This window comes from Cyanistes caeruleus, unplaced genomic scaffold (assembly GCF_971803275.1).
Source record: "Cyanistes caeruleus unplaced genomic scaffold, bCyaCae1.hap1.1 HAP1_SCAFFOLD_177, whole genome shotgun sequence".
NCBI classification, from domain to species: Eukaryota; Metazoa; Chordata; class Aves; order Passeriformes; family Paridae; genus Cyanistes; species Cyanistes caeruleus.
In genome coordinates, this window is record NW_028255965.1 from 75,482 (window position 1) to 147,570 (window position 72,089).

Consider the following 72,089-nt stretch of genomic DNA (forward strand, 5'->3'; position numbering starts at 1 on the left):
CCAAATTCTAGAAACATCCCAAAAAATCACCTCCAATTCCCACAAAATTCCTCAAATATCCTTCTAAATTCTTCAACTCTCCTCATAATTCCACAAAATTCCACAAAAATTCCACAAAATTCTTAAACTTGTCACCAAATTTCAGAAACATCCCACAAAATCTCCTCCAATTTCCACACAATTCCAGAAATGTCCTTCAAAATTCTTCAAGTCTCATCAATATCCCACAACATTCCCGAAAAATCCCACAACATTCAGAAAAAATCCCACAAAATTGCAGCCAAATCCCACAAAATTGCAGAAAAGTCACAAAAATATCCTTAGATCTTCTCAAAACCATATCAAATATTTGAAATATCCCACAAAATCTTTACCAAGTTCCACAGAATCTAAGATAATTCACTCAAAATTCTTCTTGTCTCCTCAATATCCCTCAAAATTCCACAAAACCCCCACGTAATTCCAGAAACAGCCCACAAAATTTAAGGAACAATCCCACAAAATGGCAGAAAACTCCCACCAAATTCCCTAAAACTTCTCAAAACCCTACCAAATTCCTGAAACATCCCACAAAATCTCCACAAATTTCCACACAATCTAAGAAAAATCCCACAAAATTCTTCAAGTACCCTCAAAATTCCAAAAATTTCCACAAAAATTCCACAGAAATCATAAAAATGTCACGGAATTCCAGAAACATCCCAAAAAATCACCTCCAATTTCCACACAATTCCAGAAATGTCCTTCAACATTTTTAAATTCTTATCAATATCCCACAACATTCCAGAAAGTTCAATAAAATGGCCGAAAACTCACACAAAATTACCTCCATCTTCCCAAAACCCTACCAGATGTCAGAAACATCCCGAAAAATCTCCACAAATTTCCACACAATCTAAGAAAATTCCACAAAATTCTTCAAGTCTCCTCAGAATATTACAAAATTCCACAAAAATTCCACAAAATTCTTAAAAATGTCACCAAATTCCAGAAACATCCCACAAAATCTTCTCAATATCCCACAAAATTAAAAGAAAACCCCATTAAATGGAAGAAAACTCCCACCAAATTCCCTACACCTTCTCAAAACCCTACCAGATTCCAGAAACATCCCACAAATTCTCCACAAATTTCCTCACAATCTAAGAAAATTCCACAAAATTCTTCAAGTCTCCTCATAATCCCACAAAATTCCACAAAAATTCGACAAAATTCTTAAAAATGTCACCAAATTCCAGAAACATCCCAAAAAATCACCTCAAATTCCCACAAAATACAACAAATATCCTTCAAAATTCTTCAAGTCTCATCAATATCCCACAACATTCCAGAAAAATCCCACAACATTCAGAAAAAATCCCACAAAATTGCAGCCAAATCCCGCAAAATTGCAGAAAAGTCACAAAAATATCCTTAAATCTTCTCAAAACCATATCAAATATTTGAAATATCTCACAAAATCTTTACCAAGTTCCACAGAATCTAAGATAATTGACTCAAAATTCTTCTTGTCTCCTCAATATCCCTCAAAATTCCATAAAACCCCCACGTAATTCCAGAAACAGCCCACAAAATTTATGGAACAATCCCACAAAATGGCAGAAAACTCCCACCAAATTCCCTAAAACTTCTCAAAACCCTACCAAATTCCTGAAACATCCCACAAAATCTCCACAAATTTCCACACAATCTAAGAAAAACCCCACAAAATTCTTCAGGTCTCCTCAGAATCCCTCAAAATTCCACAAAAATTCCACCAAAAGTCTACAAAATTCTTAAAAATGTTACCAAATTCCAGAAACATCCCAAAAAATTTCCTCCGATTTCCTCAAAATTCCAGAAATATCCTTCAAAATTCTTCATGTCTCCTCAATATCCCTCAAAATTCCACAAAACCCACACGTAATTCCAGAAACATCCCACAAAATAGATGCAAAAATCCCATAAAATGGCAGAAAACTCCCACAAAATTCCCTAAAACTTCTCAAAACCTTACCAAATTCCAGAAACATCTCAGGAAATCTCCAAAAATTTCCACACAATCTAAGAAAAATCCCACAAAATTCTTCAACTCTCCTCAATACCCCACAAAATTCCACAAAAATTCCACAAAATTCTTAAACTTGTCACCAAATTCCAGAAACATCCCACAAAATCTCCTCCAATTTCCACACAATTCCAGAAATATCCTTCAAAATTCTTCAAGTCTCATCAATATCCCACAACATTCCAGAAAAATCCCACAACATTCAGAAAAAATCCCACAAAATTGCAGCCAAATCCCACAAAATTGCAGAAAAGTCACAAAAATATCCTTAAATCTTCTCAAAACCATATCAAATATTTGAAATATCCCACAAAATACTTACAAAATTCCACAGAATCTAAGATAATTGACTCAAAATTCTTCTTGTCTCCTCAATATCTCTCAAAATTCCACAAAACCCCCACGTAATTCCAGAAACAGCCCACAAAATTTAAGGAACAATCCCACAAAATGGCAGAAAAGTCCCACCAAATTCCCTAAAACTTCTCAAAACCCTACCAAATTCCTGAAACATCCCACAAAATCTCCACAAATTTCCACACAATCTGAGAAGATCCCACAAAATTCTTCAAGTCTCCTCAGAATCTTACAAAATTCCACAAAAATTCCACAAAATTCTTAAAAATGTCACCAAATTCCTGAAACATCCCACAAAATCTCCTCAATATCCCACAAAATTAAAGGAAAACCCCATAAAATGGCAGAAAACTCCCACCAAATTCCCTACACCTTCTCAAAACCCTACCAGATTCCAGAAACATCCTACAAAATCTCCACAAATTTCCACACAATCTAAGAAAATTCCACAAAATTCTTCAAGTCTCCTCAGAATCCCTCAAAATTCCAAAAAAATTCCGCAAAATTCTTAAAAATGTCACCAAATTCCAGAAACATCCCAAAAAATCACCTCCAATTCCCACAAAATTCCACAAATATCCTTCAAAATTCTTCAAGTCTCATCAACAGCCCTCAAAATTCCACAAAACCCCCATGTAATTCCAGAAATATCCCACAAAATTTAAGGAACAATCCAACAAAATGGCAATAAACTTCCACAAAATTCCCTAAATCGTCTCTATACACGAACAAATTCAAGAAACATCCCACAAAATCTCCACAAATTTCCACACAATCTAAGAAAAATGCAAAAAAATTCTTCAAGTCTCCTCATAATTCCACAAAATTCCACAAAAATTCCACAGAATTTTTAAACTTGTCACCAAATTCCAGAAACATCCCACAAAACCTCCTCCAATTTCCACACAATTCCAGAAACATCCTTCAAAATTCTTCAAGTCTCATCAATATCCCACAACATTCCAGAAAAATCCCCCAACATTCAGAAAAAATCCCACAAAATTGCAGTCAAATCCCACAAAATTGCAGAAAAGTCACCAAAAAAATCCTTAAATCTTCTCAAAACCATATCAAATATTTGAAATATCCCACAAAATCTTTACCAAGTTCCACAGAATCTAAGATAATTGACTCAAAATTCTTCTTGTCTCCTCAATATCCCTCAAAATTCTACAAAACCCCCACGTAATTCCAGAAACAGCCCACAAAATTTAAGGAACAATCCCACAAAATGGCAGAAAACTCCCACCAAATTCCCTAAAACTTCACAAAACTCTACCAAATTCCTGAAACATCCCACAAAATCTCCACAAATTTCCACACAATCTAAGAAAAACCCCACAAAATTCTTCAGGTCTCCCCAGAATCCCTCAAAATTCTACAAAAATTCCACCAAAAGTCTACAAAATTCTTAAAAATGTTACCAAATTCCAGAAACATCCCAAAAAATTTCCTCCGATTTCCTCAAAATTCCAGAAATATCCTTCAAAATTCTTCAAGTCTCCTCAATATCCCTCAAAATTCCACAAAACCCACACGTAATTCCAGAAACATCCCACAAAATGGATGCAAAAATCCCATAAAATGGCAGAAAACTCCCACAAAATTCCCTAAAACTTCTCAAAACCTTACCAAATTCCAGAAACATCTCAGGAAATCTCCAAAAATTTCCACACAATCTAAGAAAAATCCCACAAAATTCTTCAACTCTCCTCAATACCCCACAAAATTCCACAAAAATTCCACAAAATTCTTAAACTTGTCACCAAATTCCAGAAACATCCCACAAAATCTCCTCCAATTTCCACACAATTCCAGAAATATCCTTCAAAATTCTTCAAGTCTCATCAATATCCCACAACATTCCAGAAAAATCCCACAACATTCAGAAAAAATCCCACAAAATTGCAGCCAAATCCCACAAAATTGCAGAAAAGTCACAAAAATATCCTTAAATCTTCTCAAAACCATATCAAATATTTGAAATATCCCACAAAATCTTTACCAAGTTCCACAGAATCTAAGATAATTCACTCAAAATTCTTCTTGTCTCCTCAATATCTCTCAAAATTCCACAAAACCAACACGTAATTCCAGAAACAGCCCACAAAATTTAAGGAACAATCCCACAAAATGGCAGAAAAGTCCCACCAAATTCCTTAAAACATCTCAAAACCCTACCAAATTCCTGAAACATCCCACAAAATCTCCACAAATTTCCACACAATCTGAGAAGATCCCACAAAATTCTTCAAGTCTCCTCAGAATCTTACAGAATTCCACAAAAATTCCACAAAATTCTTAAAAATGTCACCAAATTCCTGAAACATCCCACAAAATCTCCTCAATATCCCACAAAATTAAAGGAAAACCCCATAAAATGGCAGAAAACTCCCACCAAATTCCCTACACCTTCTCAAAACCCTACCAGATTCCAGAAACATCCCACAAAATCTCCACAAATTTCCACACAATCTAAGAAAATTCCACAAAATTCTTCAAGTCTCCTCAGAATCCCTCAAAATTCCAAAAAAATTCCACAAAATTCTTCAAAATGTCACCAAATTCCAGAAACATCCCAAAAAATCACCTCCAATTCCCACAAAATTCCACAAATATCCTTCAAAATTCTTCAAGTCTCATCAATATCCCTCAAAATTCCACAAAACCCCCATGTAATTCCAGAAATATCCCACAAAATTTAAGGAACAATCCAACAAAATGGCAATAAACTTCCACAAAATTCCCTAAATCGTCTCTATACACAAAAAAATTCAAGGAACAATCCCACAAAATCTCCACAAATTTCCACACAATCTAAGAAAAATCAAAAAAAATTCTTCAAGTCTCCTCATAATTCCACAAAATTCCACAAAAATTCCACAAAATTCTTAAAAATGTCACCAAATTCCAGAAACATCCCATAAAATCTTCTCCAATTTCCACACAATTCCAGAAATATCCTTCAAAATTCTTCAAGTCTCATCAACATCCCTCAAAATTCCAGAAAAATCCCACAACATTCAGAAAAAATCCCACAAAATTGCAGCCAAATCCCACAAAATTGCAGAAAAGTCACCAAAAAATCCTTAAATCTTCTCAAAACCATATCAAATATTTGAAATATCCCACAAAATCTTTACCAAGTTCCACAGAATCTAAGATAATTGACTCAAAATTCTTCAAGTCTCCTCAATATCCCTCAAAATTCCACAAAACCCCCACGTAATTCCAGAAACAGCCCACAAAATTTAAGGAACAATCCCACAAAATGGCAGAAAACTCCCACCAAATTCCCTAAAACTTCTCAAAACCCTACCAAATTCCAGAAACATCCCACAAAATCTCCACAAATTTCCACACAATCTAAGAAAAATCCCACAAAATTCTTCAAGTATCCTCAAAATTCCAAAAATTTCCACAAAAATTCCACAAAATTCTTAAACTTGTCACCAAATTCCAGAAACATCCCATAAAATCTCCTCCAATTTCCACACAATTCCAGAAATATCCTTCAACATTTTTCAATTCTTATCAATATCCCACAACATTCCAGAAAAATTCCATAAAATGGCAGAAAACTCCCACAAAATTCTTTAAAACTTCTCAAAACCTGACCAAATTCCACAAAAATTCCACAAAATTCTTAAAAATGTTACCAAATTCCTGAAACATCCCACAAAATCACCACAAAGTTGCACAAAATTCTAAAAAAATACACAAGATTCCAGAAAAATTTCCACAAAATTCCATAAATCTCCCCAATATCCCACAAAATTTTACAGAAAATCCCACAAAATTCCAGTAAAATCTGATGAAATTGTTATCGTTCAAGAACACAGACAATCACGGAATGATTATATGAAGGTGCTTTATTGTAGAGATTTGGGATTTATGGGTACACATACCCAAATCTGACCCGACTTGGTTTTGAGTTGAACATGTTTTTGTACTCTATCATTATATAACTTACATATTAATTGTTAAACTTACATTGTTCTATTGTATACATTGATGTTACCCAAGCATGGATTTCTCGTGATCCCCCCCAGCCCCCTAACATTGTTCCTCATGTTCTTTAAACAATAATTATATCTAATCACATCTAACAATTGTATCATTTATCATCTACTGACTACACAGGTGCAGTTTCACCTGATCTTTAGCAAGCACAAGGCCTAACATTTCCCAGGGCCTACTTTTCCCAGGCTTGCCAAACCTAACTTTCTTTCTAAGTCCCCAAATTTTCTATGATTTCAAAGCCTTTTACTATCATTCCCCCCTTTGAAAGCATTTTCAGTTCACTATAAGTGCAAATGTTTTCACTTGATACAGTCCTTTGTTTCTGAGTTTATACTTGATGTTCTTCGAATCCTTGATTGATGTAAGCGTTGTCCTGGATGTTGTCATGAACTGGAGAACCAGAAGATGGTGGGTGAGGATCTCACATCAGTGCCTTTATTATTTTCTGGTTCCAGGACGTTTTCTTCTGTATTTCTCCCTTGAAGATGCTGTCAACTAAACAAATTGCTAAGAATACAGTTAGTAAGATGATCACACTCTCAATGATAGATTTAATCCATGAACTCACATTCCACCCTAACCCTTTGAAGATTTTGCCTAACCAACTTGTAGACAAATCCTTTTGCTCTTCCTGTGCTCCGTGCTCTATTTGTTGCAATTGATTGATGTCATATTCTACATGTGCAGTTACATTTGCGGTGTGGATGCAGCAATGATCAATCCGTCCCTTTAAAAAACTCACACACTCCATGCTCTTTCAGGAGTAGTAAATTGTAATTGTACGTTTAGTTCTTTAAATCTTTCTCAGGTCACTCTTGCTAATTTATCTACCGGACCTGTAAGTTTGTACAACATTTCTCTCTTCTGATAGTTTGCTATAGGACCAATCAAAGACTCTAGGGTCCACCCAAATTTCACTCTACTAGAGGCTTCTTGCCAAGTGTCATCCTGATTCTGTTCCTATCCTAATCTTCCCTAGCTATGCCTGTGTCTAGTCACTGAGTTGTTTTTTAAGCAGATTTCACATTTTGACATTACTGATTTTGCCATTGTTAGCATCCGTACCGAGATTAATTTTTGTTTCATCAATTTCACCAATGCCTCTGCACCCCAATGACATTTGTTATGTTTCATTTGTAGAACTTTATTGGAGGACCGCCAGCAACCCACCGCTCTTCACAGAAGGAAACATGAACGCCGTTTATTTCTATCTTTAGCACACCTTTTATAGGGTTCTACAGGGCCTGCGGGCAGAGCAAGTTACTATTGGCTAACACACACAGGTTTACATTTTTTCTCCTGTACACAAGGATTTTGTTTTGCTTTACTCTCTCTTCTGCAGGAGGGTTTCAAGGACTTTAGCCTTTAATATCACGACTTATTTCAAAGACTGGTTTGTGCAGACAGACCTTTACTAATATATAAAATATAGCAACAATTCCCCCTTTCACTTTTTGCACAAACCAGGCTTTGGATGTGACTCATTCTATAGTTTCATGAAGCCAAGATAACACACAACTTAGACTTGCATCCCAATTAACATTATAAGTAAAGTCCGTCCCCCCTCCAGCACAAGAGACCTCAACCATCCAGTGATGCCCCAGCTGGAGAACCAACTTCCAGTGGGGTCACTATCTTCTTTCAGGGCATGTAACCCATCCTGTAGCTGCTGCAGTTGCCCAAGGATGGAAACTGAATGATCAGTAAGATTCAAGCAGCACATGCCTTCAAACTCCTCTCAACCATGTCCTTGTGCTAAGAGCAAAAAGTCAATTGCAGCTCGATTTTATAATACTGCATGACGTACACTACTCACATCAGCTGAAAGTTCACTTAACATTGTGGATATTAAATTCAATTTTTTATTAGTCTAACAAGCGAGACTTTTTAGAGTTGCTAAGCTTTAATTCATTCAGGCTTCACTTTGACTGATGTTTTTTATTTTATCAGCTACATTCTACAATTGATGTAAGCTTGGATGGAAACAAAGTAAGTTTCCCAAAATAACAGGGTTTTCTATGTGGATTAGCAGGAATCTAATTCCATGCTCTATCTCCACAGATTAGGAATATGGAACTAGGTAATCACTTTGGTAATTGTTCTGTGAGATTGCACCACTAATAAAGGCTTTAGTCTCAGTGTGAGTAACGAGATCAGCTATAGGGTTGTCTCCAGCCCAGTGCTGCATTACTTTGTTGGAATGACTTTTTGTTGGGGGTTCAAACATTATCCATCCACCTGAGGTATTGGTGGAACCTAACAAATCTAATTCTTCTGAGGGCTGCATGGTAACATTGAGAACTTTGGTAATTTTTGCTTGCCTGCAGGCTTCAAGTTGTCTTAATGTGAAGCCAACAGTGCAATTGCACTCTTGCAACATTGCAAATTGATTCAGTCGAGTCTCATTACTGACTAAACCTTTAAATGCTGCTTGAGGATCCCATTCAGGGTCTCCTATGAGACAGGTGTGAAAAGGATCTCCAGGTGTGGCTAGGCTCAAACACATTGACCTTTGGCCAGTTCAGTGTGCCAGAGTGACCCATATGTTCTGTCACTTTTGGATGTTAGTTAGCAGACAGTTGGTCAGGACTATACACAACACAATTACCATAAGCAGTTTGTTCCATGTAAATGACACCATACTTGCAAACTCACAGCTAAACTTTAACGTTAAATGGACTTTCAAAGAGCTTACACTACCTCTTGAAGGGGGAAATGCTTATACTTTATACTAACATAACAATTACTACACAGGCTAAACTCTTAAACTATTATCTAACTACTTTTAACACATGTGCTCTGGTATATATGTAGTCTAAGTGTGGAAGCAATTTGCTGAAAGGGTAAACACACAACTACAATTTGCTTTATATACAGTTAGATGGAGTCTCTACACTTTCCTTAGATCTTCTACAGAATTTCCTTCACAAACAGACTATGATTTAACACGATTCAGTCTTGGAACGTTCACTGCTCCCATGATGTCAGCTGGCAGCTGATCGGTGACTGAGGGCTTTGATGTTCAGGTTGTTCTTCACATCCTTCTAAATCTTAAAACAAAGGATAACTGAAAAATTGGTAGAGACACAACATCATAATAACAACATAAAATTTCTGTTGGCAACTGTCTGTGTAGTGTTCAGACACAACTGTGTCCTGACAGCTCCACTTCTGATCCATGTCTGGAGTACCAAGGCTGTGTGGTGACTTCTCTGTTCACTGGATCTCGTGTGTTCAGAGACACACAGTCTGGTCAGATGAACAGGTGACCTTCTTGAACCTGTCAACAAAACACAGACACTTCTTCCTTTGAAGTTAATGAATTACACTAATCAAATGCTTTTAGGGCATCAATTTTCCCCATTTTTTTTTTTTAAAAATAAAAATGAGATGTACTTCTGTTATACACATCAACATTAACACAAAACCATATACAATTAGTAAGAACCTATAGCAGTTAAAAAATGAATTAAATTATAAACATTATTAATAACATATGTAATATAAAACTAATATTAATTACTAAAACACTGCACCAGCATCCCATAGTTAGCAAACAAACAGAAACGAAAAATCATCAGTGAAGGATTGGATCACCACCTCCGGAAATGATTCTCCAAGCCCACTTCAAAATTGATCCAGCTGCCATATTAATAGGGTCAAATTGCTGAGTCAAAAAGTGACTCAAATACTGATTTGGGACAGAAAACATCTGGATCTGCTGGCAAACATTCTGTCCAGGTAAAGTCAAGGCTTGGCCAGGGCCTGGCTTTAAACTGGAAAGATGCCTCTTAACTCATTTCTAAAACAAGGTTCTCAATAGTAGCAGCTAGGAGATGCTTACAGCACAGCAAACTGTTAAAATGCATTTGTACAAAGCAAATGATCAGAAGCCTCAGGTACCAGACCAATTAAACCATGCAGCAGTTGGTTTAATCTGAAGCCTCTCCCATGGCAGCTGATCCTCAGCAATGGTACATCTTCTTAAAATTCTGGAAACACTGAAAAATAAGAAAACTATGGCAAACAAAAACTGCAGAGATTGCAACAACCAATAGAACTCCCGATGAAGTCAAGGGTGTCACAGACTGCATTCCCTTCTATCCACAAGCAGGTGTTCATCAGTGTTCTGTCACAGCTGTTTCAGTTGTGGCTATCTTCATCTCTCTAGGAAAATAACTATACTTTGCAGTTTAGACAAGTATCTCCAATAAGACATAAAACAATTTAAATTAAACAATATCTAAACCTAACAATAATTATTTATGACAAAAGGAAATAACAAAATTTAACCTTAAAAAATATCTAAGTTATAAAACTTAACTTAAAAACATTCAAGCCTAAACATAATAAAACTTGACTTTTCTTAATTCTATTAACACTTAATCTATACTAAATAAAAACATAATTTGATATATACCTTTTAAACACAATATAACAATAACATGGATTCACTATAAAGATTATAAAAATGTAACAAATACATCACAATTCTATGTCATCTAGCTTTGAGAATAACTTACAATAACTGCAAATGGTACTAAAAATACTTATTCATAATAGGAATTTGCCTTGCTTAAATTGGTTAGGATTTTAAAGTGCAGTATTTCTAGAGAAAAACCACAACAACACAGGATTTGGCAAATTGCCATTCAGCTTTTGTAGCACTTTTCAGAAACATTAAGTCTAATTCTTAAACTAAAATCTAAAATCCAATTTGGTATATATGCAGTTATATGTGTTTTATATAACAAAAGGACTCACATTGAAATTACCTTATTAAAATTGTGGAAAAAACAAGCAAATGGGTAATATATACTTTAACTTAACTTTGTCTTGTACAGTTAAGTTCTCTTAACTAATTAATTTATTTAAACCACAAATCTCTTTTGTAGATAACATCAATTGGAAGGTTTTCTTAGTAACTGTAAATTATACCATATTTTAACCTTAGGTTTTAAAACTAAATATTGCAAGGTAACTTCTGTTAATATTCACCTTAAACACCTTTTTTTTTGAAAAGGGGCCTTTTTAAACTTTCAAAGAATCACAATAATTTCTCCAGGAAAACTCTAAAAACTACAACTAATACTTACTTACATAATTACTTAAAACACAAAATTAACTCTAAACTCTAAAACTCTAAATGGTTTTTAAAAACCCATGAACCATGACTTTTTAACAAACTGGGTACTATCCCAGTGCTTTTTCTTAGAGAGGGAGGGGGGGGTGGACTGCCCGCCCTGCTGCTGCTCTCTGCTGCTGTTATCTTTCTTCACATTCTCCACATGCTCTTGCAGAAAAAAACCCCAAAAACCTCACAAAGTTAACATTAACACACACAGTTACTTCTCTCAATCTCTCTTGTTCACTGATAGAGGAAAAAAGGGGCACAATTTTTACAAAAGCAGGCGATGTTACACAAAAAGTCTCGCACGGCCAGGTGCTAACAATGGTGACCATTCCAGCTTATCAACTTCTAATTACAGTGATGAAGTTTGAATTAGATACCATATAGTTTGTGATTTTTTGGCTATTTTGTCTCTTTTTGAAGCTGTCTGAGCCACCTGTTTCTGCTCAGCTGTTTCTGTAATTGTTCAGAGTGGCCTTGGAACTTTTTCTGCACTGCTTCTGCCCCAGGGGTGCCCCCGCTCTCTGCGCACACCTCAGTGCTCCCCCATGTCCCTCTGGTTCGGGTGGAAACCAATCTAAATTTGGATTCTTTTCTTCTAGGGTAGTAAACTTGGAACTTAAATATGATTGTAGTGTTAAGAGTGACTCCAAAAGTGAAGCAAATAGTTCAGGATATATCACATCCTGCCGTAACTGAACAGATTCTGTTGTTTCAGCGTTTGCTCTGGAATTTCTTTCTCATTATTTCCTTCTCTCTGACTCTCCCTCCCTCTTTCCATGGGCAGCATAGATAGGAGTGTTTGCCCAGCAGTGGGAGGCAAAGGCGTGAGCATACCCATAAGCAAGAAGTCCAGGGAGCTCCTTGCACAAATCAAAACCCTTAACCTGTGGCTTTTCTAAAAAGCAGGTAAATAAATCATGTGCTGCTTGCCTTTCCATCTTACCGTCAGCGCTGTCGCAGCCCTACAAGGTTCGGCAGCACGTTACGGCCAGGACTCTCCTCTGAGGTCGCCTGGGGCGCGGCACCGTTGCTTTTCGCCGTCCTTGCTGCGGAGGACCCGTCCCCTGTCGCCGACTCCCGTGGCCTTCGCTTTTTAATGTCCCAAAGGTCCCAAAGGTCCCAAGGGTCCCATTTGTTCGGGCGCCATTTGATGAGTTCGGCGGGAGACAAGCAGCACTCAATATGAATGATCAGCAAGTCTCCTTTATTGGCAATTCCAAACTCCCTATATAACATCAATAATTAGGCTCACACATAGTGCAAAAGCAAGCTCATTATTGGGTATTTCGTTTAAGGACAACTCCACCTAGTTCCACATTCTTGTGGTCGTTCATCTGTGCCGAATCCACATTCTTCTGATCACAGTGTCCTGTTCTCAGTTCACAGTTATCAGTAAGGTCTTTCTGACTTTGCAACATCTCATACCAACTACACTCCACTGTTGTTTCATTCTTTCTCAGCTAATTGCTGCATGGGAACACGACCTTTGTTAGCTAGCCACTCTTCCACACTGTTGAGCTTCGGGAGCCTCCCGGGAAGCACCAGCCCTCCCCAGCCCACCCTTGGTAGGACTTTTTCTTTTCTCTCTGCTGACGATTTTATCCCCAAAACTGCCGTGGGAACGTTGTATCCAAGCACATCCTCCAGCGCTGCACTTTCCTCCTGTGAATTCCCTGTGCAGGGAATGTGTCTGTGCTTTTCCCTGCTCTGTTCACTGACAAACAAACCTGAGCCCGTGGGACTGTCAGAGCTCCTTCATGCAATGAAATCAGGTTGTGTTTCTCATGGCATGTTCTGGAGGAGCTTTTCTTGGTGTGTCCTGTGCTGCTGGAAATGACACAAGAGCCAGGAGGGAACAGAAGCTGCTGCTGCCCGTTGGCTCAGGGCCAGGGAACCAAGTTGTGCTCCCGGGCAGTTGGGCCCTGCTGGAAGCAGAGCCGCGTTTCCCTTGAGCAGCTCAAGCTTGTGACAGCTCCAAACAGGAAACCTCAGCAGAAAACTCTTCCTCCAAACTCAGCTGCTTTCCCTCCTGCAGCTGTTTGGGAAAGAGCCTCAAAGCACAGACTCTGCTGGGAGCCATTGGTGCATTTCCTCCCTCCCGGCAGCAGCAGCTCCTGAGCCCTTCACGGGCTCCTGGCCCTTCCCAAACCCTTCAGCTCCCTTTCAACTCTCAGCAGTCACTAACATATGTATTTCTTTCATATTTAAACTGCATTTAAACTTCTTTTTTTCTCTCCTCTCTATCTTTTTAATCTCCTCTTTATCTCCTTTAATCCTGTCAGCCCCAGTAGGATGGGGCTGGAGTCTTGGGGTGGGTGTGGGATGAACTGAGGATCCAGCAGAGAAGGGCAAGGCAGAGGGGAGAGGACTCAGCCAACCCTTCTCCTGCTCTCTCCTCCCCCAGGCTCCAGCTAAAGCAAGTCAGACTGGAAAGGATCCCACAGATGCTGTGTTCTCCTCCCTCTGAGCTTGGCTGGGGATCCTCAGCTTCAGCCTGGTGCAGTGGCTGAGATTCGCTAATTTGAGTTTTTTGGCTAAAGCACTAAATAATGTGGTGGGTTTAGCGCTGGCTGAAATCTCCAGGGCACTTACTCATTTCTCACTGTGAGATATGGATTAGGAGAAGGGCAAACCAGGCTTAAAAGTTAGAAGGAATAAAGAAACTTTATTAACAGGACTATAAGAAATAAGAAACCAGAATAAAACCTCCAGAAACCTTTTCTCTCCCCAGCCAACTTTTTCCTTTCTCAACTGACAGTGTAGGGACAAAACTTGGGATGTTAATGTAGTACCAACTATATGATAGCCTTTTCATCAGTATCTGTAGGGAGAGGAGTTTTCTCTTGTTATTCCATGGAGAGTTGTCCACAAGAAAAGACTTTTCTTGTGCTTTTTCCTTTCTATGAATAGCAGCCACCCAGGGCAAAACTCTGCCATCATGCCTTCCGACCATTTCCACACCACTCTGAGGTGTCTTCATGGGCCATGAACTCAAGGGGTATTATTTTAAGGATTCAAGAGCTATTCTCTTCATCTGTCTTGGTGATCATCTCTGGGAACAGAAGTTTTCTTCTTCTCTCCCTGGGGACAAAGGATCTTCATCAGCTCTCATCTCTCTCTCTCTCTGTTCATGCGTCTCATGGGATCACAGATACTCCACCACCTGCTTGGCTTCATCAATGGATACCTTTGCTCAGATTTACACTTTGAATCCTTCATTCTCCCCAATACTCTTTCATTAATGAAAGGAGTTATTTTTCAGAACGTTATTGTCCATCTCCATGGCCCTACCAAAAGACTATTTCAGCTCATTAAAGCATCTCCTCATTCTCCTTCCACCTGAGGCTTGACTCTTCTTCGTACTGACCTTGATGTTTGATGTTGTATTTTACGTGTCGATCGCTCCCACTTTGTGCTCTCTGGAGAGGGGATGAAGGCTGCAGGTCTCATCTGTGTAGTGAAAGGGTTAAATGTGGCCCAAGGTGTGGCAGGCATTCCTGGTGTGGGATTTCAGCTCAGCAGCCCCTGGAAGGCAGGGGACAGTTTCCAGCTTGGAGCCGTCTGTGCAGGCCATGGCGGGGATGGGCGAGATGTCAGCAGCCGTGGCCCGGCCCAGCTTAGGGCCGGGGTCCCCCTGGGGAGGGCTTCAGCCACCCCACTGGAATGGGACTGGGAGGGCTTCCCGGGAGGGGCCACAGCAGAGCCCGGCCTGGCCTGGGGCCGGGGGAAGTCCCGCAGTCTCCATCCCCCCAGCCCAGAGCCACTGGGCTCCAGCCCAGCCCCTCCAGGCCACACAGGCCACAGGCAGCGGGGCCAGCCACACCACAGCTCCAATACCTTTCCAGGCTGCAAACAAAAAGAGACAACTTCCCCAGCTGGAGCTTTTAAAAGGTGCTGTTCACAAAGGTGATCTCACTTTTCAGTGCTGCAAAATGCTGTCTGTTCTCAGAACTGGCCGGCCATTGGCCTGATCTCAAGCAGAGAGAAACTCCCAGCAGCCGCTCTCAGAGAAATCACTTCTGTGGGTGTTTTCTGCTTTTATCTCTAAAATGCCAAACCACCACAGATGGCCTGCTGGGAAGGGGTTTGGTGCCCCCTCACCACCCCTCGGAGGGCAGAAAGAAAGAGAGCTTCCCACGTTTCTTTCCTCTCTTAAATCTGTTGTCATCAAAGTGTTTCCAGCTTTTCTAATTGCCTTAGCAATGGGCCTGTTCTCAGAGCCAGCCAGTGATTGGTTTTGCCAGGCATGGAGAAAGCTTTTATCAACTCCTTTTAGCAGAAATAGCATTCCCATGGCTGGCTTCTTCCCTCCTCACCAAAATTTAACCCGTGCAAAACCAACAAAACTGGCCACTGGTGGTCCAGGGGCATGGGAACCTGCAGGCTTGGAGAAAACTTGAAGAACTTGTGTGGAGCCATTCAAAAATGTAACATGGCTTCATATCTAGACACACAGCTAAAACCCAGCTATTTCTCTATTCTTTTTCTTTTCAGCTGAGAAAGGAAGTCACAGGTGATGGGGTCTCTATTCCACATCTCTTGGGTCCCTGCCTCGTAGCTCCCAATTTGGATGAAAGTTACCCATTTGATCCCTCTGGCTTCCTCCTCCCACCATCTCCTACATCTTCCCCCATTCTTCTGTGACTTTCTTCTTCTCTTTCCTTATGACCATTGCAGCCTCATCTCTGTGGCTCACAAATGTGCCCAGGGGGCTCCAGGGGTGAGGCACTGGCCCACATGCTTCTTTGAGATGCCCCAGCAGTGCTGCAGCAGGCTGATGGCTGTGCAGTTCCTTTGGCACAGGAACAGGCATTCTTGGGTTTAGACAGAAGCATCAGTGGCCAAAAACACCAATTTCCTTTGGTTTATTCCCATCTCAGAGCTCAGTTGTGGGGCAGGATGTGGGTGCTTGGGGCACTGCAGCGCATGAACGATGCACGGTCCCCAGGGGTGGTATATCTGGAAACATTTATTACAAGTGTACATCACTTTTGTGCTGTTTTTCCTATTGGGTTAGAATAGTGTGAGCCTGGGTAGCCAATAGTATAAATGTTCAGATGGCTGCTAACGAATAATAGCCATGATCAATTCCCTATTAGCAACATCAGTTTATTTCCCTAGGACAAGCGCTTGTATAACAATTTCTTCTGCAAACTACTCTGCTTCTGCTACTTGTTACATTTTAGAAACTCTGTTCCATCCATCCTGCCTTGACTGAGGAGCAGTCTTTGTTCTCTTAGGACAAGTTCTCTTTGTTTTCTCTCTCCACAGGGCAGTCTTGGAGTTACTCTTGGATCTCTTGAACAACAGGGTTTGGCCCATTGTCAGGCTGTAAATACTGAGCGGTGGGACCACTGCTGCTGTGAAGTCCATTTATTGCTGAAATATATCAGAAAAGGTCTCAGACTGAAGGCATGAGATTTTGGAGGGGTAACAAGTGGGCCATAGCTCAAAGGTAGTCACGAGTTCCTTTGTTACACAGCAATATATGACATTTTGGCCCAATGGACAGATGACATGGAGTTTATTATTACTTAATCACCTTTCACCTTTGCCAAGTTCTGCAGCACTGTGTCTGCTTTTCACCCAATACACTGCTAGCTCACGTACACACATGTGCTTCTTATGATAATATTTAGATTCATAGCTTACTCTATAAAATCACACAATTACAGTTGAAATCTCTCCACCATCTCACTCAATGCAGTTTCTTACTTATTTATGGCATATTCTTACTTGCAGCTATAGGAACATAAGCTTATGAATTCTCGACTCAACGTCTGTGAACCTTTAGCATTGCATGAACCCAAGCTCCTTCCAAGGCTGTCAATCAAACCCTTCAGTATCTGTGGAAGTTTCTGTCTTTCCATTTCCCACAGCCCACCAAAGGATTTGTGACACTTTGTGACAGAGGAGAAGCTCCCAGGCAATTTTGTGTTTGCTGTAGGGAAGGTTGGGTTGCTCTGCATCAATTCCCAGAGCAGCGCAGAGCATTGGCTTTGTGATGTCAGGGCATGGATGCCACCTTGTCGTGGTGACATCCCAAGGTTGCCTTGGTGCACGGAAGGCCTCAGGGTCAGAGCAGCTCTTGGGCTTGCTCAGTGCAGGAGCATCCTCCTGCTTGAGGCGTTTGTCAGTGGGCAGCTGCACACTGACAGGAGCCTTGTTTGTTTTTGTGGTGGAGCAGAGTGTGCAAACTGGCACAGCAGTGCTACAATGATGGAGCAGCTCGCTGCTGCCATTTGCACCATTTATGGCATCGCCTACGCCGGCAATTACCTCACCAACCTGGCACGTAAGTAGAGGTTTTCCCTGTCTGGAACCTGAGCTGGCTTTTGTAGGTCTCCCTTCTCTTTCTTAGTGACCGGGTTGCTATTGAAACACAAAGACCATGAGGATGCCCCTGGTTTGGTAAAGCTCCTGTCAACACCTTCAGCAAAACACGGGGTGTCTGTAGCCAGGGGGCTGCGGGCAGCATTTGCAGGGCTTCTGTTCCCTCTCATTTCCTCACTTTGCTGGCTCAATCTCTTGGGGTGACTTTACTTTTAAGATAGCTCTGAGAGCTCGGGAAGTTGAAACTGCTGGAGGCTGATGGGAGTTTTTTCTCCTGACTAATTCCTGGCCATGGGTGAGAATTGGCAGCGGTTTTAACTATTGAGAAGTGAGATCAACCTGTGAACACCACCTGAAGATGTGAGGCCAGGAATTTCTTGCTCTCTTTGGTTTCTGGCTTCTGACGAGGTCACAGGGCTCTGTCTCGGCCTTCTCCCCCCCTCCAGGCCGGACAAGGCTGCAGAGGGCGGGGTGGGGGGAGAAACGGAGCCGGCCAGCCTGACTTGGTTTGCAGTTTCTGCCACTGAACTGAAACCTGACACCATCAACATCTGCAGCTTTAGCAAGATTTTAACTCTTTTACTACCTGCATGAGACTTGCAGATTAATCCTTTTTCTCCAGAGAGAGAGAGAGAGAGAGAGAGAGTGATCAACCATCAACCCATCAAAGAGAGTGAAGAAAAAAATTAAATTGAGAGGGGGAAGAGAAAGAAGGAGATGCTTTAATAAGCTGAAATATTTTTCTGTTAAAGCTATGGGCATGGACAGTAGTGTTCTGAAAAAAACTCCTTTAATTCATGACAGAGTATATTGGGAGGAATGGAGTGTTTCCAAGTGTGGATTTTGAGCAAATGATGAAGTAGTTGTGACACTGTGAGATGCTGGAACAGAGCGGGAGAAGTAAGAGTTGAAGATTTGGGCTTTTAAGAAGCAAAAAGAAAACTTTTGTTTCCAGGAGGCCTCACAAAAATAGATAAAGAGAACTTTTGCCTTTGAATAACTCATTCATAAAAATGACATCCCTGGACTCATGACCCATAACACACCTCAGAGTGATGGGAAATGGGAGGAGACAACTGATGGCAGATTTCCTGACAGCTGGCATCAGAGAAATAGAAAGCTATGAAGAAAAATAGTTTTCTTGTGAAAAACTCCATAGATAGCAGAAGAATACTTCTGTTTCTCTACAAAGACTGATGAAAAGACTCCAGCAGGAATTGGGACTGTTTTAAACACCAAAGTTTCAAAGTTTTTTGTCTCTATGTTGTCATGTAAAAAAGGAAATGGTTGGGTAGTGGGGGAGAAAAGGGTTGTTCTGGAAGTTTTATTCTGGTTTCTTATTCTTGTAGTTTTTGTAAATAAACTTTCTTTATTCCATTTAAGTTTTAAGCCTGTTTTGCTCTTGTTCTAATCCATATCTCACAGCAAGAAATAAGTAAGTTTCCTAGTGATTTTTTAGTTGCTGCTTTAAACCACACCAGTCAAGCAGGACACCTTTGAAAATGCAGACTGGGAGATCTTCTCAGATGCTGCTCTAAATAGGCCACGGTTCTCTCCAGTTTTCTCAAAGAATTTGGTTCATTTTCCTTGCCCACTGCAGGTCATCTGAGCCGTGTGTTCAGAGGTGCCGATCCTGAGGTGAGTCAGAAAGGAACATTTGATGCTCCTGGTGTTTCAGAATTGTGCAGGGAACTGTGAGCTTGGCCTGTGGCAGTAGAGTGCAGAGGGCCAGCTGGGTGGGCTGAAAGAAGATCCATTTCCATGTTTACAACAGCAATAGCAAAGGCATTGTTGGCTATTTCCTAATTTTCCATTGCAGAGCTTTAAAAGAACTCAAAGCTCAGATTTGCAGAGAGAACGTTGCTTGCTGATAGTAGCCAGGGTGAACTCTCTAATTCAGAGCTATTTGCAGCCTGGCTGAATTAACCCATTTTAATTTAGTTGGAGAGACTTAGAATCCCATTGCTATCAAAGCTGATGATTTGTGCTTGGTAGAGTTGGTTGTAGAAATCAAGCTGAATAGAAATAAGGTTCTAAATGATAGGGAGCTGCCTGTCCCTAACTCCACCATCTGTCCACAGAGCCCAGAAGCAAGAGCAGACTCTGCTGTGGCTCCCTCTGCTCCTGGAGAAGAGGCCAAAGAGGAGCAAAATGAGCAAAAGGAGCACGAGCCTCCAGCTGTGGTCACAGCCCAGCCTGACCATGCCCAGACAGTAAGTGCCAGTGCTGGGTGCTGCTGTCTTTAGTGCAAGGCAGAGCTGCAAGTTTCTGAGCAGCCAGCACTTGCTGTTGCTGGCTGAGGATGCTGAGTGCTGGAGTCCTGCCAGCACCCAGCCATTCCCCCATCCCGTGGCAGCTGGAAATTGGGCTTTGAGCCGTCGTGCTGAGGCCCCAAAGCGCTGCTGCCTGCGGGTGAGCAGCTGGTTGCTTGGCTCAGGGAAGCTCTGTCTCTTGGCTTCTACCAAGCCATGGCCAAGGGCTCACACGGCATTGCTGGGGCTCACAGGGCTTGCTTTGTTTGCTGTCCCTTTTTGGAAACCTCTGCATGACCTGGAGAACTGTTCTGCAGTTTCGTTGAGTAATTCTTCACTTCTGCAGAGTCTTTTAGGCCACCTGTCTTTTGGCTTTTGATAAGCTGCAAGGAGATGATTGTGTTGTCCATGAAGCTGTGGCTGGCCATTCTTGTCCTGTGTGGCCAAAGAAACAAACTGTGTAGTTCTGAACCCTTCTTCTGAGGCAAAATCCACAAGTGGCAAGTTTCTCTTGATACGTTTTGTGGTGAAGTCTGCAGCTTTGGAAACTGCATTGGAGCCTAGTGTGGGGGCAAAGCTGCAAGTCCTTGAGTGCTGTCTTGTGTTGCTAAGAACCCCTTTAGAGATGGTTGTTTTTTCTCCTCAGAGCTGTTTTCCTCCTCCTGCCTCTTCTGTCCTGACACTCCCTGTTTAACCTATAAATTTCTGCCTGTCCTACTGAGGTGGGACAATTCCATGGTTTAGGTGGTTTTTGGTGACTTTGGTCATACATGCATTACATGACCCATGGCTTCCTTCATTGGCATCCCTAGGGGTGTGTCAATTAATTTGTTGCTGGGGCCTTTTGAGGATCTCTGTCAGTGCCACTCAGAATTCTCAGCTGACAAAAGAGGGAGGAGAAACACCTTGGTCCTCTTCCATATCCTGAGGTGGCCATAGAGGCTCTCTGACCTGCAGAAGAGGATCCAATTGCACACATCCTTGTCTCCTGAATGAGCAGGATTTCTAACAAGAGTGTAGATGTCAGAGGGGCAGGAGTGGCAGGGCAGGCCTGAAAAGAACATGAACTCCAGCAGTGTCTCTCCCAAGGGCTGAGCTCACCCAGGAATCCCCTGCAGAGCCAGGATGGAGCTGTGGGACAGGGCTGGCTGTCAGTCACTAGGGAGAGACAAGCAGGACACAGCAGAAGGGGAAGGAGGCCCTTGAGAAATGCCCCACATTTCCTGTCAGCTGCCCAAGAGTCTGTTGGAGATTCAGTGCCAGATGGGCCCTGATTGCACTGCCAGGGTCACTTTGGAATCTGTGCTTCCCCACGGGCAGAGAACAAGGCAGGAGAGCAGCAGCACAGAGCTTTGGGAACGTGGGAGCCCATCAGCCTTTGAGTCTTGGCCCACAAATGTTGGATGAGAAGTTGAAGCCCATCTTCTCTTGCTTTCTCTGCAGGTCCTTCCAGAGAAAGAGCAGGAGCAGATTGTTTTATCAGGACGGCCGTGCCAGCCTGACGGAGAGCTGTTCCCAGCCCAAGAGCAGGAAGAGCAGCTGGGGCAGCAGGTGGAAGAGCCACTGGAGAATGGCCAGGTAAGGCTGACTCAGCAGGGGACAGAGTGAAGGGCAGGAAGAGGGGCATAAAACGCAGCTCTTGGGACTGAGCAGGCCACGAGTGCCAGAGGCCCTGAAAGCAAAGAGCCTCTGCAGAGATCAGCAGCGGGACAGGAGGTTACAGTGGAAGCAGAGGTGGGTAGGGAAGCAGAAAGAAGTGACTGAATGAGTGTGATTTTGAGGCTGAAACGGAGGAAGAAGCTGAGCCTGATGGCAGCTCCCAGGCACTTGCTCTCCATTTGTGTGTACAGAACATCGAGGCAGAGCCCCAGGCAGAGCTGCCCGAAGCTCCGAGGGCCATCATGGCAGTGAAGAGGAGGCCTGAGGAAGACAGAAGCATCGAAGAGGAGATGAATCTCCCCTGGCAGAGAGGAAATCAAGAAAACCAGGTGAGTGAAAGAGTGGCAGACACTCCACTCATGGACATTCCTCTCTCTGGTTCTTCACAGGCCTCTGATGAGGAGCTTCTGGCAGAGCTGCAGGAAGCTGAGGCTAGGATCAGGGCAAGGGAGGAGAGGCTGGAGGAAGAAAGGAGAATCATCGAAGAGAAATTCCATCTCCTCGCTAAGCAGCAAGAGGCTCTAGAAAATCGAGTGAGTGAAAGAGCAATGGGCACAGCAGTCACTGCAGTCTGGTGCTTTCTGCCCTTCTTGCCTTTCCTCTGCAGAGCAGCAGGGGGCTGGGCTGATGCCTCTCAGTGCCATCCTGCTGTAGTGTCTATCCCAGCTGCTTGGAAGGACATTTCCTGCTGTGCTCAATCTCAGCTGCTGCCCTGGACAGTGGCACCAGTCATTTGCCCCTTTTGCCAGCACTCATCTCAAGGGATTCCTGCTGGCCTGCTCCTGCTCTCCTTGTTTCTTCAGGGCTTTTTGCAAGTGAACACAGTCCCCCAGACAGATTTGGAATACAAGCTGCAAGCTGTCTGTATCCCTTGGTGAATCTGCTGCTGTCCTGCTCCTTCCCTTTGCTCACAGTCAATGAGCCTTGGCACACAGGGACAAGCTGTGGTCTCTGACTGCTTTGTTCTCTTTGACTTGAGGTGGACGTGTTGATATCTCACCTGGCAGCCTGCGAAGGCTTCCAGCAAATGCCGGCTGATGAAGAGCCCCAAGGTCGGCGGCAGGCACAGGTACTGTCCCAAGCACAAGTGCTGCAGGCTGAGCACCTTCTGAAGATGGTGCAGGAAAAGAGGACTGAGGGGGAGGAGCTCCAACATTAGAACAAGGAGCTGCAAATGTGTCTGCAGCCCTTGGAGGGGGAAAGGGATCCTTGGGAGGAAGTGGAATGGTCATTGTTGCAGTCATCCTTCAGAAAATCCAGGAAAATGGAATATGAAACTGGCCATCGACTTGATTAAAACCAACCTTGGGTTTTGACCATTTGGTTCCAGAAGTGGGCATCCAAAAAATCCAGTTGATGAGCTTTGCATGTGGCTAACAGCAACTTCCTAAGGGCTTGCATTTGAAAAGGGAACTCGGGGTAATCTCTGCCAGCCAGCTTTCTGACACAAACTCCTTTCTTCTCGCAGATCTACACAGGCTCTTCCATTCAATCTGCTGCAGCAGCAGCAGCAGCAGCAGCATCTAAAGGAGCCTTTGTTGCCCAAGCTGAGCAGTGGAGCCGGGGCAGTTTGTCCATTTCCAGCAGTGACACATCTGCTGCTCAGCTCCAGGAGAGCCTGGGAGACTTCGTGGAGCAACTGAGTACGTCTGGTGTATTTCTTGTCTGAGGGACAGTGTATTGTGTGCACGTGCCAGCAGAGCTGTAGCAAATGATCCTACTCACTTTGGTGTCCCAGAGACATTTAGGACTCCCCACAGGAACTGCTGTGCTCTGAGGCAGCGAGAGAGCGCTCTGGCTGTTCCTGCTGCCTCTGAGGGCAGCTTGGACTGGCTCGGCTTTGCCTGGCATTCCCTTGCCACTAAAGGCAGAAGCAGGAATTGTTCTTGGATCAGCAGAAGGCTGTGGCCCAGCAAATGATCTATGCAAGTCCTGTGTGCTAGTGGCCAAACTGATAAGAATATTTGATTCCTAAATTCTCCTTAGACTCCAGACTTCCCACTGCTTGTCAGAACCAAAAGACTTCAGAGATATTGATTGGTTTTGGGGTTTTGTCTTTTTGTTGTGGTTTCGTTTTTAGTTTTCAGTTTTTATCCTTGTTTGGTTTTGCATTTAGGGGTTTTTGCTTTTTCTCCATCCTGAAAGAGCTGTTCTGCCCCAGGTGTCTTACTGGTGTCATTTTTAGGACTGTATTTATTGCCTCTACTACATCTACAAGGTTTTTATGAGAATGCTGTATTTTTTGTCAGTGAGGACTCCTTTGAAACTACATCAGGTGACAGCAGAAACAGAGCAAGAGATGTTTTCATTGGGCCCACGATGAAAAAACAGATATTTGTATAACAATCTGTCATTAATATCCCAGTTTTATTTTTATAAAGATGTGTCCAAGAGACACATCCACGTGGTGTGATCAGATAAAACAGCACTGCAGGCATTTCTCAGGAGCGAGCCTGCAGCCCCTGTGCTGTGTATTCCTCAGATCCATGGCACTTTTTCATCCCTGATTCCCAGCCATTCCCAAGACTCTTAGAATCCTACCTATTGGCCCAAGCCCTGCTCAGATCAGTCTCTGGGAAAACACATCAAGCCCTTTGTGATTCTGCAGCACAACCCATTTAATCTGCTTCTTGCCCATAACAGCTGCCAGTGCTGTGCTCTCAGAAAAGACCTGGTGGGGCTGAGAAAGATCCCAGCTGATTTGGTGTCTACCTTCACCTGCTGGGACACAAAAGGGCCTTGATCTGCACCTGGCTGTGTCTGATCTCCAAGGCAATGCTGTTGTGTCCTGAACGGGGGCCACAGCTTGTCAGGGGCTCAGGCTGGCTGTGTCTTCTTGCCATTGCTTGTCAGTGCTCATGCTTGGCCTTTGCCAGCCTTGTGCTGTGCCCTGCTGTGCTCTCTGCGCTTCATTTCCTTCCAAGGACTGGACAAAATCAGTCTCTCTGCTGCCCATTTGTACTGCACAACTGCCTGTCTTGTTGCTGCTGTGCTTGCTGCCCAGCTGACCACAGAGGGTTCAGAGCCCCAGACAGCGGGGCTGCCTTTGGCATCTCCTGGAAGTTGGGATCTCTGCCTGAGAGTCAGCATCTTGCATTTTGTTTCCCTCAGGGAGAATGGTGAACAAGGAAAATCCCAGAACAAAATACATCGAACTGGAAAGTCTTGGCAGTGGGTGAGTCCAACCACAGTCACTTCTACACAGCCACGGGCCAGGTGTTTCACTGGTGGAATATCCATCAAGTGGGAAGTCAGACAAGTTGTCCACATGTTTAGACAGCGGGCTTAGTCTGCCCCATCTCTCAGTACTGGCCAGAATTTGTCAAGTGTGCTCAGAAGGCATTGTCAAAGACATCTCCATGCTGCCAAGGTCTTGCCTGCAGCAAGGAACAGAACCTGGTAAATCTGCTTGTCTCTCAAGTGTGGGACAGCTCAGGATTCATTTCCTTCACATTTTTGGATGTCTCCAAATCATCTGGCCACACTAATGAAAGGAGAAGAATCTTGCTTGCCTGAAAGCACAACCTACCCCCAATGAGAGCTGTCAGATAACAGTTCTCAGGAACATTTCTCTCCAAGAGTTTGCTAAAGGAAATACTCCATGCTCAGGATTAGAATTGCACAGTTTAGAAGCTGATAGCCGAGATGAAGGAATAAGCTGCCTTTTGGAGCTGAGGCAGTAAAGCCCAAGGCTTCAGGAACAGGCCCAGTGCCCAGGCACTTGAGGGGAAAATGCATCATCTGCCTTCTGGCAGACCCCTCCTGCAACCTGCAGCTTTTAGGCATTTACAGCAGAGCTCTCCTGTCTGGACTGGCTTTCAGTGCAAGATCTAAATGGCTTCTCCTTTCTTTGCTGCTGTTTTGTTTCTAGGGGTTTTGGAGAGGTTTCCAGAGCACTTGACATTGCAACAGGAGGAGAGGTAAATGTCAACAGCCCCTGCAGCCTCTGCTGCTCTCCAGGCCTTTCCCCACTGCTGACAGCTGTGGCTGGAGCTTTGAGTAGAGCTGTGCTGAAAAGGCACAAGAAGCACAGACTGGAGCCAGCCTGCAAATTGCACTTGGAACAGGCTTTGTGGACAAGGCAAATCGCCAGTGGCCACATGTCCTGTAACTGGCCCCCAAGGGAGCAGAGAAATGGGCTGTTGGAATGTCACTCCCTAATTACTCCAGTGATGAGGTCTAATCACAAGGCACTTTGGCTCAGCTTGGCTGTGCCATTCCAAAATCACTTCCTCCATGTGTGTTGTAGTCTCATGCTACCAATTTTCTCAAATTACTCCTTTTCAATGTCATTTGAGGTGGCCATAAAGAAAATAAATGTGCAAGGAGTGAGTAGGAAGATATTAACCATGAATGAAATCAGGATCATGGAGAGTAATAGGAGTCCCAGGATCGTGAATTACTTAGCCAGGTGAGTGGTCAAGGTCCTATCCCTTGAATGTTTGTTTACATACTACAAGCATGAGAGCTTAAAAACCCACTTTGGTCACTGGCAGGAAATAGAGTTGTTAATGATTATTTCTCTACTTATCTCCAATGGATGGGAAGAGACTGCATTTTGTCTGCATGAATCCACCCTGGCAAATGCAGACTGAACATTGTTCAAAAACCTGCATCAGCCCTATCTTAAGAATTCAATACCTTCTAAGTTCATTGCCTCCACAGTTCTTTGGGCTTGAGTTTTTCAAGTTTCTTAAATGCTGATGAACCATCCAAGAGAGGATTGCCCTTGCATTGTTGCCCCTCTTTTCCATTGCTGTGCATGCCAGGAAGACTAGGTGCTTATTTCCAGAAATGTCATGCGTGACAGGTTTTTTATCTGGGCTCTTCCTAAGCTGCCTTTCTCCTTGAGACAGCACAGACTGCAAACACTGCACAGCCTAGAGGCAATGTCTATGCCTTTACTTCTGCCCTTGTCTCCAAGGGACCCAGAAACAAGACTCAAGCGAAAAACCAACCTAGCTGTGCATGTTCACCTGCATGGCCTTGTTTCCTTTTTTCAGCTACCTTGTGCATGAGGAACTCTGGCTGGTGATGGAGTACATGGACGGAGGCACTCTGAGAGATCTCATCGACGAGATTCAAATGTCTGAAGGAGAGATTGCAGCTGTCAGTCGGGAGGTCAGGGATCCCATCTGTGCTTCCAAGGCCTTGAGCTGCATTGTCTGGGAAACAGGGGCTCAGAACGGGAGGGATTTCATGGGCCAAGCTTGGTTTCTGTGCTGCTGCTCGGCTATGGGCAAGCAAGAGCATCTCAAGGGAACTGTCTGCCAGTGCCCCTACACTCACTGGACTCACTTCCTGTACTCTTATCCCCTGCTCTTGTATTCTATCTCTGTCTCATGCATTGGCATTTGCAGTTCTCCACTGAGAAAGGTGCTGCTCTGCTCCTGTGGGAGCAGCAGGCTCTTGCTCTCAATGGCGCTGTGTTCTGCCATTCCTCCCCATTCCCCTGCAAAGGGAACCTTCCACAGCTGTTTCCTTGCTTGTGCGATGAACTCACAGCACTACTTTTTGCCCCCCTGGTTCTCTTTTCTCTCTCAGTGCCTGCAAGGACTGGATTTTCTTCACTCCAACCACGTGATCCATCGAGATGTCAAGAGCAACAACATCCTTCTCAGAACCGACGGCTCTGTCAAGCTGGGTCAGTGTATTCTTGCTCAGCTTCAGCCTTCCAGGAATGGGGGGTGTGGGGCTGCTTTCAGTGACTGCCAGCTCCCCAAAAATGCTGCTGCTGGCAGTGCAGGGGTCCCCCCTGCTGTGGGCTGAAGGCACAGTTGCAGGGTGCACACAGCTATGACAAGGAACCACAAGCAGCCAAGAGTGCTATTGCTCTGTGTGTGTCTGTGTGTGTTCCTTCCAGAGGGAGGGAGCTGCAATCTAAACCTTCAGGAAAACAAAAGGCACTGCTGGAGGAAGTGTAAGAAATGGGGGGGTGTTTGAAGTAGCCAATTGCCTTGGCTAAAGCCCCAAGGAAACAGAGCAGGGAGTATTGTACAGAAAATTCAACTGCACATTCTCAAACTTCTACCGGGGAATTCTCTGGCTTGGTTTCCTAATTGACAGTATTAAAATTAAAAGAGTATTTTGCTTTCTCCTCAGCTGATTTTGGCCTTTCTGCTCAGCTCACCCCTGAGCAAAATCAGCGGTGCTCGGTGACCGGGACTCCTTGGTGGATGGCACCTGAAGTGGTGAAGCGTCAACCATATGGCCCCAAAGTGGACGTGTGGTCTTTTGGAATTGTGGCAATTGAAATGGCCGAACAAAAAACTCCTTATGACAGTTTCACTGCTCGATCGGTAAGGAGCAAATACTCTCTGATCCCGCTGTCTTTCTCACCTGTCCCGTGTTCTCTGCTCACTGCACAAAATCCCATGGCCATCTGCTGGAAGTACTTCCACCAAGGCCCCTTCTACAAATGGCCCTGCAGCACATCAGCATCTGCTGGAGCTTTGGTTGCAGCACTGGGGGAACTCAAGCCTTACCTCGCCCAAACCATCTCCATTCTCAGGCAGCATTTTGCTTTGCCTTACAAGTCGTTCCAGCTCTTTTGGCTGTGTAGATGGCCCCAAGAATAGGAAACAAGCATCTCAGAGCTGCTGTTATCTTTCCAGAAATGAAGCAAAGAAACTCAAAGCAAACCAAGTTTCTAAAACAGTGCTTTTGAGAGAAGAAGTGCAGCCCCATTCTTCTCACAGGGAAACTTGCCTGAAACCTGGAGATGAGGCTGTAAAGCCAGAGTCTCTTCTGCTTCTTGTGCAGTGCTGCTGAGACACTCAGTGACCACCTTCTTTCCTAACCCAAGCCACTTTCTCCATATCACCAAGCTGGAGCCTGGTGACGGGGAGAGCCTGCCAAAACCTCCTGTTTGTTTCCTGGCACTTTCTGGGATGGGCACAGCGTTAATGCATTGACTTGAGAATCCAACGAGCACAGGCTTACCACAGGGATGACACTTCTGATTTCACCATGAATATTTTCCTTTTGCCACATAAGGGAACCTGAAATTTTCAGAGTGCTGAGAGACAGAGCTGCAGGTGGCTCCTGTGTGCCCAAACAGGCATTTTCAACCCAATACATTTGTGGAGGCATCTTAATGTGTCTGTGTTGGAAATGAGATTCCAAAGGTTTGTTTCCTTCCCTGAGGAACACCTGCTGCATTTCCTTTCTTTTCTTCCAATTACCATCATTTTCAAGAACAGGACAAAAAGCCTGATGAGTTTTGTTTTATGGCAGCTGTGCTTAAGGGACCAACAAGCACTGCAGAGATTCTTTTCATGTAAGAATCCTTGGAAATAGTAGTTAGTTAGAACAGCAAAATCCCTCTTCCAAAAAGGCTGCCAAGCTGCTGGGAATCCTCTGAGAAGGAAACACGTATTTGCTGATGTAGTTGCCACTAACTAGATCAGGCAATGAAATCAGCTGCCAAGACAAGATCTGCTGGATGCTGGCAAAGCTGTGGCTTTGGGGCTTGGGTTTTTTCATGATACAGGAAAGCCACCATCCAAATGCTACAGGAAAGTCATGTCTGCCTCTCTGCCAGGGCAAAAACTGCCACTGCAGAGTGGAGCTGGAACAATGGGCTCTGGGAGAGCAGTTCCAGATGGGAAAGAAGCAGGTGGAGCCTTGTGTTTCCTTTTTCTCCAGGCTAAATTCCACATAGCCACAGAAGGGAGCCCACAGCTGCGGCAGCCCGAGCAATTCTCGCCTTTGCTGCGTGACTTCCTGAGCTGCTGCCTGCAGAAAGGCGAGGCGCAGCGCTGGTCTGCCAAGGAGCTGCTGCAGGTAAAATGCCAAAAGGGCTGCAGGTGAAACAGTGTCCCAGGGATGGGCTCCTCCTCCACTGAAATCCAAGGCATCAGATGAGCCCCCATCCTCCTCCCTTCCAACCTTGGTGCTGTTCAGCTGACAGTGGGGAGCAATCCTAGACTGGGCTGGGCTGGCAGGGAGTGCTGGGTTTTAGCGCTGGCTAAAATCACCAGGGCACTTACTCATTTCTTGCTGGGAGCTATGGATTAGGAGAAGGGCAAAACAGGCTTCAAACTTCAAAGGAATAACAAATTTTATTATCAGGCCCACAAGAGTAAGAAAGGTCTCATCTGTGCAGTGAAAGGGTTCAATCTCACCCAGGTCATGGCAGTCACGGTGTTGGATTTCAGGCTGTGCTGAGCCCCTCTCTCTGCCCGGGAGCCGCTGGGAGGGGAGGCTCGGCCTGGAGCCGTCGCTGCACGCTGGGGAGAGGGTTTAGTGTGGGCAAGATGTCAGCAGCCGTGGCCTGGCCCAGCCTGGGGCCGGGGTCCCGCAGCCTCCATCCCCCGCCCGGGAGCCGCTGGGCTCTGGCCCGGCCTCCCCCAGGAGCACAGGCCGTGGGCGAGCAGGGCCGGCCTCACCAGAACTCCGTTACCTTCGGGCTCCGGAAGCAAAGAGGGCCTGTGCCCGGGCTGGTGGTTTTCAAAATGTGCATCATCACAGAGGCGCATCTCATTTCTAAATGGTGCAAAATGTTGTCAGTTCTCAGAACTAGCCAGCCATTGGCCTGTCTCAGGCACAGGGGAAGCTCCCAGCAGCTTCTCTCAAAGAAATCACTTCCGTGCGGGGTTTCTTACTTCTTTCCCTAAATGTCAATTCATCTCAAACTAACACACAGGGACATGGAAAGGTCATCTAGTCTGTGTCCTGCAATGAGCAGGGACATCTTTCAAGAGATCAGGATACTCACACCTCAGATATTTCCAGGGATGGGCCACCTACCAGCACCTACCTGTGCCACTCTTGCCCCATGCTCCTGACCTACTCTGACTCAATCCCCTTTTCATTTAAAAAGTATTCCCCTGCCTTTAAAGCTCTTAGATTGGAAAAATCATGCTTTCTTGTTGTTTTCATTTCCTTTCTGCAGCATCAATTTATAACATCGGCCATGCCTGGGTCCAGCCTGGCACCTCTCATCGTTGCAGTGAAGAAGTGGAAGGAGGAGGCAGGAATGCAACAATTAATTTAGAAACTGTCTTCTCCATGACCAACTTAGAGTAGGACTGTAGAGTAGGATTATAGAGTAGGATTGTAGAGTAGGATTATAGAGTAGGATTGTAGTGCAGGATGGTAGTGTAGGTTTGTAGTGTAGGATTGTAGAGTAGGATTTTAAATAAAATTTCTCAAATCTCAACTCCTTTGGAACATTTCTCTCCTTCTGACCCTGTGAGAAAGCTCAACATTTCCTTCTGAATTGTCAGTTTTTTCTTAGAGGTGGAAAGTGACATTGATGGCTTCTTTTTACGGTTTCAAAGTGGGGAAGGCTCCTCTTCATTCATCCTCTCCAGACCACACTGCCTTTGGAATATGGACAACTGGACAAGTTTTGCCCAGCTGTGGCATTTCTATTTGAGGCAGAAACAGCAATGGCATTTGCAGGAAAAACCAAAGGAGGAGCGGTGCAACACAAACATCCTGTGCAGATGCAGGCTGTGCAGATGTGACTCGAGAACATTTGGGTTCCTGCCACTTGGATTTGTATCCCTAAGAGAAATCTCTTTGACTGGAGGAGAGTCTGGCTGAAGAGAGAAAGCAGAAAGAGTAGTGAGGGTGCTGTGCAAGGTCTCCTGTGGTGCAAAGCTGTCAGCGACTGTGAGGTGAGAGCGGGCCCGGCCTTGGCCAGGCTGGAGCCCCAGCAGAGCCCTGGCAGAGCCCGGAGAAGCCTGAGCCTCGGCAGAGGCAGGCTGGAAGGAGGCCCTTGGAGCTGCAAGAGGCAGCAGCCTGGCCCTGGCTGCCTCTTGCTGGCCCCAGGCAAATCCTCCGCTCTCAGAGCCAAGCTGGCAGCTGGCTGCTCCTGAGGGGAAGCGGCGCCGTGCTGGGCACAGCACACACTGGTGCCATGGGCTGTCTGGAGTCTGCACAGGACGAGAGAAAGGCAAAGAGCAGCCCAGGGCTGCTGCCCTGCCTGACCATTGCTGCTCTTGTGCCGCCTGCCCTGGAACTCCTGGCAATGGTCAGCAGTGTGTGCAGCACTCTGGGCACAGGGGGAGGGAGCCGGGCTGCTCCGCAGGCTCCAGCACAGGGCAGTGTCCTTCAGGCACGGCATTTCTGCCAGGGGAACCGAGACCAGCGTGAGGCACTGACAGCAAGTCAGGGCACATCTGCACGAGCCACTGCCTCACACAGCTCTGGGACCAAGCGCCTGCAATCCTGGAGCTCTGCACTGAGCCACAGCAAAGGTGTGAAATGCAGAGGGTTTTGCAGAAATATTCAGGGGCATCAGGCCAGCCTGCTTGGTGCTCTCTGGGGCACAGCAAGCACTGTGCAATGCAGCTCGGAGCTGCTGGCAGAGAGGGACTATGGGCATGTGCCTGAGGCTTGTTCTTGAGTAGTGATTTGGGAGGGAGCAGAAGGGTCTCAGTAGGCAATTTGTGTTTTCTTCATGAATTGCTGAATGAAAGACACAATGTGGCTTTATGCAGCAAGAGAACTTGCAGAACTTACTAAGTTTGTGTTGAATTCCCAGAAAAGGAAGCAGAGGTGTTGAACTGTAACAAATAGGGCTCGTGAATTCCATTAGCTTTAACAAACAGTGCTGAACCCTGTATTCCCCCACTGCAGTGATTCATGTCTGCAAGTGGCTATCTTAGCCTTGAGAATAAAGAGAGTGGTCCTGGTAAGAAGGTAGCTGGAATGCATTCACAGGAAGAAAGTGGTTTTAGGAATCTCTTGACATCCAGAGGAGAAGATGAGGAACGGGTGTTTCCAAAAGATTGTGTCAGGGACCGCAGTCGTGTTTGAGGCCCTGCCACATTTGATCCATGTTTGAGCAGGTTGACAAGACAATGAAGAAAACTGTATCGTTTAAGGGGTGGGAACTTGACCCTTGCAAGAGAAGCAATGTATTGGTCAGTCGGTGGGCAGTTAACTTTTGAAAGAGGAACAATGCATAATGGAGGCCTTGTTGGCTTGGAGTCGCTATTCTGAGCCATTGTGGCCTCATCTCATGCTGGCCCTGTGGGAGCTGATGCTGGAACTGGGAAAATGCCACTCCTGAGCAGGAGATATAAGGCCTGCGTCTGGGGTGGAGAGGTGAGAAGGACGAGGTGCACACTGTTTTGATGCAGGGGATGTCCTGAAAGGGCACTGCCTACCTGCCCTCCCGCTGAGGACGATGCTTCAGCTCCTTCTCCCGCTCAGCGGGTTTTTGGGAATGCTGGGGTTGGTATGCAGTATTTGCTACTGCAACTAATAGAATAAATTTGCTTTGCAACCCCATCTGAGTCTTGGGTTCTTTTGTGCATGGGTCTCCTCCTGAACCTATGACAATGAGACCAGAGACCCTCAGGACAGCCCTACTCTCATGTTGATAAATTCTGAGATGAGATTTAAATATGTCAAATAATTTAGGGGAATGTTTAGCCTGTGAGCTTCAGCAAAGTATTGAGTATGTCTTAGTTCCATGGATACAAACGAGTAGGTGAGATTGCTGGGTGTGCACAAGTTAGGGAAGGGATTTCCCACACAGCCAGTGCAGAAATACAGTATTGCCTTCTTTCTAACTGTTTCTGAGCTGGATGTGGGGATCACACCCTGCTTGGTAACTTTCATTTTGGCCATTTCTGTTGAGCAGGTAAGAAAGGTTGAAATGAAACCTTTTCCAGCTGTTTCCCTCTGGTTTACCTTTTTGGGGGCCAAAGCTCTGTGCCGTAGGTGGCCTGAGTGTGTGAGGAGCAGTGCAGCCCCCACAAAGCTCTTGTTTTTCCCAAAAGTCATCATGACTTGTTCCCAGGTGTGCCCAGCAGGAGGAAGAGCCCGCAGTGCGTGGGCGCCGTGCCCTGCCCAGCCGGGGCTCTCTGGCACAGAGCAGCACCAGCAGCAGCAGCAGCAGCAGCAGCAGCAGCACCAGCAGCAGCACCAGCACCAGCACCAGCACCAGCAGCGCTTTTCAACCCTGCCCTGCCTTGGCTTCACCTGGGGGACAGAAGCCTCTGGAAATCAGCACCGCCAGTCACGTTCCCAGCTTGGAGCAGCTGCTGCTGGTGGGCAGATCTGTGGACATGATTTTCTGAACCTGAGACAGTTTCAAGCTCTCAGGGGCTGATCTGTTCCCAAGGGAAAGTCTTTTGAGAACTTTCTTCTCTCTCAAGGACTGTAGTGAAAACAAGGTTTTAGTTTCTCAAAAAAATCATACAGATGTTCTGAGAGTGTTTCTCTCTTGTCCCACCAATGGGATGAGGGAGCTGTTGTTTCTTCTACCAGTCAGCCTAACCTGTATTGGAACACCTTATAAAAAGGGTTGAAAAACCCCAAAATAAGGGCTTTAAGGGCTTTTGCCTCATGAAATAAACCTCTGGCTGTTTCGTGATTCAAACCCTCGTGCTCCACTTTGTGTCCTCTAGCGACACAGATCCGGCCAGTTCCACCGCTTCCAAAGGGGAATTAAGGCAGAGGTAGAGACGTGCACACAGAGCAGCCCTGGGCTTGTCCAATAAATGGACAAATGTATGGGGAATGGGTTTGGAATTATTACAGCTCTTTTGTCAATAGTGCCTTTTCTCCTGCCCTTTTCTCCATTCACATTTCCTGTGCTTTCTCTCTCACATTTTCACCCCTTCCCAACCAAGACTGTGACACTTCTCCTGATCATTTTTACTCATGATTCCCAGCCTTTTCACCTCATGTTCCTCACACTTTTCCTCTCACATTTCCCACCTTTTTCTCCCCTCTTGGTTCTCTCCTTATCCCAGTTTTCCTTCTCAAAATTTCTCCTTATGTTTCTCACTTTTCTCCTCATCGTTCTCACACCTTTTTCTTCACATTTATCATTCTTTTCTCTTCATGTTCCTTACACTTTTCCTCTCATATTTTGTGCCCTTTTTTCACTCATATCTTCTGCCTTTTTCCACCCTCAGGTTTCTCTTTTTTTTTTTTTTTTTTCCTCAGGTTTCCACAATGTTTCCCTCACATTTCCTGACTGTTCTACTGTTTTTAATAGTTAAGTTTCTCATGCTCTTCCCCTCACATTCTCTCCCTTCTCTCCCCTCATGTTTCTCACCCTTTTGCACTCATGTTTCTTAGAATTTTCCCATCATCTTTCCTGCCCTTTTCTCCTGTCACCTTCTTCTCCTATTTTCACTCACATTTCTCACTGCAGCACCATGGACCAGCCCCTGGGAACCCCAAGGAATTCATATCAGGAGCCAGAGAACCCATTCATCATTTCAATGCCATAATTAGATTACAAACTGTCAGTGAAATACCTGAGAGGAATGACAGATTTGTCTTTATAAACAAGCTGTGGGTCTGCTGATACATGAAACCAGCACTGAGAGATAAAAGAAACAATGAGAAAGTTTCCACTGATGGATGAATGGAAAATATCTATTTGTCTTTACAGACTGTAGGATTGCTGATAAATGAGATTAAATATTGAAAAATGAAAGAAATAATGCAAGAAAACCATAAATTCCATAAGAGTTAAAAATTAAGAGGGAGGGTTACACATTAGAGGGGAATCTTAGGTATCAGGCATTCCGGGAAGTCTGTACCTCTCCAATACCTCAGGCAGTGGGGAAAGAGAGGGACACGGAGCCGGGAAATTGGGATGAAAACAAGGTTGTGTCTTCCAAAAATTTGAGAGACCCCAGGGGAATGCCCCATGGCCTCTCCCTTTATTCAAATAAAGTCAAAGGACTCCCCTGTATCCTTTTTAGACATAAACCTCTGGGGTTTGTGGATTAATTTTCCTGACATACTCAATCAGACAGCTCCCAACCTTCTTCCTGACCAATCCACTCAGATGAGGAACACAACATTTCACCATGGGATGGATCAGATTACCTTTTAGCAGAAAATCGAGGCAGAGTTTGTGGAAAGGTAAATGACTCAAACTGCTCTTGGCAAATAGATCACAAAGGAAAAGTGGAGGAACAGATAAAAAAGGAAATAAAAAACCAGCTCTTGTACTGGTCCAAATGTGGAAAGGATGGGAATGGGACACAGTTTGTGGTTCTCTCACAGACCATGGGTTAAACAAATGCTGTTTCTCCTCTCATGTGCTACAGCAACTCTCATCTTTTTACCATGCACCACACCTTGCTGAGTGCAGCTCATTCAGCAGCTGAGCAAGGGGATGCAGGTGGCAGCCAGGCCTCCTGAGCCACAAACGGCTACAAAAGGACAGAGAATGAGGGCACTGAGAGCAATCCCAAAAACAAAGAACACCCAGGGAGAAAAAACAGAGGCAATGAGTGAATCTGCTTGGAGATGGGGACAGGGACTTGTACATAAGGAAGCAATGGGAGAAACCATCAGTTTCAGAAAATGTTACTAATTGACAAGGACTGCTGCTCAGACCAAGTCCCGCTACATTTCTGAACTTCCAGAAGAACAAACACTTCACAGAGCCACGAATATCGGATGTTATACAAAAAGGACATGCAGCAGGCGGATCGGGAAGGCTGAACCTTCCAAGCACCTCGGCCAGTGTTGGGCAAAGGGACAGGGACGTGCGGCCGGGAAAATCAGGACAAAAACGAGGCCGCGTCCTCCAAGACCTGGAGAGAGCGCACGGCAAATGCCCCATGGCCTCTCCCTTTGGGCAGCAATAAAGTCACTTGCACACCGCTCCTCTGGCTCCTTGGGCCACACAAACCTCTGGCGCCGGGAATTTTCCCGCCCGGCCCCGGGCCCAGCGCAGCCACCTCCGGCCTCCCGACACGAAGCGGGACGAGCCAGCGCTGCTCCGCCACCGCCTCCTGCCGAGGCCCCAGCGGCAAGGAGACCGCGGGCAGCCGCTCCCGCAGCGCCCTCAGCCCAGGGCCAACACGGGCCGGCCACGGCACAAGCCACCCGCCACAGCCCCCTGCCGCCCCCTCCCGGGCCCGCAGCGAGCCCCGAGCCCCCGCAGAACCGAGCGCGGCTCCCACCTGCGATGGCCGGGGCCGCCTCCGAGCTCCGCCGCCGCCTCACCGGGCTCCGGCCGCTGCTGCCGCCGCTGCCGGGCCCGCACAGACGCTCCGGCAATGGCGGCTCTCCTGCCCCACGGCCGCCCTGGGGGCGCCAGCGGGGTTGGGCTTGTCCCCGCTCTGCCCAATCAGCGCGCGCCAGAGCCACGAGTGACGGCAGAAGCAGCCAATCGCAGCCAGCGGCGGGCTCTGCACACGGCACGGCCTCGCGTGCCTTGGGCTGCGCTCCGCCATTTCTCGGCCCCCTGGGCTGAGGAGCGGCCCCGGCGCTGGGCCCGGCCCGGGCAGGAGGCCAAGGAAGCGCCGCTGCGCTGAAGCGCCGGGAGCTCGGGGTGCCCGGGAGCTGAGGGCGCTGCGAGCTGGGGGTGAGTCCGGGATGGAGCAGGGGATGCCAGAAAGAGGCCAAAACTCCGTGACTTTCCTTCCTGTCCCGGGCGGGGAGCAGAACACTCAAGGAAAGGCTCGGGGGTCGGGATGGGGGTAGGGACAGTTCAATCCTTGGTCACGGGCACAGCACACCTGACTTGGGGAAATTAATTGAATTTATTATCCAACATGTCAGAACAAGAAAACGAGAAGCAAAGTAATTCCTACGGAAATGCATCTTCCCCCCAGCTGTCCCTCCTTCCCGGGCTTAACTTTGTGCCCCTCTCCGTCCCCCTCCCCGCCCAGAGGCACAGGGATGGGGGTCACAGTCAGGTCATGTCACTGCCTCCCCCTGAGGGCCAGGAATCCTTGTCCTGCTGCAGCCTGGGGTCCCTCGCAGGGGCCAGAGTCCCTCAGGACCAGGCTGCTCCAGCGGGGATGGCCAGGGGGATCCCCGAGTCCGGCCAGGAGCCACTTGCATGGCTGTGCAGGGGCTTCTGCCGGGCTCGGGGCCTCTCTCAGGCACCCCCTGCTCCGGCCCGGCCTCATTGCCCCCCTCACCCCCCATGCAGCGAGTGCCCGGGCAGGGAGATGCACGATTTTCCCGGGGCTGAATCTTGGTGTTTCTGAGCTTTATTGGGCTGAATGTTGGTGCTTTGTTTTTTCGTGGGGGCTGAATCTTTGTATTTTGGGAGGATATCAGCTTTTTGGTGTTTTGGAAGTTTTTGATCTCTTTTGATGTTTGGAGGATGTTGGTGCTGAATCTTGGTGTCCTGGAGGTTCTTTCAGACACAAGATGCCCAGTGACTTCCTGAGAGCACCTTGGGCAAGGAGGTACCCCCAGCCCAAAGTGCTCTCCTCTTGTTTTTTCCCCCAAACCAGGATTTTTCATTCCTAAGCCGTGGCTGGATGGAGGAGGTGGAAAAGCCCTGGAGAAGCCGCATGAGAAGGGTCTGCAAACGCAGCCCAGGGAGCTGCGAGGAGGAAAGATCCCGCCTATGCCAGGAACATGGCCAGAGATCCAGCCAGAGCTCAGAGCTGGGGGAGAAGCCTCATGGTGGGGAGAAGCCCTGCAACTGCTTGGAATGTGGGAAGGATTTCAGGTACAGGTGCGAGCTGATCCAGGACCAGGTGATTCACACTGGGGAAAAGCCCTACAAGTGTGGGGAATGTGGGATGAGCTTCAGCTACATCTCCTACCTGAGGGAACACCAGAGGATCCACACTGGGGAAAAGCCCTACGAGTGTGGAAAATGTGGGAAGTGCTTCAGCAAGAGGTCCAACCTGAGGGCACACCAGGTGATCCACACTGGGGAACGGCCCTACACCTGCTTGGAATGTGGGAAAAGCTTTGGGTGGAGCTCTGACCTGAGAAAACACCAGCTCATCCACACTGGGGAGAGGCCCTATGAGTGTCCCGAGTGTGGGAAGAGGTTTCAGCGCAGCTCCACTGTCATCAGACATGAGCGGATTCACACAGACGAGAGGCCCTTCCGCTGCCCCGACTGCGGGAAGAGCTTCAACCGCAACTCCACCCTCACTCTCCACCGGCGCATCCACAGTGGGGAGAGGCCCTACGAGTGTCCCCAGTGTGGGAAGAGCTTCTCACAGAGCTCTCACTTGACCCAACACCAACGGAGGCACCAGTAAGGGAAGCCCTGCGAGTGCCCCGAGTGCGGGAAGAGCTTCGTGCGCTGCTCCAGCTCCATCCCCCATGGGAGGATGGGCGTTGGATGATCCCCAGTGACCCCCGTTGGGCAGAGCCCTGGTGATCCGTGGTCCTGGTGATCCGTGTTGGGAAGACACGTGGCTGGGAGGTTCCACATCTTCCTGGCTCCCTGTGGGCACCTGGATGAAAGCAGGGGAATGAAAATCCATCAGGACACAGACCAACAATGGGAATTCCTTGAGGAGACTGGATTTGTTGACTTTCAATCCTAGAGAACCTTTTGTCGCTGCCTCAGGAGCTCTGTTGGCAGAGAAAAGGGGGTGACACCGGGCATGGGGGCCCTGAGGGAACACACATGCTTTGGGGGAGGGACCCCGTCTCACATTCTTGCTCAGGTAGATGCTGAGCCCCAGAACCAGGAAGACGAAACCCAACATGGAGACTCCAATCTCCGTCAGCATCTTACTGCAGGTGGCATTTCATGGCATCCCTGGGGCAACTGCAGAGGGCAGGACCCCCAAAACCTCCCACAGACCCCACAGGTACCTCAAAGGACCCTCTCAGTCTCCCCCAGCCTGCCCAGGACCCTCTGGAACCTCCTTTGGACTAAATAATTTTAAAAAATTAGGTATTTTAGAAAATTTGGAGATCTCAGCTAGAGATAGGCCTTGCTGGAGCTAGTTAGAGTTAATGATGAAGTGAGAAGCAGGATTTGAGATAATGAATCTCAGACTTAGGTAAAAAATTACTTGTCACTGTATGTTTGTTTAGAGGTGCTTATAATGAGAAAAGAGAAACTGATAAACGGGTTCAGGAAGATCACAGACCTTACATCTGGAAACCCATTTCAAAGTCACAAGGGAGGAAACTGGAGTTGTACCAAATGTCATTTGTAATGTCAACCATTGTAAAGGTAGAAAGGTGAGAGTGAGGAAGAGCGGTTTTCCTTCATCTCCTGATGACCCCTCCTCACCAAAACGACCCCCTCCTCAAATTGGGGAGCCAACCACGCAGTTGTAATGACATTTTAAACTGATTACAGTGCATTTTAATCCAAAGTGGGGAATGGGAAGTGTTAGCATTATGCATATGTATTAGTATTAATATGTATTAGTATTTTGGATATTCAAGACTTTTGTAAATAAATAGACACTGGAATCTTTTGTCAGCTTGCAGTGCGTATTAAGGGGTGACTCCCGCCCTCGCCCAGTGCTGTGATTAAACATCCACTTTGTAACTTTAAACTGTTGGAGAGGTTTTTTGTCCATTAACAGATTGATATTGATACTGGATCAATATTGCTATTTTGGTAAATCACTGCCAGTCTCTTCCCAGCCTCCCCAGGACCCAGCAGAGCCCCTCCTGTTCCTCTCAGGATCCCACAGCCCCCTCCCAATTTCCCCCCACTGCCCCTGGACCCCCAGACCCTCTCCCAGTCCCTTCCCAGCCCCACCAGGACTCATCAAGACTCCTCCCAGTCTCTTCCAGCACAACCAACCTCATCCCAATCCCTGCTTTCCAATCCCCAATCTCCTTCCAGCTCCTCCAGGCTCACTCAAATCCCTCCCAGTGACACCCAGCCCCCCCAAACTCCCTCCCAGTGTCCACCAGCACCCCCAGAACCCCATCCCACCCTCCCCAACATCCTTTAATCCCCTTCCCAGCCATCCTAAGCACCTCAATCCCTTCTCCAGTTTAAACCAGTCTGTCTCAAACTCCCTCCCAGTTCCTCCCAGCACAGCCCAGTCCCCCTCTGGGCCCCCCCAGTGCCTCCCCCCCTGCCCCCGGCGCTGTGGGGGCCGGGCCGTGCCCCAGTGCCGGCTCAGGGGGTGCTCCAGGCTGCCGTGCTCCACCTGGCAGCTGGAGCTGAGCCCGCATTGCCGGGGGAGTTTCCAGCAGCACCAGGAGCTGCTGGCTCCAGTCCCCGCTGGGGAGCACGGCAGTGGCCAGCACGTGGCCCGAGAGCTGCTGCTGGCCTTGGGAGCAGCTCAGCTGGATGTGGGCAGGGGAGAAATCCATCAGGGAGCAGAGCAGGCGGCCGGGACCGGGCTGGGAGCTGGAGGGCACCAGCGAGATGGACACGCTGGGATGGGCACTGGGAGAGAGTGGAGAGGAGTGGTGTGGAAATGGGAGGGACTGGGAATGGACTGGCAGGGACTGGGATGGCACTGAAAGAGATGAGAGTGGATACTGGGACACTGGAAGAGGGCGTGGAGGTCTGGGAGTGAAGTGAGAATGAATTAGGAATAGACTGGGAATGGCTAAAAAGGAGTGGGCGGGACTGTGGTGGCACTGGGCGGGACTGTGGTGGCACTGGGCGGGACTGTGGTGGCACTGGGAGGGACTGTGGTGGTACTGGGTGGGACTGTGGTGGCACTGGGCGGGACTGTGGTGGCACTGGGAGGGACTGGGAATGAAGTGCGCGGCACTGGGCGGCCGAGTCCAGCGCGGGGCTCTCGGCTCTGTGGATCTGCCCGGCAACTGATGAGTCATCACAGAGACGCGCTCTGATTGGCTGAGGGGCGGCAGATCCACGGAGGGGCGAGATGGACAGGCGGGGTCACTGGGATTGAATGGGATGGACTGGGAGAGGCTGGGATGGACTGGGAGAGCCACGGGAGCCATTGGGAGGGACAAGGGACCCCGGGGATGGGCACAAGGAAGCCTGAGGGCTCTGGGGTGATTCCCAGGGAGGTCTGGAGGGACACGGCCGGGCCCCTCTCTGTGCCCCGCGAGCAGCGGCCCGGACAGAAAAGTTCAGGAGCGGGAGGAGGTGTTTCTCAAGATTGATTTTAATCCTCATTCGCCTGGTCTGATTTGCTCAGTCCTAAATTCAGTTCATTTCCCCATGTCGGGCTGTTGTGGCCCTGATGGTGATCCCTGAGTGACCTCTCCCTGCCCTTGTCCCGACCCACGAGGATTTGGATTTGTTTCAGTTCAGTGGAATTCGTGGTGATTTGGGAGGAGCTGGAGCAAAGCAGCTGGAAAGCACAGTGGGCGTGTGTCCTGGGTTGATTATGATGTTAAATTGTATCCCCATTCTTCCACCTAACCCAGACACAGGTTCTGTATTCTTAAAATTCCATCTGAGAGTAAAAGTGAGTGGAAAAGAAGCACCAAGTCTGTTATCAGACTGCACTTGCTCCCCCCGCATCGGGAGTTTTGACTACAGCACAGACAGACAACAAGACACAGATCGCCTTGGCTTTCCAGCTAGCCGGAGCAGAGAGGTCTTCCTGGACTGTTTTCTTTCCCTTTTCCTGAAACGAATCGAACCTGCTCTGGACTGGGGACTCGGGGGAGCACCGGGAGCACCCCTGGACTACCGGGAGCCCAGCCTGGGCAGCGGCATTTTCCAGCGCCAGAGGGACTGATAACAGAGCCAACACCCCCAGGAAAGAGACCCTCTGAAGTTCCTCATCTCTGCTGAAGGGCGAGAGGTTTTGTAATTTGATATCGTTCATTTTTGTGCTGGGTAGTGCTGTGCCTGGGAAATAAACAGGTTTTTTCCACTTCTCTCAGAGAAATCTCTTCCCGAACTGGATGGGGGGTGGGAGAAAGAGGCCACGTGGGTTTGCTTCCCGGGGGGAACCCACTGGAGGTTTTCTCCCAAATTTAACCTAAACCAGGACAATCACCCAAATTACACAAAAACATCACAAAATTTCAGAAACATCCCTCCAAATTCTAGAAAAAATGACAAAAAATGGCAGAAAACACCCACAAAATTTCCTAAATCTTCTAAAAACTCTACCAAATTCCAGAAATATCCCACATAATCTCCACAATGTTCTGCACAATCTAAGAAAAACCTCTCAAAACTCTTCAAGACTCCTCAAAATCTCACAAAATTCCAGAAAAACCTCACAAAATTCCAGTAAAAAATCCACAAAATCCCCAAAATCTTCTCGTAAGCCCAACAAATTCAAGAAATATCCCACAAAAATCTCCACAAATTTCCACACAAAGAAAAATCCCACACAATTCTTATAGGCTCCTCAAAATCCCACAAAATTCCATACAATTCCACAGCATTCCAAAAAAATCCCACCAAATTCCAGATACATTCCCTCAAAATTCCAGAAAAGTTCCTGAATCTTCTCATAAGCCCACCAAATTCCAGAAATATCCCACAAAATCTCCACAAGTTTCCACACAATCTAAGAAAAACCCCTCAAAATTCTTCAAGTCTCCTCAAAATAACACAAAATTCCAGAAATAGTCCACAAAATTCCAGAAAAAAAACATGAAATTACCTTAATCAAGACTCCTCAAAATCACCCAAATTACACAAAAACATCACAAAATTCCAGAAACATCCCTCAAAATTCCAGAAAAATCCCCAAAAATTGCAGAAAACACCCACAAAAGTTCCTAAATCTTCTCAAAACCTTACGACATTCCAGAATCATCCCACATAATCTTTACAAATTTCCACAAAACCTTAGAAAAATCCCTCAAAATTCTTCAAGGCACCTCAATATCCTACAAAATTCCTCAAAAACCCCACAACATTCAAAAAAAATCCTAACAATTCTAGAAACAACCCACAAAATCTCTCAGGTCTCCTCAAAATCCCACAAAATTCCAGACAATTCCACAACATTCCAAAGAAATCCCACCAAATTCCAGAAACATCCCACAAAATTCCAGACAAAAATCCACAAAATTCCCTAAATCTTCTCATAAGCCTACCAAATTCCTGAAACATCCCACAAAATCTCCACAAATTTCCACACAATCTAAGAAAAATCCCACACAATTCTTCAAGGCTCCTCAAAATCCCACCAAATTCCAGAAAATTACCACAACATTCCAAAACAATCCCACCAAATTCCAGAAACACCTCACAAACTTACAAAAAAAAAAAACCCCACGAAGTCCCCAAAATCTTCTCATAAGCCCACCAACATCCAGATACATCCCACACAATCTTTACAAATTTCCACTAAACCTAAGAAAGATCCCTCAAAGTTCTTCAAGTCTCCTCAATATCCCACAAAATTCCAGACAATTCCAAAACATTCCAAAGAAATCCTACCAAATTCCAGAAACATCTCACAAAATTCCAGAAAAAAAAAGCAAAATTACCCAGATCTTCTCATAAGCCTACCAAATTCCAGAAATATCCCACAAAATCTCCACAAGTTTCCACACATTCTAACAAAAATCCCACACAATTCTTCAAGGCTCCTCAAAATCACACAAAATCCAAGAAAACTGCCACAACATTCCAAAAAAATCCCACAAAATTCCCTAAATCTTCTCAAAACCCTACCAAATTCTAGAAACATCCCTCATAATCTTTACAAATTCCCACTAAACCTAAGAAAAATCCCTCAAAATTCTTCAAGGCTCCTCAATATTCCAGAAAATTCCACAGAAACCCCAAACATTCCAAAAAAATCCAAAAAATTCTAGAAACAACCAACAAAATCCTTCAAGTCTCCTCAAAATCCCACAAAATTCCAGACCATTCCATAACATTCCAAAGAAATCCCACCGAAATCCAGAAATACCTCACAAAATTCCTGAAAAAAATCCACAAAATTCCCCAGATCTTCTTATAAGCCCACCAAATTCCAGAAATATCCCATAAAATCTCCACAAATTTCCACGCAATCTAAGAAAAACCTTTCAGAATTCTTCAAGTCTACTCAAAATCCCACAAAATTCCATAAACATTACACAAAATTCCTGAAAAACCCCACAAAATTCCCAAAATCTTCTCATAAGCTTACCACATTCCAGAAATATCCCACAAAAATCTCCACAAATTTCCATGCAATCTAAGAAATATCCCAAACAATTCATCAAGGCTGCTTAAAATCCCACGAAATTCCAGAAAATTACCACAAAATTCCAAAAAAATCCCCCCAAATTCCAAAAATCTTTTCATAACCCTACCAAATTCCAGAAACACCCCACAAAATCTCCACTAATTTCCACACAATCTAAGAAAAATATACTCAAAATTCTTCAAGTCTCTCCAAAATCACCCAAATTACAAAAGAACCCACAAAATTCCAGTAACATCCCACCAAATTCCAGAAAAAATCCAAAAAATGGCAGAAAACACCCACAAAAGTTCCTAAATCTTCTCAAAACCCTACCAAATTCTAGAAACATCCCTCATAATCTTTACAAATTTCCACTAAACCTAAGAAAGATCCTTAAAAATTCTTCAAGTCTCCTCAATATCCCACAAAATTCCACAGAAACCACAAAACATTCCAAAAAAATCCTAACACTTCTAGAAACAACCCACAAAATCCTTCAAGTCTCCTCAAAATCCCACAAAATTCCATACAATTCCACAACATTCCAAAGAAATCCCACCAAATTCCAGATACATTCCCTCAAAATTCCAGAAAAGTTCCTGAATCTTCTCATAAGCCCACCAAATTCCAGAAATATCCCACAAAATCTCCACAAATTTCCACACAATCTAAGAAAAACCCCTCAAAATTCTTCAAGTCTCCTCAAAATAACACAAAATTCCAGAAATAGTCCACAAAATTCCAGAAAAAAACCATGAAATTACCTTAATCTTCTCATAAGCCCACTGTCCTAGTTTAGTGCAAATCAGGAAGGAAAACTCCAAATGGGGATCTCCACAGGGAAATGCCCCTCCCCACCAACGGGTCTGGGAAAAGGGAAAAAAAAAAAAAAAAAATTCCGTGGAGAGAAGTGGAAAAAGCTGTTTATTTAACAGAAATTGAGTAATATTAAATAATAAAACCTCTTGCTGTTCGATGGGATGGTAAGTCTAGGAAGAAAAGTCTTTTTTCATGTGGTGCAGCTCGGCTCGTTCAGGTTCTTATCAGTCCCTCCGGCGCTGGAAAGTGCCGAGGCCCAGGCCCCGGTGGGCCACAGGCGTGAGCTCCCGGGGTTTGGCTGGGTGTTCAGTCCAGAGCAGGCTTGCACAGATCCAAGAAAATTGAAAAACAAAGGTCCAGGGAACTCCTCTGCCTCAGCTAGCTAAAACTAACTAAAAGTCAGAGAGAAGCTCTGTCCCGCTGTCTGTCCGTGCTGCAGACAACACAGTCCAGGAGCGGGGTGCGTGGGAGTGATGTTTTCCTTAACACACTGCGCGCTTCTTCTTTCCCGTCTCTTGCTCACAAAGACAGTCTTAAAGGTGCAGGACTTAATATATAACATAAACCGGACGACTGGGGATACCAGTATCATAAAGTCACCCCAGGACACCCACCAAATTCCAAAAACACCCTACAAAATTTCCACTAATTTCCACAAAATCTAAGAAAAAGGCCATCAAAATTCTTCAAGACTCCTCAAAATCACCCAAATTACACAAAAACATCACAAAATTCCAGAAACATCCCTCAAAATTCCAGAAAAATCCCAAAAAATGGCAGAAAACACCCACAAAAGTTCCTAAATCTTCTCAAAACCTTACGACATTCCAGAATCATCCCACATAATCTTTACAAATTTCCACAAAACCTTAGAAAAATCCCTCAAAATTCTTCAAGGCTCCTCAATATCCTACAAAATACCTCAAAAAACCCACAACATTCAAAAAAAATCCTAACAATTCTAGAAACAACCCACAAAATCTCTCAGGTCTCCTCAAAATCCCACAAAATTCCAGACAATTCCACAACATTCCAAAGAAATCCCACCAAATTCCAGAAACATCTCAAAAATTCCAGACAAAAATCCACAAAATTCCCTAAATCTTCTGAAAACCCCACCAAATTCCAGAAACATCCCACAAAATCTCCACAAATTTCCACACAATCTAAGAAAAATCCCACACAATTCTTCAAGGCTCCTCAAAATCCCACCAAATTCCAGAAAATTACCACAACATTCCAAAACAATCCCACCAAATTCCAGAAACACCTCACAAACTTACAAAAAAACCCCCCACGAAGTCCCCAAAATCTTCTCATAAGCCCACCAAATTCCAGATACATCCCACACAATCTTTACAAATTTCCACTAAACCTAAGAAAGATCCCTCAAAGTTCTTCAAGTCTCCTCAATATCCCACAAAATTCCACAGAAACTCCACAACATTCAAAAAAATCCTAAAAATTTCAGAAACATCCCACAAATTCCTTCAAGTCTCCTCAAAATACCACAAAATTCCAGACAATTCCAAAACATTCCAAAGAAATCCCACCAAATTCCAGAAACAGCTCACAAAATTCCAGAAAAAATAAGCAAAATTACCCAGATCTTCTCATAAGCCTACCAAATTCCAGAAAATCTCCCACAAAATCTACACAAGTTTCCACACATTCTACGAAAAATCCCACACAATTCTTCAAGGCTCCTCAAAATCCCACAAAATTCCAGAAACATTGAACAAAATTCCAGAAAAAAACCCACAAAATTCCCAAAATCTTCTCATAAGCTTACAAAACTCCAGGAATATCCCACAAAAATCTCCACAAGTTTCCACGCAATCTAAGAAAAATCCCCACAAAATTCTTCAAGGCTCCTCAAAATCCCACAAAATTCCAGAAACATTCCACAAAATTCCAGAAAAAACCCGCACGAATTTCCCAAAATCTTCTCGTAAGCCCACCAAATTCCAGAAACATCCCACAAAATCTCCACTAATTTCCACACAATCTAAGAAAAATCCCACACAATTCCTCAAGGCTCCTCAAAATCCCACAAAATCCAAGAAAACTGCCACAACATTCCAAAAAAATCCAACAAAATTCCCTAAATCTTCTCAAAACCCTGCCAAATTCCAGAAATATCCCACATAATCTTCAAAAATATCCACAAAACCTAAGAAAAATCCCACACAATTCTTCAGGTCTCCTCAAAATCCCACAAGATTCCAAAAAATTACCACAACATTCCAAAAAAATCCCACCAAATTCCAGAAACACCTCTCAAAATTCCAGAAAAAAATCCACAAAATTCCCTAAATCTTCTCATAAGCCTACCAAATTCCAGAAATATCACACAAAAATCCCCACAAATTTCCGCACAAAGAAAAATCCCACAAAATTCTTCAAGGCTCCTCAAAATCCCACAAAATTCCAGAAACACCTCACAAACTTACAAAAAAACCCCCCACGAAGTCCCCAAAATCTTCTCATAAACCCACCAAATTCCAGAAACACCCTACAAAATCTCCACTAATTTCCACGCAATCTAAGAAAAAGGCCCTCAAAATTCTTCAAGTCTCCTCAGAATCCTACAAAATTCCAGACAATTCGTCAACATTCCAAAGAAATCCCAAATTCCAGAAACATCTCACAAAAGTCCAGAAAAAATAAGCAAAATTACCCAGATCTTCTCATAAGCCCACCAAATTCCAGAAATATCCCACAAAATCGCCACAAATTTCCACACAATCTAAGAAAAATCCCACACAATTCTTCAAGGCTCCTCAAAGTCCCACAAAATCCAAGAAAACTGCCACAACATTCCAAAAAAATCCAACAAAATTCCCTAAATCTTCTGAAACCCCCACAAAATTCCAGAAAATCACCACAAAAATCTCCACTTATTTCCGCACAATCTAAGGAAAATCCCACACAATTCTTCAAGGCTCCTCAAAATCCCACAAAATTCCAGAAAATTACCACAACATTCCAAAACAATCCCACCAAATTCCAAAAATCTTCTCATAACCCTACCAAATTCCAGAAACATCCCACTAAATCTCCACTAATTTCCACACAATCTAAGAAAAATGTACTGAAAGTTCTTCAAGTCTCCTCAGAATCCCACAAAATTTCAGACAATTCCACAACATTCCAAAGAAATCCCACCAAATTCCAGAAACATCTCACAAAATTCCAGAAAAAATCCACAAAACCCCCAATATCTTCTCATAAGCTTACCAAATTCCAGAAACATCCCACAAAATCGTCTCAAGTTTCCACACATTCTAACAAAAATCCCACACAATTCTTCAAGGCTCCTCAAAATCCCACAAAATCCAAGAAAACGGCCACAACATTCCAAAAAAATACAACAAAAATCCCTAAATCTTCTCAAAACCCCACCAAATTCCAGAAAATCTCCACAAAAATCTCCACAAATTTCCACAAAATCTAAGAAAAATCCCCCACAATTCTTCAAGGCTCCTCAAAATCCCACAAAATTCAAGAAAATTACCACAACATTCCAAAAAAATCCCACCAAATTCCAAAAATCTTCTCATAACCCTACCAAATTCCAGAAACATCCCACAAAATCTCCACTAATTTCCACACAATCTAAGAAAAATGTACTGAAAGTTCTTCAAGTCTCCTCAGAATCCCACAAAATTTCAGACAATTCCACAACATTCCAAAGAAATCCCACCAAATTCCAGAAACACCTCAAAAATTCCAGAAAAAAATCCACAAAATTCCCAAAATCTTCTCATAAGCCTACCAAATTCCAGAAATATCCCACAAAAATCTCCACAAATTTCCACAAAATCGAAGAAAAATCCCACACAATTCATCAAGGCTCCTCAAAATCCCACAAAATTCCAGAAAATCACCACAACATTCCAAAAAAACCCCACGAAATTCCCAAAATCTTCTCATAAGCTTACAAAACTCCAGGAATATCCCACAAAAATCTCCACAAGTTTCCACACAATCTAAGAAAAATCCCTCAAAATTCTTCAAGTCTCCTCAAAATCCCACAAAATTCCAGAAACATTCCACAAAATTCCAGAAAAAACCCACAAAATTCCCTAAATCTTCTCAAAACCCTACCAAATTCCAGAAATATCCCACATAATCTTCACAAACTTCCACAAAACCTAAGAAAAATCCCACTAAATTCTTCAGGTCTCCTCAAAATCCCACAAAATTCCAGAAAATTACCACAACTTTACAAGAAAATTCCAGAAAATTCCCTTAAACTTCTGAAAACCCCACCAAATTCCAGAAACACCCTACAAAATCTCCACTAATTTCCACGCAATCTAAGAAAAAGGCCCTCAAAATTCTTCAACTCTCTTCAGAATCCCACAAAATTCCTCACCATTCCATAACATTCCAAAGAAATCCCACCGAAATCCAGAAATACCTCACAAAATTCCTGAAAAAAATCCACAAAATTCCCCAGATCTTCTTATAAGCCCAACAAATTCCAGAAATATCCCATAAAATCTCCACAAATTTCCACGCAGTCTAAGAAAAACCCCACAAAATTCTTCTAGTCTCCTCAAAATCAAAAAAAATTCCATAAACATCACACAAAATTCCTGAAAAAACCCCACAAAATTCCCAAAATCTTCTCATAAGCTTACCACATTCCAGAAATATCCCACAAAAATCTCCACAAATTTCCATGCAATCTAAGAAAAATCCCACACAATTCATCAAGGCTCCTCAAAATCCCACAAAATTCCATAAAACTTCAGAAAACCCTACCAAATTGTCGAATTATCCCCACAAAATCTCCACTAATTTCCATAAAATCTAAGAAAAATGTACTCAAAATTCTTCAAGTCTCTCCAAAATCATCCAAATTACAAAAAAACCCACAAAATTCCAGAAACATCCCTCAAAATTCCAGAAAAATCCCAAAAAATGGCAGAAAACACCCACAAAATTTCCTAAATCTTCTCAGAACCTTACAACATTCCAGAATCATCCCACATAATCTTTACAAATTTCCACAAAACCTTAGAACAATCCCTCAAAATTCTTCAAGTCCCCTCAATATCCCACAATGATCCACAAAACCCCAAAACATTCCAAAAAAAGTCCCAAAAATTCTAGAAACATCCCACAAAATTCTAGAAAAAAAGCAAGAAATTCCTTAAATCTTCTCACAGGCTCACGAAATTCCAGATATATCCCACAAAATTCTCCACAAATTTCCACACAATCTAAGAAAAATGCCTAAAAAATTTTCATGAGTCTTCGAAATGTTTCAAAATTCGAAAAAAATCTCACAAAATTCAAGAAACTTCCACAAAAATCTCTTCAATATCCCACAAAATTTTTAAAAAAATCACACAACATTAAAGAAAAAAATACCACAAAATTCCCTAAATCTTCTCAAAACTTTACTGAATTCCAGAAACATCCCACAAAATCTCCACAATTTCCACTAAATTCTACAAAAATCCCTCAAAATTTGAGAAAATTCCACAAAATTTAAGAGATATTTGACAACATTTGAAAAAAATACCACAAAATTACCTAAATTTTCTCCCTTCACCAAATTCCAGAAACATCGCACAAAATCTCCACTAATTTCCAGAAAATATTAGAAATATCCCTCAAAATTCATCAAGTTTCCTCAATATATCACAAAATTCCAGAAAAATCCTACAAAATTGCAGCAAAAACCAAAAAAAATCCTTAAATCTTCTCATAACCCTACCAAATTTTAGAAACATCCCACAAAATCTCCACAAAGTTCCACAACATCTAAGAAAAATCCCGCGGAATTCTACATGCTTCCTCAATATCCCTCAAAATTCTACAATACCCCCTCCAAATTCTGGAAATATCCCACAAAATCTCCACAAATTTCCACACATTTGAAGAAAAATCCCACAAAATTGTTCAAGTCTTCTCAAAATCCCACAAAATTCTACAAAAATTCCACAAAAGTGCCACAAAATTCTTCAAAATGTCACCAAATCCCAGAAACAACAAAAAAAATCTCTTCCAATTTCCACAACATTCCAAAATATTTCCTCAAAATTCCAGAAACATCCACACAGATCTCTTCCACTTTCAACAAAATTCCAGAAATATCCCTCAAAATTCTTCAAGTCTCTTCATTATCCCACAACATTCCAGAAAAATCCCACAAAATTAAAAAAATCCCCAAAAATAGCATATAAATCCCTCAAAATTGCAGAAAAAAATAGAATAAGTCCTTAAATCTTCTCAAAACCCAATCAAATTTTTGTAACATCCCACAAAATCTCCACAAATTTCCACAAAATCTAAGAAAAAGCCCACAAAATTCTTGAAATCTTCCCAAAATCTTTCAAAATTTCACAAAAACCTCAATAATTCCAGAATCATCCCACAAAATCTCCTCATAATTCCAGAATAACTCCAAAAAATCCTACAAAATTCCAAAAAAAACCCCCGAAGAATTCCATCAATCTTCTCAAAATCCCACCGAATTCCAGAAACATCCCAAAAAATTTCCACAAATTCCCACAAAATCTAAGAAAGATGCCTGAAAATTCTTCATGTCTCCACAATATCCTTCAAACTTCCATAAAACCCCCATGAAATTCCAGAAGCATCACACAAAATTTAAGGAACAATCCCACAATATTCCAGAAAAATCCCCCCAAAATTCTTCAAGACTCCTCAAAATCCCACAAAATTTCACAACATTCAAAAAAAATCCCACGAAAGTATTTAAATTTTATCAAAATCCCACAAAAGCTCAGAAAGATCACATGAAATTCCAGAAAAATCCCACAAAAATCCCTGAAACGTCTCAAAACCCTACCGAATTCCAGAAACATCCAAAAAAATCTGCTCCAATTTCCACAAAGCCTAAGAAAAATCCCTCAAAATTCCTCGTCTCCTCAAAATCCCACAAAATTCCACAAAAACCCCACAACATTCCATAAAAATCCCAATAATTCTATAAACCTCCCACAAAATCCTTCAAGTCTCCTTAAAATCCCACAAAATGGCAGAAAACACCCACAAAATTTCCTAAAACTTCTCAAAACCCTACACATTTCCAGAAACATCCCAAAGTATCTTCATAAATTTCTACAAAATTCCAGAAAAATCCCATAAAATTGCAGAAAAATAAAAAAACCTCTCAATCTTATCAAAACCATACCAATCTCCAGAAACATCCCACAGAATCTCCTCCTATTACACAGAATTCCAGAAAAAAAATCACAAAATTCTTGAAAAGCCCCACAAAATTCAAGAAAAATCCCACCAAATTCCAGAAAAATCCCACAAAATTCCCTAAATCTTCACAAAACCCTACCAAATTCCAGAAACATCCACAAAATCTCCACAGTGTTCCACAAAATTCCAGAAAAATACCAAAAAACTCTTCAAGTCTTCTCAGAATCCCACAAAATTCTAGAAAAATCCTCAAAATTCCAGAAAATTTCCCACAAAATTCCCTAAATCTCCTCAATATCTCACAAAATTTTACAATATATCCCACAAAATTCCACAAATTTCTCACAAAATTCCAGTAAAATCTGATGAAATTGTTAGCGTTCAGGAGCACAGACAATCACAAATGATTATATGCAGGTGCTTTATTAAGACATCTGGGTGTCAGGGGTACACATACCCAAATCTGACCCGACTTGGTTTTGAGTTGAACATGTTTTTATCCTCTATCCTTAATTAACTTACATATTAATTATTAAACTTACATCGTTCTATTGTATACATTGATGTTACCCAAGCATGGATTTCTCATGATCCCCCTCAGACCCCTAACATTGTTCCTCATGTTCTTTAAACAATAATAATATCTAATCATATCTAACAATTGTATCATTTATTATATACTGCTAACACAGGTGCAGTTTCACCTGATCTTTAGCAAGGACAAGGCCTAACATTTCCCAGAGCCTACTTTTCCCAGGCTTGCCAAACCTAACTTTATTTCTAAGTCCCTGAATTTTCTAAGATTTTAAGACCTTTTACTATTATTCCCCCCTTTGAAAGCATTTTTACTTCACTAGAAGTGGAAATGTTTTCACTTGATACAGTCCTTTGTTTCTGAGTTTATACTTGATGTTCTTTGAATCCTTGATTGATGTAAGCGTTGTCCTGGATGTTGTCACGAACTGGAGAACCAGAAGATGGTGGGTGTGGATCTCACATCAGTGCCTTTATTATTTTTTGGTTCCAGGACATTTTTTTCCGTATTTCTCCCTTGAAGATGCTGTAAATTAACCAAATTGCTAAGAATACAGTTAGTAAGATGATCACACTCTCAATGATAGATTTAATCCATGAACTCACATTCCACCCTAACCCTTTGAAGATTTTGCCTAACCAACTTGGAGACAAATCCTTTTGCTCTTCCTGTGCTCCGTGCTCTATTTGTTGCAATTGATTGATGTCATATTCTACATGTGCAGTCACATTTGGGGTGTGGATGCAGCAATGATCAATCCATCCCTTTAAAAAACTCACACACTCCATGCTCTTTCAGGAGTAGTAAATTGTAATTGTACATTTAGTTCTTTAAATCTTTCTCTGGTCACTCTTGCTAATTTATCTACCCGACCTGTAAGTTTGTACATTTCTCTCTTCTGATAGTTTGCTATAGGACCAAGCAAAGACTCTAGGGCCCACCCAAATTTCACTCTACTAGAGGCTTCTTGCCAAGTGTCACCCTGATTCTGTTCCTATCCTAATCTTCCCTAGCTATGCCTGTGTCTAGTCACTGAGTTGTTTTTTAAGCAGATTTCACATTTTGACATTACTGATTTTGCCATTGTTAGCATCCGTACCGAGATTAATTTTTGTTTCATCAATTTCACCAATGCCTCTGCACCCCAATGACATTTGTTATGTTTCATTTGTAGAACTTCATTGGAGGACCGCCAGCAACTCACCGCTCTTCACAGAAGTAAACGTGAACGCCGTTTATTTCTATCTTTAGCACACCTTTTATAGGGTTCTACAGGGCCTGCGGGCAGAGCAAGTTACTATTGGCTAACACACACAGGTTTGCATTTTTTCTCCTACACACAAGGATTTTGTTTTGCTTTACTCTCTCTTCTGCAGGAGGGTTTCAAGGACTTTAGCCTTTAATATCATGACTTATTTCAAAGACTGGTTTGTGCAGACAGGCCTTTATTAATATATAAAATATAGTAACAATTCCCCCTTTCACTTTTTGCACAAACCAGGCTTTGGATGTGACTCATTCTATACTCTTATGAAGACAAGATAACACACAACTTAGACTTTCATCCCCATTAACATTATAAGTAAAGTCTGTCCCCCTTCTAGCACAAGAGACCTCAACCATCCGGTGATGCCCCAGCTGGAGAACCAACTTCCAATGGGGTCACTATCTTCTTTCAGGGCATGTAACCCATCCTGTAGCTGTTGCAGTTGCCCATGGATGGAAACTGAATGATCAGTAAGATTCAGACAGCACATGCCTTCAAACTCCTCACAACCATGTCCTTGTGCTAAGAACAAAAAGTCAATTGCAGCTCGATTTTGTAATACTGCATGACTTACACTACTCACATCGGCTGAAAGTTCACTTAACATTGTGGATATTAAATTCAATCTTTTATTAGTCTAACAAGCGAGCCTTTTTAGAGTTGCTAAGCTTTAATTCATTCAGGCTTCACTTTGACTGATGTTTTTTATTTTATCAGCTACATTCTACAATTGATGTAAGCTTGGATGGAAACAAAGTAAGTTTCCCAAAATAACAGGGTTTTCTATGTGGATTAGCAGGAATCTAATTCCATGCTCTATCTCCACAGATTAGGAATATGGAACTAGGTAATCACTTTGGTAATTGTCCTGTGAGATTGCACCACTAATAAAGGCTTTACTCTCAGTGTGAGTAACGAGATCAGCTATAGGGTTGTCTGCAGCCCAGTGCTGCATTACTTTGTTGGAATGACTTTTTGTTGGGGGTTCAAACATTATCCATCCACCTGAGGTATTGGTGGAACCTAACAAATCTAATTCTTCTGAGGGCTGCATGGTAACATTGAGAACTTTGGTAATTTTTGCTTGCCTGCAGGCTTCAAGTTGTCTTAATGTGAAGCCAACAGTGCAATTGCACTCTTGCAACATTGCAAATTGATTCAGTCGAGTCTCATTACTAATTAAACCTTTAAATGCTGCTTGAGGATCCCATTCAGGGACTCCTATGAGACAAGTGTGAAAAGGATCTCCAGGTGTGGCTAGGCTCAAACACATTGACCTTTGGCCAGTTCAGTGTACCAGAGTGACCCATATGTTCTGTCACTTTTGGATGTTAGTTAGCAGACAGTTGGTCAGGACTATACACAACACAATTACCATAAGCAGTTTGTTCCATGTAAATGACACCATACTTGCAAACTCACAGCTAAATTTTAACGTTAAATGAACTTTCAAAGATGCTTACACTACCTCTTGAAGGGGGAAATGCTTATACTTTATACTAACATAACAATTACTACACAGGCTAAACTCTTAAACTATTATCTAACTACTTTTAACACACATGCTCTGGTATATATGTAGTCTAAGCGTGAAAGCAATTTGCTGAAAGGGTAAACACACAACTACAATTTGCTTTATATACAGTTAGATGGAGTCTCTACACTTTTCTTAGATCTTCTACAGAATTTCCTTCACAAACAGACTATGATTTAACACGATTCAGTCTTGGAACGTTCACTGCTCCCTTGATGTCAGCTGGCAGCTGATCGGTGACTGAGGGCTTTGATGTTCAGGTTGTTCTTCACATCCTTCTAAATCTTAAAACAAAGGATAACTGAAAAATTGGTAGAGACACAACATCATAATAACAACATAAAATTTCTGTTGGCAACTGTCTGTGTAGTGCTCAGACACAACTGTGTCCTGACAGCTCCACTTCTGATCCATGTCTGGAGTACCAAGGCTGTGTGGTGACTTCTCTGTTCACTGGATCTCGTGTGTTCAGAGGCAGACAGTCTGGTCAGATGAACAGGTGACCTTTTTGAACCTGCCAACAAAACACAGACACTTCTCTCCTTGAAGTTAATGAATTACACTAATCAAAATGCTTTTAGGATATCAATTTTCCCCGTTTTCTTAAAAAAAAATAAAAATGAGATGTACTTCTGTTATAAACATCAACATCAACACAAACCCATATATACAAGGATTAAGAACCTATAGCAGTTAAAAAATGAATTAAATCATAAACATTATTAATAAGATATGTAATATAAAACTACTATTAATTACTAAAACACTGCACCAGCATCCCATAGTTAGCAAACCAACAGAAACAAAAAATCATCAGTGAAGGATTGGATCACCACCTCCGGAAATGATTCTCCAAGCCCACTTCAAAATTGATCCAGCTGTCATATTAATAGGGTCAAATTGCTGAGTCAAAAAGTGACTCAAATACTGATTTGGGACAGAAAACATCTGGATCTGCTGGCAAACAGATCTGTCCAGGTAAAGTTAAGGCTTGGCCAGGGCCTGGCTTTAAACTTGAAAGATGCCTCTTAACTCATTTCTAAAACAAGGTTCTCAATAGCAGCAGCTAGGAGATGCTTACAGCACAGCAAATTGTTAAAATGCATTTGTACAAATCAAATTATCAGAAGCCTCAGGTACCAGACCAATTAAACCATGCAGCAGTTGGTTTAATCTGAAGCCTCTCCCATGGCAGCTGTGCCTCAGCAATGGTACATCTTCTTAAAATTCTGGAAACACTGAAAAATAAGAAAGCTATAACAAACAAAAGCTGCAGAGATTGCAACAACCAATAGAACTCCTGATGAAGTCAAGGGTGTCACAGACTGCATTCCCTTCTATCCACAAGCAGGTGTTCATCAGTGTTCTGTCACAGCTGTTTCAGTTGTAGCTGTCTTCATCTCTCTAGGAAAATAACTGTACTTTGCAGTTTAGACAAGTGTCTCCAATAAAACATAAAACAATTTAAATTAAACAATATTTAAACCTAACAATAATGATTTATGACAAAAGGAAGTAACAAACTTAACCTTAAAAGAATATCTAAGTTAGAAAACTTAACTTAAAAACATTCAAGCCTAAACATAATAAAACTTGACTTTTCTTAATTCTATTAACACTTAATCTATATTAAATAAAAACATAACTTAATCTTATTCTGTTACTTCAAAGAGGCAACTAAAGGTTTGATATGTACCTTTTAAACACAATATAACAGTAACATGGATTCACTATAAAGATTATAAAAACATAACAAATCCATCACAATTCTATGTCATCTAGCTTTGAGAATAACTTGCAATAAGTGCAAATGGTACTAAAAATACTTATTCATAATAGGAATTTGCCTTGTTTAAATTGGTTGGGATTTTAAAGTGCAGTATTTCTAGAGAAAAACCACAACAACACTGGATTTGGCAAGTTGCCATTCAGCTTTTGTAGCACTTTTCAGAAACATTAAGCCCAATTCTTAAACTAAAATCCAAATTGGTATATATGCAGTTATATGTGTTTTATATAACAAAAGGACTCACATTGAAATTACCTTATTAGAATTGTGGAAAAAACAAGCAAATGGGTAATATATACTTTAACTTAACTTTGTCTTGTACAGTAAAGTTCTCTTCACTAATTATTTTTTAAACCAGAAATCTCTTCTGCAGATAACGTTAATTGGAGTGTTTTCCTAGTAGCTGTAAATCATACCATATTTTAACCTTAGGTTCTAAAACCAGTTATTACAAGGTAACTTCTGTTAATATTCACCTTAAACACCTTTTTCTTTTTTTTAACTTTCAAAGAATCACAATAATTTCTCCAGTAAAACTCCAAAAACTGCAACTGCATAAATTCATAATTACTTAAAACACAAAATCAACTCTAAAAGGATATATAAAAACATTTTAAAAAACCCATGAACCATGACTTTTTAACAAACTGGGTACTATCCCAGTGCTTTTTCTTAGAGAGGGAGCGGGGCGTGGACTGCCCGCCCTGCTGCTGCTCTCTGCTGCTGTTATCTTTCTTCACATTCTCCACATACCCTTGCAGAAAAGAAAAACCCAAAAAAACACCTCACAAAGTTAACTTTAACACATACAGTTGTTTCTCTCAATCTCTCTTGTTCACTGATAGAGGAAAAAAGGGGCACAATTTTTACAAAAGCAAGCGATGTTACACAAAAATCTCTCATGGCCAGGTGCTAACAATGGTGACCATTGCAGCTTATCAGCTTCTAATTACAGTGATGAATTTCGAACTAGGTACCATATAGTTTGTGATTTTTTGGCTATTTTGTCTCTTTTTGAAGCTGTCTGAGCCACCTGTTCCTGCTCAGCTGTTTCTGTAATTGTTCAGTGTGGCCTTGGAACTTTTTCTGCACTGCTTCTGCCCCAGGGGTGCCCCCGCTCTCTGCGCACACCTCAGTGCTCCCCCATGTCCCCCTGGTTCGGGTGGAAACCAATCTAAATTTGGATTCTTTTCTTCCAGGGTAGCAAAGTTGGAACTTAAATAAGATTGTAGTGTTAAGAGTGACTCCAAAAGTGAAGCAAATAGTTCAGGATATATCACATCCTGCCGTAACTGAACAGATTCTGTTCGTTGTTTCAGCGTCTGCTCTGGAATTTCTTTCTCATTATTTCCTTCTCTCTGACTCTCCCTCCCTCTTTCCATGGGCAGCATAGATAGGAGTGTTTGCCCAGCAGTGGGAGCAAAGGAATGAGCATACCCATAAGCAAGAAGTCCAGGGAGCTCCTTGCGCAAATCAAAACCCTTAACCTGTGGCTTTTCTAAAAAGCAGGTAAATAAATCATGTGCTGCTTGCCTTTCCATCTTACCGTCAGCGCTGTTGCAGCCCTACAAGGTTTGGCAGCACGTTACGGCCAGGACTCTCCTCTGAGGTCGCCTGGGGCGCGGCACCGTTGCTTTTCGCCGTCCTTGCTGCGGAGGACCCGTCCCCTGTCACCGACTCCCGTGGCCTTCGCTTTTTAATGTCCCAAAGGTCCCAAAGGTCCCAAGGGTCCCATTTGTTCGGGCGCCATTTGATGAGTTCGGCGGGAGACAAGCAGCACTCAATATGAATGATCAGCAAGTCTCATTTATTGGCAACTCCAAACTCCCTATATAACATCAATAATTAGGCTCCTACATAGTGCAAAAGCAAGCTCATTATTGGATATTTCATTTAAGGACAACTCCACCTAGTTCCACCTTCTTGTGGTCGGTCATCTGTGCTGAATCCACATTCTTCTGATCACAGTGTCCTGTTCTCAGTTCACAGTTATCAGTAAGGTCTTTCTGACATTGCAACATCTCATACCAACTACACTCCACTGTTGTTTAATTCTTTCTCAGCTAATTGCTGCATGGGAACATGACCTTTGTTAGCTAGCCACTCTTCCACACTGTTGAGCTTCGGGAGCCTCCCGGGAAGCACCAGCCATGAAGATTCCAGTGGGTTCAGCTGCTACCTGCAGGGGTACTGGGTGTGGCCCGTTGTGACTCAGCGGTGCTAAGAGACCCCTGTGACATCAGAGAGCCCCACCACGACTCAGGGTGTGTAAGCGGCGCAGAACCCTGAGGTGCCCAGTCCCGTGAGAGCCACTCTTGCAGAAGGAAGCAGCTCCCGGGATCCATTCGCGCTTCAGGATCTCAGAGATGGAGGAGAACAAGGCAAAACCCAAATGCTCCCAGCCACCCAGCCCCCTGCCCAGCTGGAGGCAAGACCAGGCCCTCAGCGGGCACTTGGTGGGGGCAGTGGGTGGCTCAGCCTGGCCACAGTCAGGCACTGAGGAGAAGGAGGGGCTCTTGGTCATCACGGAAGAGAAGAACCCTGACGTGGATGACGAGCCTTCCCAGTGGGGAGACCTTCGGGCCCAAGAGCCTCGCCTCTACGGAGCAGGGAGTCACCAAGAGTTGCAGCAGGGGAAGGTGGCTGTGAGAGTGCCCTGGGGAGATGTGGCACAGCAACACCTCTACCAGTGGCAACAAAGGGTGACAGTCAAGGAGCTGCCCCAAGGGGAGAAGGAGGTGAGTGACCTAAAGCTGTCCCAGCAAGGGGAAGGAAGTGCGAACAGCCAGGAGAAGCAGACACATTCTCCTGCCCCCAGTGAGGAGATGCCACCAGCAGGGGTACAGAGCTCAGGCCCTGCCCCTCACAGCACCTGCTGCTCCCCCAGCCTGCCGGGAGCCCAGAGCCCCAGTGAGCAGCAGGCTGTCGCTGAGGGGAGGTCACTCCTAGCAGAGGAAGGGAGTGAGGAGGGGACCCCAGCTGAGTATGATGAAGACTGGGAACAATACACCCAGAGTGAGTCTTCCCAGGAGTGCCAAGCAGAGCCAGAGCTGTCCCAGGAAGAGGTCAGCAGCTGCCAGGACTGGTACGACTCGGAAGAGTGCAGCGAACTGGGCCATGGAGACTTCCTGGACGGGGACTCCAGCAGCCTAGACGATTCCACCGAGGAAGACAACAGCAGCACACAGGACAGCTATGAATATGTGAGCATCCTCAGCTTTGGGATCACCCCCCTGCCACAGGAGGAGGACAGCTTGGACAAAGTCAGCATCCTCGAGCTGTGTGAAGCAGAAAGCAGGGCCCAAAGCCTGGCAGCTCTTGCGGCAGACGGGCTGCCAGTGCCTGTCCCTCGGGAGGCCTGGCTTGAGGTCCAGGCACCGGAGTCACTCCGTGCCTCACTTTCCTCCCTGCACGGCCAAGCCTCCATGGCCCAGCAGGGGCCTGAGGCAGGGCCTCAGAGCCTGGGGCCTGCCCTGCACAGCCTCGAGGTCCCCGAGGCCCTCAGGCAGCAGCTGTCTCCCTCCAGCAAACGGCCCGGCTTCCTCAGGCGGGCACGGCGGGCGCTGCGGGCGCTGTTCCGCTGGCCCTGCTGGGCACCACAGCCACAGGAGTAGCGCCGGTGCCAGGCTTACAGATGGCAGCTGGCCCAGGGCCCCAGGGAGCCACACCTTGCCCTGGACATGGCCCTGCAGCCTCAGCTGCCATGGCTACTGTGGACTGTGCCAGGGGCATCTCCCCAACACCCAGAGTCACCGCTGTGGCCAACCCCAAACAGCAGCCATGGGGCACATTGGTGCCAGGGCGCTCAGCAGTGAATCCCAGAGTCATCAAGGTGGGAAGAGACCCCGACAGTCACCCAGTGCCACTGGCCTCCTGGCAGCACCGCCATCACCGCAAAACCACATCCCCAAGGGCCACAACTCTTCGACACTCCAGAGACAGCCACTCCACCACCTCCCCGGGCAACTTCTTCTAATGCCTCACGCCTCTGTCAGAGAAAAACTGCTTCTGATATTGAGTCTGAACTTCCCCTGGTGGCATCACGGGACATTTCCTCTCATGAAAGGATCCCACGCCAGTCCTTTGGGATTATATCCATGAAGAATGGGCACAGACCAGAGGTGCTGCTCCACTGACGTGACTGCAGAACTTTGGCTCGTACCATTCTTCCAAAAAAATCAACGTTGAGTTTAGGAAATAGTAGTAGTTAGGAATAAGAATAGGAATAGGAATAAGAAGATGAATAGGAATAAGAAGATGAAGATAGTCATTAATATAAGAAGAATAGGAATTACAGTAAGCATAACAAGTGAATAAGATTAATTAGAATAAGAAGAATAAGATGAAGAAGAAATAGTAGTAGTAAATAGGAATAAAAATTAGGAATAAGAAGAATAAGAGTAAGACGAAGAAGAAAAAATAGTAGTAGCAATTAAGAAGGGAAAGAAGAAGAAGAAGAAGAAGGGAAAGAAGAAGACGATTTAGATGAAGAAATAGTAAATAGTAAGAAGAAGAAGAAGAAGAAGATCATCAAATTAAAATACACATCTGGGATCCCAGAATGCAGGGAAGGACTTTAAAAAGCACCTACTTCCACCTGATCGTCTTCTGAGCACTCTCTGCCTCTGAGACCTCCTCCCTATTTCTATGTCCCTGGCACCCATTTCTTTCTCAATAAAACCCACGTTCAATAAAATCTGCTTGTTGTCCTCCTATGGTCTCATTTGCACCTTCACTGGGGCAGAGGCACCTCTCCTGCATGGCATCCTAACCCTGGGTGGAACCATGGGCAGGGTCCCTTCCAGTCATGAACACTCCAGGATTCTGTCAGGACTCCCTTCCCTTCTTCCCTCCGCTTCCAGCTGGAGAATGTGCAGCAAAGCAACCTTTGCTGTCTGCTCTGGGAGCCCACCCAGCTGCTGGACCCTGCCCAGCTCCCTTGGGAGGCACAGCAGGAGCAGCACCCTGGCAGCCTCGGGAATTGCCCTCTGGGGTCCATGGCACACACTGCAATGGGCTGGCATTCCAGCTTCCAGCAAGGAAAAGATGTTCCTGCCCTTCAAGGCAAAGTTCTCAAAGGGCAGAGACCCAAGTGGAGCAAGATCTTACAATGACATTCCACTGCCAGCCTCCATAACTTCATCCAGGGCTGCTTTACCTCCTGGATTGGGGAAAAACAAAAATCAGGAGAGGGTCTTTGGCTGGGAACTGCCACAGGAAAAGAGGGACACTGGGAGGGAAAAAGAGCAGACAAAGGAAGGCAGGAGAGAAAGGAGGACACAAATGGCAACCAGCTGAGAAGGTGGCACTCTGAAAACCAAACCGGAACTTACGGAAAAAGAATGGGGCAGAAATGAAGGATTCTGAAACTTTATTTACTATGCTTCTCTGGGCAACCTGTGCCAGGACCTCACCACCCTCACAGGGAAGATTTTCTACATTAAACATGAATTTCCTCTCTTTCACTCTGAGCCACACAAACTCGTTTGTGGTAATTCTCATAAACTGCTCAGCTCTTTGTTCCAGTGCACCCAGCAAGCAACAGGCAGGACAGTTCCACCAGCATGGAAACCCAACTCACAGCTGAGGGACTCAGAAAATCTAAACACCAGCAGAACACCAAAAGGGCACATTTATCATTTTTGCTACAATACACAGCACTGAAAGTGATAGCTAATGACAGCCTCCTAGTCACCCCAATCCTTTCTCCATTTTAAACTTTCTCTGAAATAACCAAAATAACTCTTCAAATTCCTTCATCTTTATCAATCACAGATCTTTTCAGAGCAGACTCAGGAAGAGAGCACATTAGCATGTTGTTATTCAGACATGGCTTGTTGTCCGTCTTCCCCTGCTAAATGACAGCAGTAGATACTGGGAATAACCAGGTATCCTGAGGAATTTTTCCTGCAGCAAGTTATTTTCCTATCATGGTCCATCTGTAATTTTATGACTTATTAAAAGACCAATATAAATACAGGACAGTGCCTTGCAATTACTCCCCCATATATTTATAAACCTCAAAGTCTTCCAGGTGCTAAAAACAGGAAAAACCCTGTGTCACTCTTTCAGGAGATTAACGTAGTTAGGGACTGGACACATCCTCTGTAGGACTAACTAGAAAAACAGCTGAAGCTCCAGCAGATCCTTAATAAACTTTTCAGGAATAAAATTGTGTTATTTCAGTGTGCTGATTTTTTATTCATCTAGTTATAATCTTTTTATTTCTTTTCTCTTTCTGACTTTTCAAAAGCTGATGTTGCACAAAAAAGTGAGCTGTGGAAACCTGAAGCAAACTGGGCAATTAGGGCTCAACTGCTCCATCTGCTTCACAGAGAATTTTTATTTGACCCCAGGAATGCTGGTTACTCAAGCAGACTAAACAATTTTGATTCATTTCAGCATGTGAGGACTGGGGTGTGCAGCTTCAGGCCAGGCTGGCAGGGTTGAACAGGAATTCCCAAACAGCACTGGAGTCATGGTCCCCTCAGCATACCCTGCTCCACCCAGCCCCAGCCTGCTGGGAATCAGGCTCAGACGTAAAAGCATGAATTCTGAATATCTCAGGATTGCTGTGTCGCTGCCCGCTCGGCCCTTCACGCCCCGGCTAGCTTGTGCCAAGCGTCAGCGGCAGGAGTGGGGAACCAGGTGAGCACTGTGTGGCTCGACCTGGAACCTCTAGAGCTCCTTTGGGCTCGGGCTCTATAGTGTGCAGGGCGACACGAGGTGCAGTAAAGGGAGAGAGAGTGCTCGGAGTCCTCCAATTTCCCAGGAACAAGTTTATTCCAGCAGGCGCAGGGAGAAGGCGATGAGGGACAGGGCTGGGATCTCGAGGAGAAAGTCCGAGCCAAGACCCTGGGCACCTCTGTGCGCCAGGTTTTAAAGCCCGTGGGCGGCTCATACAACAACCAATAATATGGCAGCAGGGGAGGTGTCGTGGGAAGGGGTTACAATACACAAATCCAACGGTAGGGACTTGGGGAAGGGAGGATAGCTATACAACCAATAGGGCATCAAGTAAGGGGTGATGAACAGGGAAAGAATCAGAAATAAAGGTGTGGTGTACATAGACTGATACGGCTTGGGGGTAGGACCAAAGTGATGGATGGGGAACAATCTGGAAAGAGGGGAGAGGTTTACAATGACAGGCAACTGGGAACAACTATATCGGGGAAGTGGGGGAGTAACTGGGACAAACCAACTCTAAACTCAACGGAGGTAAACAAACATACTTAATGAAAATAAACTAACAGGCGGAAACAAATCTCCTCCAATATCCACACAATTTCAGAAATATCCTTCCAAATTCTTAACGTCTCATCAATATCCCACAACATTCCGAAAAAATCCCACAAAATTGCAGAAAAATGCCACAAAATGGCAGAAAACTCCCACAAAATTCCCTAAAACTTCTCAAAACTCTACCAAATTCCAGAAACATCCCACAAAATCTCCTCCAATTTCCACACAATTCCAGAAATATCCTTCAAAATTCTTCAAGTCTCATCAATATCCCACAACATTCCAGAAAAATCCCACCACATTCAGAAAAAATCCCACAAAATTGCAGCCAAATCCCACAAAATTGTAGAAAAGTCACAAAAAAATCCTTAAATCTTCTCAAAACCATATCAAATATTTGAAATATCCCACAAAATCTTTACCAAGTTCCACAGAATCTAAGATAATTGACTCAAAATTCTTCTTGTCTGCTCAATATCCCTCAAAATTCCACAAAACCCCCACGTAATTCCAGAAACAGCCCACAAAATTTAAGGAACAATCCGACAAAATGGCAGAAAACTTCCACCAAATTCCCTAAAACTTCTCAAAACCTTACCAAATTCCAGAAACATCTCACGAAATCTCCACAAATTTCCACACAATCTAAGAAAAATCCCACAAAATTCTTCAACTCTCCTCAATACCCCACAAATTTCCACAAAAATTCCACAAAATTCTTAAACTTGTCACCAAATTCCAGAAACATCCCAAAAAATCACCTCCAATTCCCACACAATTCCAGAAATATCCTTCAAAAATTCTTCAAGTCTCATCAATATCCCACAACATTCCAGAAAAATCCCACAACATTCAGAAAAAATCCCACAAAATTGCAGCCAAATCCCACAAAATTGCAGAAAAGTCACAAAAAAATCCTTAAATCTTCTCAAAAACATATCAAATATTTGAAATATCCCACAAAATCTTTACCAAGTTCCACAGAATCTAAGATAATTGACTCAAAATTCTTCCTGTCTCCTCAATATCTATCAAAATTCCACAAAACCCCCTCGTAATTCCAGAAACAGCCAACAAAATTTAAGGAACAATCCCATAAAATGGCAGAAAACTCCAACCAAATTCCCTAAAACTTCTCAAAACCCTACCAAATTCCTGAAACATCCCACAAAATCTCCACAAATTTCCACACAATCGAAGAAGATCCCACAAAATTCTTCAAGTCTCCTCAGAATCTTACAAAATTCCACAAAAATTCCAGAAAATTCTTGAAAATGTCACCAAATTCCTGAAAGATCCCACAAAATCTCCCCAAATTTTCACAAATCTAAGTAAAATCCCACAAAATTCTTCAGGTCTCCTCAGAATCCCTCAAAATTCTACAAAAATTCCACCAAAATTCTTCAAAATTCTAAAAAATGTTACCAAATTCCCTAAAACATCCCAAAAAATTTCCTCCAATTTCCTCAAAATTCCAGAAATATCCTTCAAAAATCTTCATGTCTCCTCAATATCCCTCAAAATTCCACAAAACCCACACGTAATTCCAGAAACAGCCCACAAAATAGATGCAAAAATCCCATAAAATGGCAGAAAACTCCCACCAAATTCCCTAAAACTTCTCAAAACCTTACAAATTCCAGAAACATCTCACGAAATCTCCACAAATTTCCACACAATCGGAGAAAAATCCCGCAAAATTCTTCAACTCTCCTCAATACCCCACAAAATTCCACAAAAATTCCAAAAAATTCTTAAACTTGTCACCAAATTTTAGAAACATCCCACAAAATCTCTCCAATTTCCACACAATTCCAGAACTATCCTTCAAAATTCTTCAAGTCTCATCAATATCCCACAACATTCCACAAAACCCCCACGTAATTCCAGAAATATCCCACAAAATTTAAGGAACAATCCAACAAAAGGGCAATAAACTTCCACAAAATTCCCTTAATCGTCTCTATACACAAACAAATTCAAGGAACAATCCCACAAAATCTCCACAAATTTCCACACAATCTAAGAAAAATCCCACAAAATTCTTCAAGTCTCCTCATAATTCCACAAAATTCCACAAAAATTCCACAAAATTCTTAAAAATGTCACCAAATTCCAGAAACATCCCACAAAATCTCCTCCAATTTCCACACAATTCCAGAAATATCCTTCAAAATTCTTCAAGTCTCATCAATATCCCACAACATTCCAGAAAAATCCCACAACATTCAGAAAAAATCCCACAAAATTGCAGCCAAATCCCACAAAATTGCAGAAAAGTCACCAAAAAATCCTTAAATCTTCTTCCAAAACCATATCAAATATTTGAAATATCCCACAAAATCTTTACCAAGTTCCACAGAATCTAAGATAATTGACTCAAAATTCCTCTTGTCTCCTCAATATCCCTCAAAATTCCACAAAACCCTCACGTAATTCCAGAAACAGCCCACAAAATTTAAGGAACAATCCCACAAAATGGCAGAAAACTCCCACCAAATTCCCTAAAACTTCTCAAAACTCTACCAAATTCCTGAAACATCCCACAAAATCTCCAAAAATTTCCACACAATCTAAGAAAAATCCCACAAACTTCTTCAGGTCTCCTCAGAATCCCTCAAAATTCTAAAAAATTTCCACCAAAATTCTACAAAATTCTTTAAAATGTTACCAAATTCCCTAAAACATCCCAAAAAATTTCCTCCAATTTCCTCAAAATTCCAGAAATATCCTTCAAAATTCTTCAAGTCTCCTCAATATCCCTCAAAATTCCACAAAACCCACACGTAATTCCAGAAACAGCCCACAAAATAGATGCAAAAATCCCATAAAATGGCAGAAAACTCCCACCAAATTCCCTAAAACTTCTCAAAACCTTACAAATTCCAGAAACATCTCACGAAATCTCCACAAATTTCCACACAATCGGAGAAGATCCCACAAAATTCTTCAAGTCTCCTCAGAATCTTACAAAATTCCACAAAAATTCCAGAAAATTCTTGAAAATGTCACCAAATTCCTGAAAGATCCCACAAAATCTCCCCAAATTTTCACAAATCTAAGTAAAATCCCACAAAATTCTTCAGGTCTCCTCAGAATCCCTCAAAATTCTACAAAAATTCCACCAAAATTCTTCAAAATTCTAAAAAATGTTACCAAATTCCCTAAAACATCCCAAAAAATTTCCTCCAATTTCCTCAAAATTCCAGAAATATCCTTCAAAATTCTTCAGGTCTCCTCAATATCCCTCAAAATTCCACAAAACCCACACGTAATTCCAGAAACAGCCCACAAAATAGATGCAAAAATCCCATAAAATGGCAGAAAACTCCCACCAAATTCCCTAAAACTTCTCAAAACCTTACAAATTCCAGAAACATCTCACGAAATCTCCACAAATTTCCACACAATCTAAGAAAAATCCCGCAAAATTCTTCAACTCTCCTCAATACCCCACAAAATTCCACAAAAATTCCAAAAAATTCTTAAACGTGTCACCAAATTTTAGAAACATCCCACAAAATCTCTCCAATTTCCACACAATTCCAGAACTATCCTTCAAAATTCTTCAAGTCTCATCAATATCCCACAACATTCCACAAAACCCCCACGTAATTCCAGAAACAGCCCACAAAATTTAAGGAACAATACCTCAAAATGGCAGAAAATTCCCGCAAAATTCCCTAAATCTTCTCAAAACCCAAACAAATTCCAGAAACAGCCCTCAAAATCTCCACAAATTTCTACACAATCTAAAAAAAATCCCACAAAATTCTTCAAGTATCCTCAAAATTCCAAAAATTTCCACAAAAATGCCACAAAACTTAAAAATGTCACGAAATTCCAGAAACATCTCACAAAATCACCTCCAATTTCCACACAATTCCAGAAATACCCTTCAACATTTTTCAATTCTTATCAATATCCCACAACGTTCCAGAAAATCCCATAAAATGGCAGAAAACACACACAAAATTCTTTAAAACTTCTCAAAACCTGACCAAATTCCAGAAACATCCCACAAAATCTTCTCAATATCCAAAAAAATTTAAAAAATCCCCACAAAATTGCAGCAAAGTCCCACCAAATTCCCTACACCGTCTCAAAACCCTACCAAATTCCTGAAACATCCCACAAAATCTCCACAAATTTCCACACAATCTAAGAAAAATCAAAAAAAATTCTTCAAGTCTCCTCATAATTCCACAAAATTCCACAAAAATTCCACAAAATTCTTAAAAATGTCACCAAATTCCAGAAACATCCCACAAAATCTCCTCCAATTTCCACACAATTCCAGAAATATCCTTCAAAATTCTTCAAGTCTCATCAATATCCCACAACATTCAAGAAAAATCCCACAACATTCAGAAAAAATCCCACAAAATTGCAGCCAAATCCCACAAAATTGCAGAAAAGTCACCAAAAAATCCTTAAATCTTCTCAAAACCATATCAAATATTTGAAATATCCCACAAAATCTTTACCAAGTTCCACAGAATCTAAGATAATTGACTCAAAATTCTTCTTCTCTCCTCAATATCCCTCAAAATTCCACAAAACCCCCATGTAATTCCAGAAACAGCCCACAAAATTTAAGGAACAATCCCACAAAATGGCAGAAAACTCCCACCAAATTCCCTAAAACTTCTCAAAACTCTACCAAATTCCAGAAACATCCCACAAAATCTCCACAAATTTCCACACAATCTAAGAAAATTCCACAAAATTCTTCAAGTCTCCTCAGAATCCCACAAAATTCCACAAAAATTCCACAAAATTCTTAAAAATGTCACCAAATTCCAGAAACATCCCAAAAAATCACCTCCAATTCCCACACAATTCCAGAAATATCCTTCAAAATTCTTCAAGTCTCATCAATATCCCTCAAAATTCCACAAAACCCCCATGTAATTCCAGAAATATCCCACAAATTTTAAGGAACAATCCAACAAAATGGCAATAAACTTCCACAAAATTCCCTAAATCGTCTCTACACACGAACAAATTCAAGAAACATCCCACAAAATCTCACCAAATTCCCACATATCTAAGAAAAATCCCACAAAATTCTTCAGGTCTCCTGAGAATCCCTCAAAATTCTACAAAAATTCCACCAAAATTCTTCAAAATTCTAAAAAATGTTACCAAATTCCCTAAAACATCCCAAAAAATTTCCTCCAATTTCCTCAAAATTCCAGAAATATCCTTCAAAATTCGTCATGTCTCCTCAATATCCCTCAAAATTCCACAAAATCCACACGTAATTCCAGAAACATCCCACAAAATAGATGCAAAAATCCCATAAAATGGCAGAAAACTCCCACCAAATTCCCTAAAACTTCTCAAAACCTTACCAAATTCCAGAAACATCTCACGAAATCTCCACAAATTTCCACACAATCTAAGAAAAATCCCACAAAATTCTTCAGCTCTCCTCAATACCCCACAAAATTCCACAAAAATTCCACAAAATTCTTAAACTTGTCACCAAATTCCAGAAACATCCCACAAAATCTCCTCCAATTTCCACACAATTCCAGAAATATCCTTCAAAATTCTTCCTGCCTCCTCAATATCCCTCAAAATTCCACAAAACCCCCACGTAATTCCAGAAACAGCCCACAAAATTTAAGGAACAATCCCACAAAATGGCAGAAAACTCCCACCAAATTCCCTAAAACTTCTCAAAACTCTACCAAATTCCTGAAACATCCCAAAAAATATCCTCCAATTTCCTCAAAATTCCAGAAATATCCTTCAAAATTCTTCAAGTCTCCTCAGTATCCCTCAAAATTCCACAAAACCCACACGTAATTCCAGAAACAGCCCACAAAATAGATGCAAAAATCCCATAAAATAGCAGAAAACTCCCACAAAATTCCCTAAAACTTCTCAAAACTCTACCAAATTCCAGAAACATCCCACAAAATCTCCACAAATTTCCACACAATCTAAGAAAAATCCACAAAATTCTTCAAGTCTCCTCAGAATCTTACAAAATTCCACAAAAATTCCAGAAAATTCTTGAAAATGTCACCAAATTCCTGAAAGATCCCACAAAATCTCCCCAAATTTTCACAAATCTAAGTAAAATCCCACAAAATTCTTCAGGTCTCCTCAGAATCCCTCAAAATTCTACAAAAATTCCACCAAAATTCTTCAAAATTCTAAAAAATGTTACCAAATTCCCTAAAACATCCCAAAAAATTTCCTCCAATTTCCTCAAAATTCCAGAAATATCCTTCAAAATTCTTCATGTCTCCTCAATATCCCTCAAAATTCCACAAAACCCACACGTAATTCCAGAAACAGCCCACAAAATAGATGCAAAAATCCCATAAAATGGCAGAAAACTCCCACCAAATTCCCTAAAACTTCTCAAAACCTTACAAATTCCAGAAACATCTCACGAAATCTCCACAAATTTCCACACAATCTAAGAAAAATCCCACAAAATTCTTCAGCTCTCCTCAATACCCCACAAAATTCCACAAAAATTCCACAAAATTCTTAAACTTGTCACCAAATTCCAGAAACATCCCACAAAATCTCCTCCAATTTCCACAAAATTCCAGAAATATCCTTCAAAATTCTTCCTGCCTCCTCAATATCCCTCAAAATTCCACAAAACCCCCACGTAATTCCAGAAACAGCCCACAAAATTTAAGGAACAATCCCACAAAATGGCAGAAAACTCCCACCAAATTCCCTAAAACTTCTCAAAACTCTACCAAATTCCTGAAACATCCCAAAAAATATCCTCCAATTTCCTCAAAATTCCAGAAATATCCTTCAAAATTCTTCAAGTCTCCTCAGTATCCCTCAAAATTCCACAAAACCCACACGTAATTCCAGAAACAGCCCACAAAATAGATGCAAAAATCCCATAAAATAGCAGAAAACTCCCACAAAATTCCCTAAAACTTCTCAAAACTCTACCAAATTCCAGAAACATCCCACAAAATCTCCACAAATTTCCACACAATCTAAGAAAAATCCACAAAATTCTTCAAGTCTCCTCAGAATCTTACAAAATTCCACAAAAATTCCAGAAAATTCTTGAAAATGTCACCAAATTCCTGAAAGATCCCACAAAATCTCCCCAAATTTTCACAAATCTAAGTAAAATCCCACAAAATTCTTCAGG

The 72,089-nt window shown here is 43.4% G+C and overlaps 2 protein-coding genes across 2 annotated transcripts; both read left to right on the forward strand.

Moving 5' to 3' along the window:
• Nucleotides 1-24,904: 24,904 nt before the first annotated feature.
• On the forward strand, nt 24,905-34,269 carry LOC147645736 (serine/threonine-protein kinase PAK 3-like). The gene is made up of 5 exons (XM_086874255.1): nt 24,905-24,980; nt 25,677-25,725; nt 26,104-26,216; nt 26,809-26,926; nt 34,177-34,269. Exons 1-5 carry the CDS (start codon nt 24,922-24,924, stop codon nt 34,267-34,269), a joined length of 432 nt encoding a protein of 143 aa, XP_086730381.1. The 5' UTR covers nt 24,905-24,921.
• A 2,295-nt stretch (nt 34,270-36,564) lies between these two features.
• On the forward strand, nt 36,565-40,023 carry LOC147645737 (uncharacterized). The gene is made up of 2 exons (XM_086874253.1): nt 36,565-37,109; nt 37,993-40,023. Exon 2 carries the CDS (start codon nt 38,020-38,022, stop codon nt 38,758-38,760), a length of 741 nt encoding a protein of 246 aa, XP_086730379.1. The 5' UTR covers nt 36,565-37,109; nt 37,993-38,019; the 3' UTR covers nt 38,761-40,023.
• The last annotated feature ends 32,066 nt before the right edge of the window (nt 40,024-72,089 follow it).

Bases quoted from the DNA above. Each gene is read 5' to 3' on its own strand.
- LOC147645736 (XM_086874255.1), top strand. From the start codon at position 24,922: ATGGTGAACAAGGAAAATCCCAGAACAAAATACATCGAACTGGAAAGT. The intron at 25,726-26,103 runs GTAAATGTCAAC...ATGTCATTTGAG, and splicing joins ACATTGCAACAGGAGGAGAG to GTGGCCATAAAGAAAATAAA. The intron at 26,217-26,808 runs GTGAGTGGTCAA...TCCTTTTTTCAG, and splicing joins ATCGTGAATTACTTAGCCAG to CTACCTTGTGCATGAGGAAC.
- LOC147645737 (XM_086874253.1), top strand. From the start codon at position 38,020: ATGGAGGAGGTGGAAAAGCCCTGGAGAAGCCGCATGAGAAGGGTCTGC.